Consider the following 72,089-nt stretch of genomic DNA (forward strand, 5'->3'; position numbering starts at 1 on the left):
GTTTCTGTTCCGCTTAGCCAATTTGTACCATTGCATCTTCCGTGCACTGAAACTGAACATTTTGAAAGGCGTTGTTCAGGCAGAGTGGTTGGCCACGTGCCCTTGCTTAGCTAGGCTGACTTAAGTTTCTGCATTGCCATTTGTTGGGCGTGTTTGTTGGGCGTGTGGAAGTGTTCGTTTCAGGTGAAGTGGCACAACCCATTAAAGGGTATATTTATATTACTGGAACAAGGTGGTAGCAGAGGACAAAAATAAATTTTTGTATGTTTTTTCTGGCTTTTGGTTGTAGGCCTACCGGCTTCGCGCCTTCTACTTCTTCCTCGTTCAGGTCCGGATCAACCAAACACGGATTTCTCGACAGGTCCTAGCGTAAATCTTTCGTTTGAATTTGTTTATTGTGGGCTTGTATTGAATAAAAATAACACTTCCAAAACAAAAGAAAACCACAACAAAGAAAAATAATTCTGGGACCCTGGTCCCAGCCGACGTCGGCACGAACTGCTTTAGAAGCACTGGTGGGCTTTTTATGGGCGTCACGCATGTGCCGCGTTACCTGATGCCTATTTCGGTACGTTCAGAAGCTCCCCAGCAAGCGCCGTTCCATTGATTCCGTGCTAACAATACGCCGACCCCGTTTTGCACGACTCGCAGTGCGCCAAAAAGGGTGCTTTTTTATATACATACGCGACGAAAAGGCTTCGCGTGTAGCTAAATATAGCACTATCAGCCTCATGCATCTCAAGATACATGCAGTTCATGTAAGGGGCACCGTCGACTTTCATATGTTGAATGCTTTTTTCTTACTTCTTTTTTTACCCAGCTATTTGCAAATTGCATGAACATGGATGGGTATTAGGGTGGCGAACAAACGTTTCTAGTCTATCGTACATGCTCTGGTGCAAGAGTGCCGGCTCCTCCAATCGCGGAAGGTAAGCAACGTTGATGTGAGCTAGTGCATGAGAGGGTGACTGTGATATCCTGTTTTGGTATCCAGTTTCGGTTTCGAATGGTTATGATCCCTAGCGCCACTCTGCGCCCAACGCTGTAAGTGTACTACTCACTGGAATAAACGCACCCTTTTCTTTGTCTGGTGCCCGACTAGAGCAGCCAGACTCTTTCCTTGCGGTGCTCCGCACCCCGGCCGTGAGGCCTCACACCGTAGGTCTCCCGTCCGGTCGCCCCGTCGAAGCTGCCACAGTGACCACTTCAGGAACGACGACCCGTGATAGCTCGGTCTACCACAGAATAGTTCAAACGCCCACCTTATGCGATACAGTAACGGTAACGGCGGCAAGTGATGTCCCCTTCCCACACACTAACAATTCTTCAACACGAAAAATGCACCAGAACTGAAGGAAGATGAGGAGATGCTATCACACGAAGGTCGAGGTAAGTGGACGACGCCGCCGCAAAGCACCAAACCCTCTGTAGATGGCCTGCTTCCCTTCTCGCGTGCGCGGGACGCGTTCCCTTCTCCCTTTTCGAAGGACGTTGTGTTTCCTGTTGTCCGACGAACCGGCCGAATGGTTTTGGGCGCTCATCGGCGTGTCGAAGCTTGGGGAAAAAACCAATGCAACGTTTTCCATCAGTATGTGCAGCGGCCTGGCGCCAGAATACATACGTGATAAATAGCTAAAACTTTCGGCCTCTATGGCCCATGGATGAAGCGCACACGGCAGCACTCCAGGATATGAAGTCACGTGATAAAAGCGGTATTGCGAAATATCTAGTAACCGAAATATAAGCTGACTGTAACAATTCATGATGGTACTGACAGCAGTGTTCTCTTATACATCAAGACGGTTATGCTGCCCTCCTACATTAAACTGCCTCTCACTTAGTGACCCATGCAAGTGAGAACAAGTTTCCAACCACAGGCACTTGTTCTGAAATTTAGGCTCCGGTTAGAAAAAATAATTTTTTCTCGTTCTTCACTCAGATGCATATTGATTGGGCTTTCCCATTTCATTTGAAACACTTCAAAAAAAGTTGCTTTTCAGACGTTTGCCTTGCTAGGCGTTGAAAACCTTGGTACACACAGCAAATTTTGGCAGTAATTTGCAGAAAACACGAGACAACAACAGGTTCTAAGAGAAGAATGACAACTGAACGTAAGTGTGGCATCTGAGGCGTAGGACACACTGGCTTCCTAATCCTGCCCCAGCTGTCACCTCCTGCCCATACACTTACCCTCCCCTTTTCACTCTCTCTCTAATGATATCTTGCCGTTGCGGCCAGAAAGGAGGAGGGAACGCGTCGATTCTGCATTCACGTCCGGCATCCCCCCTGTTTGGTTTCGGGCCATTCTCGCAGTTTTATGAAAAATGCCAATTGCGTCGCATCAGTATAGTTAGTCCTGACAAAGACCATCTTTTTCTTGCTTTTTTTTTTGCTGCGGCTAGAGGTGGTGAATTCCGCCGCAGCCACTCAGATAGCTGGATGATGCCGTTTGCGCCTTTGGAAAGCATCACGCTGCCCAGCACCATCGTCGCACCGGACACGAGCTTCTTCAGCTCCGCATAGTCACAAATGGCCTGCTTCACATATTTTCTGGAAATACCCAAACTTCCTTCACAGTGCTGAAATTACATGTAGTTGTAGCTGGTGCTCATTTTCAGTGTCATCAGCATCACTATACATAAGCGTAGTACAGAAGTGATAATGTATAAACCTCACTGAATTTGTGTTATGTGAACCAGGCTAATCTCCCTTAGACAACATGTTTCGCAACATATATACTCCAAATAAATTACAGCAATATAGGCACTGACAGAGCTATTTTTTGGAGCTCACGCAAAGTGTTAGGGCGAGTGTTTCGTATAGGATAGCTTGACTTCCAATGACTGGCGAAAAAAAAAAAGAACAGGAACAGTGCTACCCGGGCATCGTTTGAGATACATAGCTCCGAGCTATGAAGAGCGATTAGTTTAGTGGTCTAGTATATGAATTATGAATTTATTTTAGTGCTATCACACCAAATTGATCACAAATAAATCACACACGAGGTTGAACGGAAGAGCTCACACAAGGACACGCCGCGACAAGAACACAAATGCAATCAGTCACATTTGGATGTGCACACGGCTTTGGCTATGCGTTTGCCAACATGCACGCTGTGGTTTGCCAGACACCGATATCACCTTTTCCTAAAGGCAGCTATACAAGACGAGGCGTGACTTCAGCCTGCTCTTTTGGAAGAAAATATCGCGACCTATATTCTGCTCCATACGGCGGCAAGCTAGGTTCTTACATGGCTGTTCAGCAGTTGCATAATAACAGGGGGCGGGTGGGGAGAGGGGCAATAGGGCTTTGGGTGCCAGTTAGGGGGGAGGGTCATATATGTCTGAAGAACCCTCTATTTCCGCTGGCTTGAGTGGAGCAGCAACCCGAGCTCATGTACCCGATGTGCTAGTTATGTAGTGCCACGGAATTGTCAGCTGGAGCTTTACCAACACACTACGTAATAATTGCATGAATGTGCGCGCTAAAAAATTTAATTCGCGAAGAGTTCGCTAGACTACTCGCCTTAGAGGAATGTGTCATGTGCGGTGGGCTCATGTTTGGAGCGTGCGTCGCTAAACACGCAGTCTGGCGATGCGGCTCTTGGGTCCCTCTTCCGTTCAGCCCGGGCTATCTTAACATAGGATGTCTTAAATAACTGCTTAGCAATTATAGAGGAAACATTGTAATTCGGGAATTGAGGACCCAGGATCATATTATTAACTCAACAAAACTTCGCTAAACAAAATCCTCTTGTGTGCTGAAGCCTGCAATTCTTTGGCACTGCAGTCGGCCCAGTATCGTAGCACCGAGGGAAATATGAAATAGTACGCCAGTGAGGTCGATCTTTCTATCCTCTCCATTCAATTAAAAAAAAAATCACCCTTTGGGGCTTATCTGGTCCCACAACAATAATAGTCATCTGCCATGGCCGCATTTTCTTTCTTTAACGCTGCCAGCCTCGTACTTGCAAGTCATGAAAGGCTTGCGCGTTATCAACGTGACACAGCTTTCTCGACAGGAAAGTAGCGAGCGCCGAGTTTTGAAGAAAGAAAACACAAGCTAGGCAAATGACGATTATCGTTGTGGGGCAAATATACACCCCAATGGTGCAACCGTTTTAAGAGTGCAGCGAGTGCAGACCAACAGTAGCGAAACCTTACGCTGGCACGGGTTTCATCGCAGCCTTCTCTTTCTTTTTTTTTTGCATGATGACGGCCGGAATCGACGCGAAGCGTGCTCTATTCCGTTCCCAACCTTGTGGCGGCACCACAGCTCGGACAATCACGTTTGCCAATAGCAGCAAATAAAGAGAGGCTTTATGGATCAGAATGAACGGAACTCGTAATGGTCATATCATTGACGCCCGCACAGCAGGGAAGTAGGTGGGTGGCTTTTTCTAACAGCGTGGGGAGACAAGTGTCGCTGACACTATTTTCGTTTGGGTTCAGGGCTTCCCACAGCCAAATTACTGCCCGCCGTAGTACCTACGACGACCTTTGTGGAGTTGTTGTGGGGCAACATATGACTGTCGGGCTTCAGTTTTGTGAATGCAATATTGCAAATATTGCCTCTAAAATCGCTAATTAAAACTTTATTAAAATGTTTTTGTAGCTTGTGAACCATATTTTCCATGCTTCCCTATGTATATTGTCTGCCAAGCCTTACAGTCTGACAGGAGATGTGCAAAGAGAGAGAGAGAAAACATTTATTGGTCATGAGATAGGGCGACTTCCTCGCAGGGTGGAGCCCTTAGTTCAGGGCCCCATTGGCTCGCGCCACTCCGCGTGCCCGCCGGATCAGCCGTCGCTGCTCTTGCGGGTCTGAGCTGGTCAGCGCAGTCTCCCAAGAGGAAGGGGAAGGTGAAGGAATAGGGGAGTAGCCCGGAGGGTGTGGGCACTCCCACGTGCAATGATATACTGTGGGCTTTGCTCCACAATAGGGACAGTATGAGGGATATTGTGTTGGGTGGAAGAGGTGAAGATAAAAGAGGCAGGGAAATGAATTAGTTTGAAGCTGTCGCCACGTGACGGCATCTTTTCGATTAAGGGAATTATGTGGTGGAGGGAAGTGTCTCCTGGTATCTCTGTAATATTGCAGAGTTTCAGTGTAGTTCAGTGGTTCTGTCGGTGTGTCGTCTGGGTTGGACAGCTCTTCCAATGGCGCCCGGTTAGCGAGCTCTCGGGCTACCGCATTAGCGCGTTCATTACCATGGAGAGAGGCGTGTCCAGGTGTCCAGACGATACGCACCCTGTGTAACGCTGTGGGGTGTAATGATGTAAGGATGCGGTGTGTGTAGGGTGTCACCCTCCCTTGTGCCAAAGTCTGAGAATCAGTGACCACTGTGATAGGTCCATCCGGCGCCGGCGTGGTTGAAACGTGTACGATGGCTAGGGCAATAGGCAATAGCACCCTCTTCCGCCGTGCCACTGTCCACACTGTTGAGCGTGGCCGAAGCTCTCAGAATGTCTGCACTATCTAGTACGACTAGACATAGGGCACGTTTCTGTGGGTAGCGGGCCACGTCGGTGTATAGGACTGGAGTGTTTGATTTGTCATCGCCAAATAGGTGAGCCAGGGTTTGTGCTCTTGCCTTTCGTCGACCTTTATGACGGTCAGGGTGCATATTCCGGGGAATTGGGGCCACGTGAATTTTGTTGCGAATGCTAAGCGGAAGAAGTGTGCGGTTTTCCTGTTGTGGTTTTCTTGGTATTTGGTATCCTAGCCGGGATAGAATGTGGCACCCTTGCATTGTTCGTTGCAGACGTTGCAATTGGCTGGTAAAATGACCTTCAATGTTGTTGTGCACCCCCAGTCGTAGTAGGAGCTGCGTAGACGCATGTTGGGGTAGTCCCAGCGCTGCCTTTAGTGCCGTACGGAGGAGGGTGTCCATCTGGTGCATCTCAGTCTGTGTCAGATTATGATAGGGGAGGTGGTCTTCCTGACGGCATCCAGGAGGGGGGGGGGTGACTGCAGACCTATGGGCCTCGGGTGCCAAACGACCTAGCTACGCCACTGCTGTTCAGTCCTACTTGGCTCTTTTGGCCTTCGTTCTTAGTTTTTCTCCTTAGCCTCAATGACTAGCCTATTTGAATCTGGACAGCACAGGTCAATGGCTCAGCAAGTCGGGAGTCTACAATTTCCGAAAGAACAGTCATTGTAGAAGCTAAAGAGAAATGGCTCGATTTGTGCTGTCGAGAAAGTATCATCACGATGTGCTTCTTGCACATGTACTCCTTTGGTTCTGTACACCACAAAGTCAAGACGTGAAGCTGGCTCTGCACTTGATAAAAACTGTGGGGTCTTGAAAGCACTGGAGTGCCATCTTTTCGTTTCTTGTCCGAGAAGTTTCGTGCTGCTTCCAATGGTTCGTCTTCCTTCGATTTCAACGGACATTTCCTCCCCAATTTGGTCTGTGCCAACCAATCCGTCTAAGGAAGCTGCCAAAAACCCGTGGTACAGGTCAGTACGATACCCACATGGCTTAGAGTTGTTCCCGTCTCTGTCGCATCCAACAGTAGTGCAATACTTCGAGCTGCTTCCCGCACTCTGTAATGGATGTTGGTACATCTCCGAATAAAAATGGCGTTGCGTTTGTTACTAGGAAATAAGATGCAAGAAGGAGGCGGCGAAATAAAAAAGCGAACTTGCTTCGTCTCCTCGTACCATACTTTTCCCCCCGAACCACTCAAAAACAATGGTAAAGCTTATCATGTGTAATTATTTCGCAGAACGTAACGTACGATGAATGCAATTGCCAAGAGGCAACCCGCGTTGCAGTAATTACAGTGTGACCTTGCTGTCTGAAAAAGCGAACAGGCTGATGCTGGCAAGACTTCAGTTCCCGCCAGGCTGATTCAATGGCGACATTTGCACTAGCCGTAAAGGACACGAAACAGTAAGGTCTGGCAGCCTATAACACTTTCAGAACCTAATAATATTTTGTGAAATATTTTTCAAAATAGCTACATTAATTTTTTATTGAACCGTTATTGGAACAGGGCCATTCAGGTGAGCGCAAGAGAATGCCAAGGCGACAGCGAAGGCGAGGGTCCGTACTGGATGATATTTTTTTCAGGCGAACAGCTTGGCTTGCAGAGGCTTTGCAGCAACCACGTATTGCGTGGAGTCATCATTAGTCATAACGTTGAATCACATTACTTCCGCAGCTTGTCAACATTAGAACAATATCGCGACAATTTTCAGTAGTCAATACAGAACTCATGAGAGCGACTACTTGACTCTCGCTGAAATAGATTACCAAAGCAAGTGCCTGTAGACATTGTTACGAGGTACCATGCTGAGAATGTCACCTTTGATCTACAACTGCACGAAACTAAATAGATTGAAACATCTTCTTACCATGGTTCATTGTCTTACCTTCCACTAACTTCTCTTCGTTTCTTCGCAGTTTTTGCGTTTGATGTCGACTACAAAGTAAATTGATCATCTCACTTATTACCAGCATAGACTATAAAGGTATCTCAGCTCGACTGAATTACAAGAAAGCCAATGGACTATGTGTCTTTGCCATGCACACACAACTGATGATTTTATTTTGACATAGGAACAACCGAACTTTGTAGAGCAGTATTTCAAAAGTCATTGAACGGCTGCATAGGTTGAAGCGAAAAATCACTTTTTTCTCATTATTCCTTTTTCTCTCCTTTGCTGAGTGCGCGGGTGCTGGTGATAGCACTGGTTGAGGACTCCGAGTCAGCTTTTGATTTGTTGTTGTAACGCGTGTACGACCGAAGGTAAAAGTTTATAAACAAGCAGAGGATGAGGAAGGTCTGGGCGTTCGCTATGTGCACGACTCGCCTTGGAAATCCGCAGTCGACGAAAAGCGGTATGGACATGTGCACGATGATAATGAGGAACTGCACGATTTGCATCGTTGTAAGGTACTTCTTCCACCACAGGTACTTCTGCATGCGGGCTCCGAAGCTGGCGAGAAAGTAATACATGTACATGATGATGTGGACGAAAATGTTGAGTGCTAGACCGAGCGCCGGCTGACCCTCGGGAGCGAAGCGCGTGTAGAACCAGATGTTGATGACTACGATGGTGTGGTGGATGACGTGAAGTTGGGTCACCTGATTGAACTTCTTGCGCAGAACGAAGAAGACGGTGTCCAAGAGATCCGCGTATCGCCACGCAACCAGGATCCAGCCGTACTTGTAGTACTTAAGGTGATGCTCGGGCGATTTGCCTGTCAGTCCTTGACAGAGTAGACTGTATGTGCCTCCGGGCAGGTACGTGGGAATGAGAATCACGAAGATGGCTACGATGTTCACGAGAACCATGGCGATGTTGTACACGCGGATGATGTTTGTGATTTGAAAGGGTTCCCTGTTCTTCATCCATCTCGGCCCGGCGACCTTGACGAAGTAGAGGTAGGCGACGAGCATCAGGGTGACGAAGAATGGATTCAGGACTACCGGGTAGTCTCGGGTCCTAGGATCAGAAATGGCGTGGAGCTTGTCTAGCCACACTTTGGGTTGGAGGCTGAGAGCCATACTTGTTCGCCCGAACCTGCAAACGGCATAAGATTAAATTAGGTTCTCATAGAACCAAATGATTAACTTCATCGTTTCGTTCACACATGTCAGCACCTTTAATTCAGTAATTTCTGGCTCTATTAAGCTATAAATTGCGATTTTCTGCTGACACTGACACTACTTTGCGCTCAGATTTTCAATAAATAGCCCGAAACAATAGAATATTTCATTTTGATTTTTTTCTGGATGTATCTGAATCAAATTAGAAGGCGACTTTTCTCTGGATATTCTTATACACATTTTAGAACATAGCCTTGTTCGCTAAAACGCTGAGGCAAATAATCAAAGACTACACAACGTTGTTAATTACGACCGATTGCAATTGAACCAGCAATGAATTATTTTGATAACTTTAACGTTGTTCTTCTAGTTTCTACCAGTGAATAATGTCCGGAGGTTTAACCTTAGAAGAACACTCATAACCTTAAAAATGCGTGCCAAATCACCGTTTACCGAACTAGAAATCAAGAACACCAACAGGCCTTGGATTGAGCTACAAATGACTTGGCGAATGGGAGGAACCCGATACGCTCACGATATGTACAACTGCTCACCCTACCTACTCAGCTTTGTATGAATTAATTGTTAGCGTATTTCATTATGCTGCAATTGCCCATAGTAGCTTCAGGTCCATTTATATGTCGCGCCATGCTGCGATGATATTCTGGTTCGGTGACCATACGCAAGCCTAGCTACAGCTCCAAATAATTATAAGTTAATGTCAGACTAAATAACTTGTGTAACTTAGGAAGAAGTTCTAGAATAAAGAAAATCTAATGCAGTAACAATCTTTTGTACAAGACAGCTGTGTCGAACAGTGATGCATGATGTAAAAATGGCCGTAATTACTTCGCGTTATTTTCACTTACACCTATGCACAATACAGCTTACCTTTTAGAGCTCATTTCGCAAGTTAGAGGAAATTAGTGCAGTAAATACTTTTTTTGTTGTTTCTGCTCACCGTAAGTATATTCAATATTCAGTCAACTTGGCGTACTTGAAGCAATAAAATGCAAACTTACTGCATAGAGCCAATTCTAGGGAACTGTTCGGGCTCGAAAAGTAACCGAAATCTCTGAAAATAGACTACGTCAGCCTGCCGCAGGAAGCGCGAATTGATAAGTTTAAGGCCGGGTACACTTACAAGTCTAAAGGACGACATATTTCAGTAGGAAGTGTAGTGCCATATCACACGGCGTTTATTTTGCTAACTCCTCAAAATCAAATAATAAAGACTTATGTCACGCATAGCTCACACCCAGACTGATTTTAGCTAGAATGTGTGACTGCACTTAGAGCGGACGAACTGCTAAGTTAGAGTACGATGTTTAGAGCCTGAGCACGTAACAAATTGAGAATTTGATTGCACTAGAAAATTATACGAATATAAGCACTCCAACGACCTTTCACCTGCTCTCAGTTAACTCAGTCATCATGTCATATGACTGCTGCGGCTGCACTCTGCAATTCCAATAAATCGCTATTGCAACTAAGGTGAATCATTGTTGCTTGAGTATTTATCGCAGTGGGATTCTTAAGGGATGGATATCGGGAACTGCCCTAGAATTTATGTGTCGGGAAATACGTCGTGCCATGGCGAGAACCGACCTTACACCTTTCCCGAATCTTAAAGTGACCGCGTAACACCCTTTCAACTATGCACACAAAAAACAAGATCATTCACATCATGCCGAAAAGCACAGTCATCTAAATATTAGCTTATACCACACGTGACGTAGAAAAGCCTGAATCGAACCCATCAGAAATTTGTCCACTCGATGCCGAAAGGACTGCTTACCTGCGATCGTGAACAAGTAGCTCCAATTTCGCCGCTTTTTAGTGGACAAGACACGTACTTGTTGCTAGTCTTTGTTGAAAAGAAAGAATTTGGAGAGATGGCGCCCAATTTCTGAAATCTTGCAGTGCGCCTGCGCGTCGTCGCAACAACGTTAGGCTACGCGTTCCGTCCTGCCTGAAACTTGACAGCATTTGTCACTAGGTAAAATTAAAAAAAAAAGAACGTCACAAAGAATGCACGGAAACGTCACCGCTTCTCGCTTCTCCTTTCGCCGCCCTCTCTTGACACGGATAGAACGAAGGTTGATATTATTGTATGAAAACGAGCTGCTTTGTTCACCCTACTTTTCCTGTCTGCAGGACGTCATAGCGGGGAACGGTACGTGAAGTGAATCACGCGAGCAGCCCTAGTAAGTCAAGAGATCTTGAAGAACTGACCTCCGTAAAGAACAATGCGCTGGGGCTGCAAGGGCAGAAGGTTAAGTGGGATACATTGTCCTTTTCACACGGCTCTCTCTTTTCTGTGAAATGGATAGTTAAGTGTGGAGTGGTAGTCAGAAGGTACTGCCTTAATTTCTCACGTAGATGACGTCACCTATTTTCGTATCCTGTTTGCGTCAACCACTGCTTTTTGCTCAGTTGAAGCTAATTGGTTGAAGCCATGGGCCGAAGTGGCATCAAAGTGCCAGGGAAAAAGCACAAAAATAAGGACAACGGATGCCCATCTCATGGGTGTTCTTTAAGCCGCACGATGTAACACCGCGTGCTTTTGAGGCCACCCGTGGTTGCTAAATCATTCAAATTTATAAACTCTTACGTGATGTATAGGAATAATAGAACATTCAAACCAGTGTTCGTTGGCAGGTTTCTATTCTGAAAGAAGATGACAAAAGGTTGCGAGAAGTTCCGAGAAAGTTCTTCAACATATTTTGTACTGACATTTAGCAAAGCACTTAGAGAATACTTCATTTTTCACAAGAGCACAACATGGTTTCCGAAAAAACTTGTCTTTTGAGACTCAACTTCTTTCTTTTACTCACAGCCTTCATCTTATTCTCAACAAAGGTTCATTCTCAGACAGTGTTTTCTTTGATTTTGCCAATGCCTTCGACAAAGTGTGTCATAAATTGCTTTTATTTAAACTTATTAAACTTAATATAGATCCTAACCTTTTTGCATGGCTTGAGCATTTTCTCCTTAATCGGTCACAGTATGTAGTGTCAAACAATAATATGTCTTCACCTAATCCTGTAGACTCTGGTGTGCCCCAAGGATCAGTTATAGGCCCTCTTCTCTTCTTAATTTACATGATCGATTTCCCCAATGACGTTTGTTCTAATATTTACCTTTTCGCAGATGACTGTGTTATCCTCCGTGAAATCTCGGACAAATCTGATAACAAATTCTTAGAAGACGATATAAACGCTATCTCTAACTGGTGTGTATGTTTAATGCAACTTAACGTAACTAAATGTAAATGTGTGCGTGTAACTCGCAGCAATATTCCTCCGCCGAACTATTACCTTAGTGATACTGCCCTAGAGGTCGTAACCTCCTATAAATACCTAGGCGTCCACATAACCTCATCATTTTCCTGGTCGTTGCACATCCACAACGTAATTAACAATACTAATCGCATGCTAGGTTATCTTCGCCGAAATTTTTGCTCTGCCCCTACGTCATTAAAGTTAATAATATACAAAACACTTATTAGGAGTAAAATGGAGTACGCCTCATCCATATGGGACCCACACCTCGAAACCCTTATTCAATCACTTGAACTAATCCAGAACAATGCCGCACGTTTCATTCATAGCAATTACAGCCGCACATCACACGTAACTGCCATGAAAAACTCTTTGCTGCTTGCTCCTCTCTCAGCCCGGCGTAAGTGCTTTTGCCTTGCTTTATTTGATGAAGTATATTTTCACAATTCCTACCTGCGCGGTAATCTTATATCATCACCTACCTACATTTCCTCTCGCATTGATCATAGCCATAACGTTGGCATCATTCACTGCCGCACCAGAACCTGTAACGAATAATTTATTGCTAGGACCTCTCAGGAATGGAACCACCTTCCCGGCGCAGTTGTCGCAATCAAGGACAACCTAAAGTTTCGTACGGCCTTATCAGACATCATCACTCCCGGATACAATTAATTAATAAATTTTGCTGTAACAACGAACGATTTCTTGCTGCTGCGTTATTTATTTGTGTATGTTTTCTTACCCACTACCATCTGTAATACTTCGGTCTTAGGGGTACAATAAAATAAAATAAATAAAATAAGTAACTGCGAAGCTACGCACATATGCTCTTGCTTCCGATTTTTAAGAAAGTTCGGCTTTCGAAGGAAATTTTCTGCTTAACAGCTGTGTTTATTTCATGAAAAAGAAAAAAAAAGAGACGCTGCTTGAGTTTTTGAAGGAGCAGCACGGCCAAATCTGACTACATACAACAATGTTTTCAGTGTCCCTTCTGGTTAGAAAGTCGCAGATATAGTATGCCAAGCTGCGAGCATTTAAGCACATGTTTTTTGCACGTTAAGTTTCTTTCTCATAGACATCGAATGGTTGCAGTTCCGAAGGTTGTTAGTTCGAGCGGTAGGTTAGAGCACGTCAAGCTTGAACACGCTTATTCGAGCTGTTACTGATGATGCCAAACAAATGATGAAGTGATACGACATTTTTCTGTTTCATTGGTTCTCCCCAGTCATGAAGTTATGAGTAACCTGATGGGAAGTGAAGCTTCGTGGTCAATATTCGATGCATGAAAATAATGCTTTATAGCAGTGCTTTACCTTAGCAACTCTTACAAATACAGTTTTACGAAAATTGCCTATTTAGTGCCTCCTACAGCACAGCTATACATTGTAGTTTAAAGGGACTGACAACCACTTCTAGTGGTATCCGCTTTACAGCGTAAATGTTATAGGTTCATTCCAATAGCCGTTTCGGTTAGTAATGGTGTCCGCCGACGCCGCCGGTGTCCGGTGTCCTTAGCAGCTATCGCCGGGAATGAGACAAAAAATGTATCCAGTTCCCGTTGGGATCAAACCCTAGCCTGCTGCGTATCAGTCAGCGACCCCACCACTGAGCGACGCCAGGATTGCTAGCATGCAGCGGAAAAGGGCCCTATAAACGCGTCCTAGCGCGCGAGGGGACGCACGATGTGACATGTGCGCCGCATAGCGTCGATACGCGCACATTTTTCACTGTAGTTGCGTATTCTTACATCAGAAGGTTTGAGGAAGAAAAAGAAGGTTAAGGAGATGTATTAAAGAATGCTAGCAAAAACATATTGTGTGGCTGTTGTATTCAAACTGGATGGGTGCCAATAAATCCTCAGCTTCACCATCATTAGCATCGTATCGAGCCACTTGTCATATCAAGATGCTGTGTTTCAAAGGGGATGCCAATAAATCATCATCATCATCATTAGCACCGCATTGTTATACCGCAGGTAGCGGTACAAAGTAGATAGAGAAGTCTTGAGGAAGAAAAAGAAGATTATGGGGATCTGTAAGCTTTTATTTAGAGAAGAAGTTAGAGAGATTAAAAAATTTAGAAAAGAGATATCACTTGGTTGTGCAGTTGAACAAGGTAAATAGAGAAGGTTTAAAGAAGAAAAAGAAGATTACAGAGATGCATACGAAAAAGATACGTGTACGATTTGCATCGCATATGCATATCCTGGTGCGCATAAAGTCCTAAGTATCCAAGTGATTAACTTTTACATAATTAATGCATGCATTTCCATTCTCTTTGAAAGGGAGAAAAAATGCCGCTTCTGTAATCAGGCAAGGAAGATGACGGAAAGACATATGGGCATTTAAGAGACAGCGAACCAAGATAAGTGGCTAGTGCGAGGTATTAGGAGTGCGATCTTGCTACATATCCTGCTGACTAGGGCTTTCGTCCTTCGATTTTTCGAGACATGCATTGTATCGTGCCTCGTATCGTGGAATGTGACACTAGCGCCGCATAATCTTGATACACGTGTAATCTCTTCGGTGCACGTTATGGCTCCTCCTCGCAAAGTGCAAACTGCTGCTGAAGAAACGACTCTTAGAGCCACGAGCCCAGCTTCAGCCAGGCAACGTCAGGCTCAACACACCATTATGCAGAGAGCTTGCACGAGCCGCAGGCCACCGTTGAGGTCGGCAGGACAGTTCAGTTCGTTCTCGAGAAAATCACGCAAGAAGACTACGCCGCGCGGACCCTCTAGTACGTGCTGACGAAACTGCAGCCCGACAGCTTCACTGCCAGGACCTTTGAGTGCGTGCTGCCGAAAATGCGGCTCAGCGACTTCGCCGCCGAAACTCTCAAGTACGTAGTACCGAAAATGCTGCCCGGCAGCTTCTTCGCGACCAACCTCGCTACTATTAACATACTTGGTACTTCCAGTTACCATTTTCACACAATTTGCTATAGGGACTGCTATTGAGACGCTCCTCCAGTTTATGCTGTGAGTGTACTGCGTGTACCGTGCAGGCCTGTGATTTTTTAATGCAACGGAATGCTCACCGGTATTAGTATCCAATCATGCAATTGTAACGCGGAAAATGGCGTGAAACATTTTTTATCAGAGTCTTTTCATCTATATTAAGGATGCAGTCGTGCTCAGGAAACATGCTGGAAACAGTGATAGGAGAGTGCGATAGTGATTATCCGCCGGCATCGGTGGGAAGGCAGACAAGTGTGGTGGCAGCTGCAAGAGCCCAATAGTTTGCTTATCAAGCAATATCGCTGCGGTTGATGTTTTCTAACATGTTGAATTACTTCTTCGATAATGGGTGGTGTTCAGATCTACTCCCCAGTGCCGGCTCCCTCCAAGTAACAGAAACCAAAGGCCATGCGTTTGCTGGCTGCATGCTTCAGGCTTTCATTTTAGCCAAGGCAAGCAAGGTGGTAGGATATGCCAGTAGGGCTATTATTGCAGTGTTGGCACCCATTCACGGGACAATAATACCATGACATTTTGAATGTCAGAGAGATGAGAGAGAGAGAGAGAGAGAGAGAGAGAGAGAGAGACCACAAAACTCGGGGTACTCACTCGCTTACTTGCGCGCGAACAAAAGCACTCGTGCGCACTGCCATGCAATGAGGGGAGATAGGGATTTGCCGCTCCACTCGTTGCCACAAAAGCAGCGCCACTCGTTAGCGTGGACCTTTTTTAATTCGTTATACGCATAGGATAAAGCGCAGACGCCTATGTAACATAAAGACTGTGATTGGGAACGATACGTATGCGGCACTTAATAACATCCGACCTTTTATTAGTAAGTTCATTGACCACATCTTAACTACCATGGCTTCACCGTCAGTTGGCGCCATTTACCGTTATTTGCGAATTTATGTGCGAATGTAAAATTATATCTCTATAATTAAAGTTCGAACGGAATTCTCAATTATATCACTGTAAATTATGGTCTTTTCATTTCGACCAACATCTCATGACACGTTCTGGGTAGTTGGCAGTCCATTTAAGGAATAGATCCCTGCATATGAATCAGTTCATGAAGTCGTGCCGGCGCTTGTTCACCTCTGTTTTTCAATTAGTAGAGAAATTATGCGTCGACTACGCGCACTCGCAACCATTCCGCGCAGTAAGGAAGCGTCTGGAACCATATTGACACGTACACACGGTTTAGCTTTTTTCGGTGATCATTTCTCACCGGCTAACCACTGTTACATAAGTAACACCCGCCGCAAAACACGCTTTCTTGCATCTGAAACTTCCTGAGTGTTGTTGATGATTCTACAGCAAAATGAGAATCGCCTAACCACATTGCGCGCGTTACGTGAATAATGCCGTACATCCTCAAACTTACGTGAGCACCAGCGATTACCCAGGAACGTAGGAAGGAGTCATGTGTTCATGTGTCGATAGCCAACGCACTTGACTCGTGGATAAGAATCGACAAAGGACGACGGGGCTCGGTGCTATCGTTGTTATTTGAGCGTTGCCTGCTTTCCTAGGCACGAGCTAGCCCACTAGAGGGTCAGGCTTGTGGGGTTCGCGCATCCCCACAGGCTCTAATGCACAGTTTTGACACTGTCTTGCTGTTGACCGTCACTACAACGTGACACTTTCATCAAGGCTTCGCGTCGTGTATCGGACGCGCTGCATAACTGAATTTTGTCGTGCTTCCGGTGGTAAAAGCTTACATCGATTACACTCATGTCCTTACCGACGGTTATGCCAGAAATGAGCGCGGTCCCTCCCCCCCCCCCCCCCCCCCCCCCCTCCATGCTTCAGGTGAATCAAATCATCTTTGTGTGTACCAACTTACGTACACATGGTGCCAAACTGGCGTTTATATAAGTGTAGCATTGTGGCTGCTGCCTAGCTAAAAGGAGAAATATATTTTATTTACGCAAGGACGACTGCAAAGTTGCAGTTTCGACCGATGAAAAATGTTTCTCATTTCTGCACCAGCTTTTTCTACACCTATGTACTAGCGCACAAAACCTTCCTGTTTGAGTTTAGTGTTACTTTTCTGTTGCTTTTCTTCGCATGAACGTAAAGCCTCATAACGCATGCTCGCCAGTCGTGCGAAAGTGTTCTCACCTGTGACCGGAAGGGAACTTGATGGCCTCCATTTCTTCGTCAGTGGGATGACAGTGCACGCTGTCCGGTTGCCTCTGTGGGCGCACAAAAGCATGTGGTCTCAGTGGCACAAGGCGAACCCTTCGACTTTCACCCACTCTCCTAACGGAAGGTCTCGGTACATCGACCTCACCCGGCATCTCAGAAGAAAGCAACGCGAAAGCAACTGCCCCAGTTCCGGGAGTCCGCAGCGCCGGTTCGGCCAACTGTAACGCCGGGGCGTATTTTTACCTTTGTAGGCGGACGTTCGCCCTAATGTTCTTTTCCCGCCGCCTCGTTTTTTTTTTTTCATTCGATCGCGCTCTTCCTCCTTATGACAATGCATGAGCCGCAGTCTTCCGCTGTGGCTTATGCTTTCGTTCCGTGTGTTGGGCTAACGTCCTCCTGACTACAAGAGCTCCAAGACCAAAGTGGTCTCACCGTGCATAGACACAGCCAGTTACGTGTGCTAGAGTCGCGGGAGCCAATCTCCTCTCTCCTGTGCAAGCCCACACACATAAGCGTGCTTATATGTGCACACTTGTAGGTTAGACCAGCGCTGACAGCGGCAGCGCCACCACACCACTTTTGACTCAGTCCAATCGAAGAGTGTACAGACAGCGCATATTTGTCCCTACTATTTAACTATGTTCTTCTATTAGTCATCGTTAATGTTATGCCAGTCATGTTGCAGGACAATGTTGCAGAAAAATGAGACAGATATGTCCCGCTTTATTATGTGCGCGAAAACGCTTCTCAACAGCAAATATACGCATTGATCTCATTAGCTTGGTGCTGCCTTCTGTCTAAAGGTTTAGCACTTCATGTGACAATAGCTTTGAAAGGGGGTACTAGCTACTACTAACAGGGGACAGGCGTGCAATATCTAAAAATCTTTTTTGCATTGTTAGAACGCTTTCTATATTTGGTCCCACTTTTTCTCGCTAGAAAAACGTTCTCAATATGGGTAATAAATTATCCATGTTTCCTGCATTGAAAGTTACACCTATCGCTCACATTAAGCGCTCAGACAAGTCGCTCAGTGTAAGCAATGTTATTCGCTTTGAAATCAAACTAAAATGACCTCCTATAAACGAGGATAGCGTTTGATCGGTCTCTTCAGACAACGCTGCGGGTCGCCGCCCGATGCTTGCGTCGGCAGTTCCGCAAATGTGACGTCAGAAGCTAGGAATAAAAACATATTAGAATAGTTTTACGTTATAGGGCCCGTACATCCCATTTTTTAAAGACCATTTAGTTTCAGTGAGAAAAATACGTCCCACTTTTATAAAAATAAGCAGCAAGGTATAGAGAAGCGAAACCTACTGTTCACTATTTCAAAGCACTTATTCATATCACGCAAAAATTTTCAGACGTTCTGGAAAAATATATACGCCGTTCTACAAAGGGTTAACATAGTGATGCTTAGATTCCAAAATTGTGTGAATATTGATGACTGGGGGGGAGGGGGGGGGGCTCAAAAAGGGTGGTATGCTATCGTTGCGCACGTTGTGGTGCTGCAAAGAATTAGCATTTTCTTATTGCTCATGTCGAAGTGTTCATATTTCCTCATCACAACGTCCAACGAAGTAACACGGCACACCTATGAAATAGCGTATCCACAAGTTTTCATTCTTGATTATAGCGAAGCAAAATTCCGCCTAATTTATCGGATGTCGCTATATATATAGTTTATCGCAAGCGAAAGTATGCATTAAGGCATTTATATTTGCTTCCTTCTCTGACTAATAAGAAAAGTCACACGCTTGTCAACGTGGTCACTTGCATAAAAGTCAATGCTCTCATTGCGTCATATGTTATGCTCATTTATCATTTATCATCTGACTCGCACTGTTTCTGTTTGAGTATGAAACTCCTCCCTGGTAACTTCGCCTTTATGCTCACACACAGACACAGACACAAAAAAAGACGACAAAGGGTGGTGTGCATGAAGTCCTGTGCGGTCCATTTGTTGCGTCGCCTTTGCCGTTATAGTAATACTACCGATTGCGGCCACCGCTTCCTCGACGCTAATTTACATGCTCCGCAATTGGGAGCCCTTTGACTAACTTAACCATTTTCAATGGCATGAGTGTGTTTTGTTCACCTTTCCGTCTCATCGCCGTTTTTTTTAATGCGAGGGTAAATGCCTCAGGGCATAGAGGTTTACGCGTGTAAACTTTAGAAAGGTAAACATATCTTTTTGACATTCCATTCTGCACACGAAACGAGTTACATACCACCTTTAGCCACGGTTCATAAAGAACCGCCAAATGTATCAATGTTACGCAATTTGTTCCAAAGGGCAACAGACTCCATTCAAAGTAAGACAATATGGTAGCATTATCCTTCGCATGTTTCTTTTAATGAGCTGTTGTATTTACAGTCATTACATATCGATTTAGCGTATGGTCAGTCAGGTCCCCCTTTCTTATAAAAAGCCATAAGTTGCCCTCCCAAACTACGTCTCCTGTGTGCGCCCCCCCCCCCCACACACTCTGCTGGACAGAACTGCCAAAAACAGATCAAGCACACAAATGTTGGCACCATGACTGAAGTCAATAATTCCATTTGATTTGATTACAAAATAATAACCTCGCCACGAACCTCTACTCTATTATCCTGTTGATAATTTCCCGCGTACATTGTTTTGCTTTTGGACGATCGCCGTTCTTCATCCGATTGTCACTGTTACCGATTTGTCGACTTCCATGACATTCCTAACTGCTTTGGGAAAGGAAGGATTGAGTGTACACCGGTCTATATTGAGAGCAGAGAAAATGAAATAAAAATGTCGCAGTTTCACCCCAAAGGCGAAGCATTGATAGCAATAGCAATGATGAGACACAAACACGAAATAAAGTTTGTAGGTTTATAGGCCGTATAAACTGCAGTACACATTCGTTTGCAAATAAATTAACAAGCATGGTTTCACGCGCGCACATGTAGGTGAACATGAACAGATCTCGCTCAACGAACCCGAACAGTCACCGAGAAGAAGGCAGCGCATGCTTCTGCTGCCTCGCTCTCATGCAACCACCAGCCGAGTCGGCTCGCTCAACGTTTGCACCCTCCGTATGTTATTTCCAAAACAGCGCGCGGGCGGTGTACGCACTCACTCGCGCGCACAGCCTTGCGCTCCCACGGCCGGGCCAGCACAGGAAACGCGCGCTCCTTCGCCCCTCCCCTCCATGCCTAGCGCTCGCTCGATAACAGATAACTGCGCGCTCAACACCACCCCCCCCCCTCCGCCCTTTCCCCGCTTCCTCGTCTCGCGAGCTTTATCGTGTGACCTCTAATATTGGGCGTGCATTGAGAGCCACAATCCGTCTTGGCTTACACTCGCACGCTTTCCTTCGCATGCACAACATACAGCGCGCGGGGGTGCGATAGGATCTTATCGCGCTTCGACTTTACGCGGAACGTCACGCCGACATCGAACGATTCGGACTTGCTCATGCTAAGCAAAATATGCGTTTGCGTGAAAACACACTAAACGTTTCTCATTCGCTTGATTTCGAGTCATTTTTTCTTCAAATTTTCAAATCCAAGAGTTCTTGATAACTACAAGTCATTGCTTTAAACATCCTATGATGATAATCATTACTGCGCTTATGTAACGTAAGTTATGCAATAATCCCTGCGATATTTTTGTGATTGTTCGGATCGTAAGTAGAAGGTGGAATGCTTTACCACAAAGTACGAGTTTCTTACATATGTTCGCACGTGAGAATAATCAGCATACGCTTGGTCATTCAGCTGTGGATTCGTATGTCATTGTATGCTTAACGTTAGTTTGTCTTGGAGCAAAGAAAAGAATTTGGGATATGAACAATTAAAAACTTGCGAAACATTCATTTCGGCATTGATGTCCTGTGTTGAAAAAATGCGCTATATTCAGCAGTTTGCCAACAGTTCACATGGGAAAAGAAAAAAGAAAACGTTCGATGCACAAATCAGCAGAAGACTTCAACGAAAGAAAAACTGTGCACAGTGTTTCAGGCGCCACGTTGTGTGACCGTCTGAAGGGCACGTGTGTTGTAGGCGTAACGTAACAAAATATTGGTGTTTCGATTAAGACTTTCCTCCTATAGCGTCCGCTTAATAGTTAAGTTCGGGACAATGACAACAGGCAGGATTGTAGTGCACATTATTGTTAACACATTTTGGGGACGGGTGCCTAGAAAGTGCTCATATGTTCTGAGAATTTCACCTAAGCAGCACACATGACTTCACTTCTGCTCGGTACTAATTTTGCAATTGCAGTATGTATGATTACGTGAACAATTAAAATGTTAACTAGTGATATTTTTCAGGTCCCCCCTTCCCCCACAAACACACTTGTACGCACGCACGCACGCATAAACGCGCAAGCACAGATATTAGGAAGCAGGGGGGAATAAATATGTGGAACAGCTCGTAGTATTGTTTTGTTGCCAGCGGTTCGCTTGCGGCATCTGTAATCAGACTACGTTGTCTTGTCGAAGTTGGTGGAGGGGGTAGGGACCTGCAGAATGACCTAGCTTTGGAAATGAAGCTCACGACTGTCCCGCACCCACGCCACTGATCAAATACGGTGGGATCTGACACCAGTAACAACAACTACAGGGAAAACGAGCGGGCGCGCGCAGCAGATACACGCGCGTGCAAAGCGCGACCTTCTTCGTTATACGCATCGGATCCGTGAACCCATAATGAATTATGAGATCAAATTTTTTAGAAAACTTCTGGATCGAGATGTGTGTAGTGTGCTGTCATGCAGTTCTTTCTTTGCACGAGCACGAGCACGGATTGTCAATTTGAGGCGAATTTTAAACGGCCTTGGAAATCAGCTTCAGCATGCGTCGCAGTGTGCGTACACAGAGAGGACATGTCCACTGCATGGTACCCGCGCGCCCAGCTTCTAATTCTGACGCAAGACATATCCTCGTTTGCTCTCATTTCAGCCTGCCTGCCTTGCTTTTTGAGACCACGCTTATTGGGGTTGCCCTCAAAAAGCAAATTACGTAATAGAGCTATTTTTACTTGTTTATTCATTACCGATTGCTTTGGTGCCACAATTTTCTACAGCATAGTGTGAGTAGACTCTTGGATGATTTCGAAAAGCCGAAGACCTCCAAGCAGCGCGCCCGGTCTGCTTAAAGGATTCGCGTTGACATTACGCGCTCCTTATATTTTACCTTCTCTTCGCGTTCTCTGCCGACGCTGTTCCATTCTCCTCCCTGAGTTGTTTTAGACCTTGAACTACTGGCTTATTGCAGCGCGTGTACGATCGAACGTAAAAGTTCACGAAAAGGCACAGTATCAGGAATGTCTGAGTGTTGGCGACGTACACAGCCTGTCTTGGAAATCCGCACTCGACGAAAAGCGGCACGGACATGTGGGCGATGATGATGACGAACTGGACTATCTGAAGCGTCGTCAGGTACCTCTTCCACCACAGGTACTTCTGCATTCGAGGACCGAAGCTTGCGAGGAAGTAATACGCGTACATGACTATATGCACGAACGTGTTGAGCGCTATGCCAAGCGCCGTCTGACCTGCGGGCGCAAATCGGCCGTAGAACCAAATGTTGACCACAACGATGGTGTGGTGGATGACGTGAAGGTGAGTCACTTGGTTGAACTTCTTGCGCAGCACGAAGAACACGGTGTCGAGAAGGTCGGCGTAGCGCCACGCGATAAAAATCCAGGCGTGCTTGTAGTAATCGAGGTGCTCTTCCGCCGAGTTTCCGTTGATTCCTTGGCACCATAGGCTGTACGTGCCTCCTGGCAGATACGTTGGGATGAGAATCATGACCAGGCACACGCAGTTCACGACTACCATGGTGACGTTGTAAACGCGTATGACGTTGATGATGGGAAATGGTTCCCTGTTCTTCATCCACCGTGGACCGGCAACCTTGACGAAATATAGATAAGCGGCCACCATGGGAAAAACGAAGAAAGGGTTGAGCACGACGGGATAGTCCCTGGTTCTGGGATCCGAGATGGAATACAGTTTCTGCATTAGGAAAGTCAGACCGAAGCTCAGCGTCATTTCTTCCTGCCACGCTTGAATTTCCTGGAACGACAAGGCACGATTGAGTGAGGAGAAACTCCTTTCTTCAAGGTAGCAAGCAACGGGGTAATATTGTAAGGTACGTATAATATAAGCCTAAATAAACTTCATATTGTTATGATTTTCTGCTGTTGCGGCAGACGTATGCTTCAACAACTAGGGATGGAATTTGTTTCTTTGGCTAGTCTGTGGCATCACATATTATTTAGTAGAGGATTACAATCAACATAATATCATGGGGTATTAGTCAGGTATTGTTTATTCACACAAGCAATGCTTCTTGCATTTTTTTTATCGAGGAGGCTAATAACAGTACACGAATGCCTCACATAGTATCATATCGCTCTCCTTTCCCCCGTTCCGATAGAGACATGAGAAAAATAGAAGCAGTTTGAATTAAGTATAATCGGTATTGGAGTGCCAGCAGTGTAGAGAGGAAGTGAGAGGCAAGGCGTACAAATTATTCACTTCAATTTTAATATTTATACGTACACACACGCCCCACGATACACAAGTTTATGGAATTTAAGTTCCATAAACTAAAAGTCTAAAGTGCCACAAATTTTATGGAATTAAAAAAAAAAACGCCTGTTGCCTATAATCTAATTATAATCTTTGGGCTGGATTGTTAAGAGAGGCAGACACTACTTGCCCGAAAAATTGAAACAGATGTTTAAGTAAATAACAAGAATCCACTAGTTAACTATTTGATTAATTACCTTACGGCGCATATTGCCCTTTAAGTATTGTACCCGGTGAGTTTGTCAGGAGTATGGACATGGAATGAATTTCCAGAATGACACCAATTTAGAGATATGCGCCATCAAATTCGCCACAAAAATTTACTCTTGGTCCACTTTCATTTTTAACAAAACACTTTTTTATGAACTTAAGCAGAAAAGTAACTGGAACGCCTATGTATTTCGCCCAACACTTTGGGAAATAATATTTCGAAACTGGTGCCATCCGGGAAAGTAATTTCAAGTGGAGCCATCTTGCAAACTGGCTAGAAATCGTAAATTACAATATGTGCCGTCCCGTGAGTAATTAAGAAGGTTATTAGTTGATTTTTGTTATTTAATTGAATATGTGTTGAATATAATTGAATATCTGCAACCTCGTCTTATCGACTGGTGAATTTCTCGTCCTCATGACAATTGCGAGAGTAGTGGTACTGCATAAGGGGGGTGCGCTACATAACCTCAATAATTTCAGACCTATCTCAGTCCTTCCTATCTTTTCTAATATCCCTGAACACATTTTAAATAAAAGAATAGTTGGGCACTTGACAAAAAACAAAGCAACAGTACCAGCACAATTCGGGTTTCAGAAACAAAAGTCTACTGAGCAAGCACTTTTGCATACGAAAGACCACTTAATTAGGAATTTTGAAAGACAGACTAACACTATTGGAGTGTCTTTGGATTTCCGAAAGGCTTTTGGCTCTATTAAGCACGATATTTACTCCAAAAATTACCCTGGTATGGCGTAAGAGGTGTAGCATATGCTTTAATTAAGAACTATCTCAGCTCCCATAAGCAGTTTGTTTGCCTAAAAGATTCTAAACCCCAACTGCTTGATTTAAACTGCGGTGTTCCTCAGGGCTCAATCCTAGGCCTAACTGTGTTTCTTCTCTATACTAATGATATTGTTAACATCCCAAACACGCAGTGCATAACTTTATATGCAGATGACACCAGCGTTTTCTTCTCTGATCATAACATTCAAGAAGCATTTAACGCTATCCATAGATGGATGGGGGAACTAAACTGTTAGCTAAATTCAAACAGAATACAACTGAACTGCGAAAAAACAAATTATGTCATATTTAGACCTAAAGGAAAGCAGCTGTTGGGCCACCACGAGCTAAAGTTTGGGGGCGCATTATAGAAAATACGAAGTGCGTAAAATTTTTAGGCGTATGGTTTACCGAAAACCTGTATTGGTCCATTCATGTAGAGACCGTAAGAGCCGACATTCGTATAGCGACGGGAATGATTAACATGTTAAAGCATCTTATTCCAATGAATTTAAAGAAACAGATATATTACACACTAATACACTCTCGTCTACACTATTCCCTTCTGGTCTGGGGAACTAGACTACCAAAACTAACCTTATGTCACTATATAGGCTGCAAAAAACAGCCGTAAGGGCAGTTTGTAACCTACCTGTTCTTGCACATATTGCACACTTACCAGTTCTTGCACACATAAACTTGTCATACTCCATATAGACCACCTGTTCTTGCATAAACTATCGCTCGAGGCGTTCCGTTCCCATCAAGCTGATCACATACAGTTTAATCAGACCTTCGCCACCAAAGAAACTCCGCATAATCTCAGACATGACTCAATCTCTATACCACTTATTCGCACGAGCTACGGGAAACAGGCATTACATTTTCAAATATTGACGTTACTAAATCATAATACTACAATCCTGGAACAATTACAAACCTCGAAATAGAGCTTGAGGTTCAAGAAATCTCTTAAAACGTATTTTCTTCGCTGCTTTATTGTATAACTTCCTTATGTACCTCAATGTTATTGTTTTCTTTTCCTTTTTTAACATGTTCTGATTAAGATTCGAATTCTTTATTGTTTTGATATGTTATCATATTTTGAAAATTGTAACACTTGTTCTGCTGTTGTTTGCTTCAGAGTGTCAACATGTTTTGGGTGCTGCAGCCTTTGTCAGGCAAGAATACTGCCTTTCGCTGCAGCACCTGAGATAGCTGTATGTCTCAAACAACAAATAAATGAAAAATAATTTTTGTGCATGTCGGCCTCTGAAAAATCCAGCTCAAAGTCTGGATTTACGTTACCTGCAACAGGCGATTCTTAAAGATTCTATAGAACTAAAATATGATCACCCTTTATACATAAAACAGTTTAAGAAACCAAAATGTTCGACTTAAATTTTATTACAAAGAGAAGACAAAATAAAACTAAAGTTGACATATTTGCTTCAGTATGAAAACAATAGCAAATTAAACAAAAAGCTATGCATTCTTATTATATATAAAATAGGCGCTTATCATATTGCAGAACCTCTTTAAACACACCGATCATTGTACTATATTGATGATGCTAGAATGATGGTCCAGAAGACGAACTTTTATATAGAATTTCCTTTGCATGCCATAGTAGGCTCATATTGTACCCTTGTTAGGAAGTACTTATCCATTGTTAAGGAAGGAAGGAAGCAGCAGATAACACTTGCTGCTTCCTTACTTACTAGATATGTTTTCATACGTTTTTGCACAATATTGTAAACGGGAATAAAACAAGTATTTAGTAGAGCTTTCTTTTTAAACAAATGTCATAATTGTCATAGTTTGCTAGTAAAGCCCACTGAACGTGAAATATGGCTTCTGACATTGAAGTAAGGAGAATAGTTTGTATTTGTTTTCAGCAAAACGCAAGAAACTTGTGCCATGACTTCATCACAGAACTTAAAATTCGTCTCGTTCTTGCTATGCCCACTCGGTGGCAAGAAATTTGTGCATTTTGTTAATGGTTTTATTTAGTTTGGTTACTCAAAGCCAATCTGATAAATTACGACCCATTCATTAGCAAGCCTCCTAAGAGTATACATGTGTTCACCAGAAACAAAAGCTTGTATAGCCAGTTAGCAGAATATTGTTTTGCGTAAATGGAACGTGTACAATGCAATGCGTGCACATGCATAACAGAAAAAGATGCGGCCTAGGAGGGAACTTATTTCATTTCTCCCAAAGGGGACTTTGTATGACGAGTGTTCTTGTGAAAACACGGGGAATGCCGGAGATGGAAATGGAGTGATAGTAATTTGATTATTAACTATGTATTACTGCGACAGTAGCGCCCATCTTACCGTACTGAATCTTCGAATACAATGCCATGCTTAACAGACCAAACCAGCTGTTTGAAATTGAGGAGTGCGAATACAACATGTAATGTCTGTTCATGCATATAAATTATTTTTTCATTCATGTTTACAGCGTCATTTCATTATTTTTTTTCTTGAAGCGATATTGCTTCTCCTTTATCGCGGCATTTGGGATGTAAATATGCAGAAATTAGGAATGAGTGCATGCAACTCTTGAAGATATTCAGAGAGCTCAGATTGATATGTTGAAATTACCAATCGGCCTCAAGTAAAATTAAGGGGGCTCTCGCCATGTTTAGTCTATCAGAAAAGGGACACGATCGCAAAATAAGGTCACATGTGCGTGACAAGGGCTTATGCATAAATTCTGCCACTGCTCTTATCGGCTCGGCTTTTATGTCATTCTCACCATGCGGAGGCACTCATTAATATTAGCAAAAAGGCTTGCGATATCGTGTGTTGTAGTCGGCCCTATAGAATGTGACGTCACAGTGTTGTGTCTGATGTAAACACGTTATTAAATTGAAATTGCCAGTCTAGATTGATTTATTCATCATTAATTAACTATAGTACTATCAAAATCTCGGCGGAATATATGATCTCAGTTATCTTTCAAGAACTGAAGCTATCTCACGTTTGGCAGCAAGTCTTATATCGTTTTTCAAACTTTGTTCGGACCATTAGGACTGCTTTCGAAGTTTGCTACCTTTTAACGATCTTGTTAGCTTGTAATCTTTTTGTACCCGGTTAAGTACTCGAGTTGTCCAATCTTCACGAGGGCAGTAAAGAGGCTGTTTTGTTCTTTGCTCTTCCTTGGAAGCACGGTACTAATCCAAGTCCCTCTAAATGTCTTGTTTCTTTTCATTACTATAGTAGAAGATATTTGATTAAAACACTTTATATTGCGTTCACAAAATCCCTGTAAGCAGTAACAGAGTTCGTCTACTGCTAAATATCTGTCCGTATTGTTTCGCTGACTGATATTTCAAATGTAGTAATGCTCTTTCATAACGAATATCTATTCAAAATGTTACTGACATGCTGACAACGCGTTCTTGATAGAGATGTCAAAAATACGAATATGAACGTATGATTGCTACCAAAAGTTATTAAAGCACTCGATTCCATTGCATTCGCGTGCGTTGTGAAACACAAGTCAGTAAGTGTTTCGAAAAGATCAGTTGCGCTTGTCGGTACACTGATTACATTTTGGAGTCCAAGAGAAGGAAACAGTTGCCGAGAACATGCATATGGCGTTACGAATATAAGACATCATTGTTTATTTCCCCTGTAAAAGCAACAGACATGCCAATTTGATTGGAATATTCTAGCTCAGTTAAAAAAACGAAATATATAGTCATGACACCAGAAGCTGGTGCGTAATGGCTACTATAGTGATAGCAGACAACCAGATTTTTTAATGTGAATTTTTAACAAGGAAATGTACTCCAACCTAGTCTCTTTCTTCACTAGATACCGAGGAACATCTGTATTCTGTAAGTAGCCCGTCATATTTGTTGTCAAAGTAGGTTTCAAAAGGAAATTACAATGCCTAAGTAATGATCTAGCTCTTAACAAAGCGTGCAAAGAAAATCGGGCTTAATTTGTAAACGTGCGCACTCAAGCGCACAATAACAAGCTGGTTCTTGCAACTTAGTACTCTGCATTGCTGCGAGAGATGTTATCATAAAAGCATGCTTCTTGAAAAGTCAAGTTGTTTCAGATTTCCAGAGATTCAGGTCTAAGAAGTATCAGTGGCATCGTTTTTGCCTTGACTGCCTTGGCTCATATGGTTTTAAACGGAAATCAATGAGCGCCTTAATTATCCTGTTCGGAGAAGTGCTCGATGTGGAGGTCATCAGGCAGTCTCTTGACGTTGAAAAAAAAAAACCGCCATAGTCACAATGGGGAGACCATGAATGTTTAGGGTTAGCCTTCTAGGTAAATTAGTATGAGTGGTTTAGTCCTTATTTAACCTCACAAATATCTTGCTGGTTGATTTCTACATCAAAATTTTCCGCCTCTTCTCGGGCTTCTAAAATAACTACGTTTTGCTCTTTTATCTGAGAAATTACTTGGTTATATTTCTCAGCCATTTCTTACAATGTTTGCTTAACGCGTGCTACGTACGATTTGCTCGATTTCATCCAATGCAACAATTTTTCATTTCACTTACAACGGAGTATCAACTTTACGGCGTATTTCTATTATTTCACGGGAAATGTCCACGTCAGCTACTTTGTGGCTTTTTGTGGTTGTTTGATTGCGTGAGAGGGATTTATGCGAATTAAATTGAAAATGTTGTTAACTATTGTGCGAGACGCTTGCTTCTCCGCCAACAACAATTGATATGAAAAACGTTCCGGTAATAAAGCACATTTCGCAAGCCTGCTTGAACATTCAAAACCAGAAAAAGGCATGTTCTTCTGTTGCTGCAAATAAACTCAATTCAACTAATCAAGTAACTTGAATAGTGCAAACTAAAGAAAATAAGCATACACAAGGACACGCTAAGATATAATACATAGATACAATACTATATGCCATAAATCAGATTTTTAAGGCTTTTGGAGCAGTATAATTCAGTTACGCACTACCCCGCACCCGAAGCAGCATCTCAACAGAGAAAAGGCGATCGTGAAGGGGATCCACTGCTGACCTTAAAGCGCAACTTTGCTGCTATGAGACCCTGTCTTACATACTCCCGTGAAATGTTACACGTACAGTGGTCTGCCTGAGGGCAATCAAGTGATCTGACTGTTTGAACCTCTTGTGGATTAGCATGTTGCACTTTTTCAAGCCGGTATTGAGGGAGCTCATTTTCTTTGGGTTCGCACATAGGGTCACTTTCGAGTTATTTCCAAGATTACAAGTGAATTTTTATTCTGAGCGCATCAAGGGCCTGGCCGGTCATCACGGAACAATTTGGTGAACCCGCGAGACATGTATTCACATTGTTACTATTAACAGCGACGTACAACACAAAACAAGAAGCAAAATATAAACACTCAGCAGCGTCTATAGCGGGACTAATTGTATCTATATCTATGTACGCCAAACAATAAACCAACCTGAAGATATGAAGAACCCTCTAGAAACTGGCCAAGACGGTTCGTTACCACTGCAGCTTAGTGCTTGTGATCACTTCCATCGATGTCGCACTGCTTGAATAGCTATCTCGTGGTAACGTAGGGTTGACGTATAATTGACGCGATGTTCTAGGTGGTTAGCAGTTAAGTACCGGGCTTTTAATAACACGTAGCGCGCCATCGGCAACGCCTGAAATCTTGAACACATGTAGGACCTTTTTAGCATGGAAAGGAGAAAGCCCTTTGCCACTGCTGCTGAGTGTCTTTGGTCATTTCCATCGATGTCGGGCTTCCTTTGTAGCTGTAATACGGTGACGTAGGGTTGACGCGGAATCTACGTAACGTTCTATGTGGTTGGGAGTTGGGTTTGAGGCTTTGGAATGATATATCGCCAGCCAGCTGCGACGCCCGTTAACCTCCTGCAAATATGAATAATCTTTAGCTTCGCGTCAAGACAGCTTATTGCCACTGCTGGCGAGCGCTTGAAGTGTACTAGTTTTTGCTGCATACGCGCTCAATGTATATGCCTTGTTCCATCGACAACATGATTATAGTCAAGAATAAGAGGAATACGTAACGACCCGTTATTACGAAGAATGTTATTATATTCTTTTTTAGACAGCTTTATAAGCCAGGGATGGCCCCTGCTGCGCTAATACTAAGGACAGTATTAGTGCTTGTCTCTAATGTGCTCTTTTATTTTTATTTTTTACCCTGTTTATAAAATTAAGCTTTTTAGTATGGCAATCGCGATAACAGCATCGAGCATGCTTGATCACATCTGCTATCACTCCTTCCTTTTTAGACAAATCGCAACGGCATTCCGTGCCTGATTCTAGTATTTCCCTCAGCGTTTTCATTACGCTTAGGCTGGAAGACTTACAGTACACTTGCTGCCTTTACACCACAGATGCCCTTTGATTAAAATAAACTACAAGGTTTTACGTAGAAAGAGAGAGAGAGAGAGAGAATGAAGAGGAAAGGCAGGGAGGTTAACTAGATATGAGTCTCCAGTTTGCTACCCTACACTGGGGATGGGGGATAGGGGTTAGAAAGATGACAGAGAGGAAAACGCAAAAAAGGGAAAAAACAACAACACGCACACATGGAGACACACACACAAAAGGCGTTCCAGTTAAAGTCGTTCCCACAGACCGGTAGATCGCAAAAAGCGCAATAGCGCTTGCACGGCCTTCTTCTGTGACGGTAGGTCCTTTCGATGTTGTAGAATTCTTTTTTACAAACCAAAATGCCAATTATGACGCACGTCGTAGTTGGGGGATTCCGGATTAATTTTGACCACGTGGTAATATTTAACGTGCTCCCCATGCACGGTACACGATCGCTTTTGCATTCCGTACCCCTTCTAATGTGGCCTCCGCGACCGGGATTGAAACCCCCGCGACCTCATGCACAGCAGCGAAACGCCATAGCCTCAGGGATACTGAGGTAGGTGGACATGCCTTCTGTCTCGCATTGTATGAAAATCCCTGTGCAAGTCCGGGCCATGCCGCTTCATTTGCCTACCAGGAAAGCGACTTAATGAGAGGCCCACTTGTCTAGGAAACGTCCAAACTAGCGTCGTGGTCCTAGAATGCGAAGGATGGGGAAGGAAAGAGAAAGCAGCAGACAATAACTGGTTCTCGTCCCTTTCTCTTGTGCACGTGCCACCCTCAATCACACTGGCTGAATGCATAGTGCTAAGCCTGCCAGCGCTCGAATGCTGAAGAAAGTGACGCCAGTCACGGCCAGTTGTTTGCGTTGCGCTGTGCTCGCTTTTTCCTTGTACGGCATGACCGGGTCGCACGGGCTCTCTCTCCTTCTTTTTCCTCTTTCTTTTTGCCGGAGGAAGTACTACGAAAGTACACCACACTGCAAGCTTTGGGAAATTTGCCGCTTGTGGCAAAAGCGACACGAGGTATACCGTGTAACGTGACCGCACTCCTGTCATAGACCGTGTTGTGGGACGCTTCTGTATAGTAATCATGGCGCTGCAATTCCATAGGAATAGAAAAGAACAGTTTTTGCTTTTTACGCACTGACTTTCGCTTCTGTCCTGACAACTTGAAGAAATAGTTTCACACTCATCGCATGCGTGTTCGGTTTTAAATCTAAAGTAGTAGTTCAAACTATTATTGCATGCATTGAGTTTTGTTGTTTCTTCCATTAGAAACGCCGGCAACTGCGTCACCGGATTTATTAGAGCATTAATAGAAAAATTTGGAAGAAAAGTGGGACGGTATTTAAAAAAGTGAACCATAAAAAAAAATCGCCTTAGCGCTGACACACTTAACGTGCGAATATCTCTAACAGTATATTTCAAATTCGTACCATCCGTTTTCTGAGCGGTAAAGATTAAAAAGCTGCTGTCCTCTACAACTCCTGCGCTCTAGCTAGTGAGTTTGGTCAGTCGAATGGAAAGGCTGAGCCCGAAACCTAATTGCTATCCGCCTGGTGCTCCAACTACTACCTGCTGCTGAGCACAAAAGGTGCGGCTTGGTTTTCCGACCATGGTGGCCGCATTTTGATGACGCTGAGTGAGTGACTGAATATACTTTTTTTCCGAGACCAAGCTGTTGATGCCCGAAAGTGGGCGGCCACCCTATTCCAGGTAGTCATGGCCCTGCGCTGATAGCCTGGGCCTCTTCACCAGCCGAAGTTGGTCCTCATGTTTTGGGCTTGTCGGCTGTGCCTTCCACTGGTCATCTGTTGCTACTTAGATGGGCGTTGTCCGCGGGTTCTTTTTGCATTCTCAGAACATGTGGTAAAGGTGCTTGGTGTATTGCAGAATTGGCTGTTTCTTGTGAATGTTGAGGTGCACATCGCGTGTAGTACAGAGTGCCGTAGAGGTGACTGCCCATCTGAATTCGGCGTAGTACGACGGCTTCTCTGTTAAGCTTGCACTGTGGTGGTGGCGGATATTCCCTCCTGTTGTTCTTGTAAGGTTCCAGAATGTTGTAGTATTTGTCTTGTATCATTTTGTCTTGGTCCCACACTAGACGATGTCCCGGTGGAAGTTGTCTGGCGTACATGTTCTCGGGCGGCAGCGTCCGCCGCTTGGTTTGCCACCAAGGATTCGTCTCCCGGGGTGAAGACAACGTACGTTCCAGGGATGTCATGGTTCTTGATGATGTTGAGTGCGTTCTCGCTTATTCTTCCTGTCCGAAAATGGCGACAGGCTGCCTGCGAGTCTGTGACGACGGTGACCGGCACGTCACATCGGCAGGGCCGTATGACCGTTGCTATACCGACCTGTTCGGCTACCTCAATGTCCCTAGCAAATACTGCTGCTGCTGCTATATCTTCGTTCTGCAAAGTTGGTTACGCAGGCAAGATGCTTCCTTGCCTTGTGTCTGGTGGAGTCCGTGCACCATATATCTGCCTTGTTGCTTTCTTTATTTAGCATTTTTTATAGCGCGGTGGCTTGCCCTTGTCTTTTCTTTTTGTTGTATTCTGGGTGCGCGTTCCTTAGTATGGGTGCTACGTACATATTTGCTCTCAGGGTCGGCGACACGTTGTGGACTGTTGGGTTTTTATTCGGCAGCGTACCCAATTCTTCTGAGGAGAGCTCTACCGGCAGTGGTAAATTTTAGTATTTCGATTTATTTCTTGTGATCCTCCGCCAATTCTTCCCAGGTATTATGTACTCCGAGTTTCAGCAGTTTTTTTGTTGACGTGGTGGGTGGTATTCCTTTTGCCAAGCTGTATGTCTTTCTTATCAATACGGTCAACTTGTCTTTTTTTTCACTATTTTTCATATCTAAATACGTTGTACCTAGGTGATTCTGCTGGTGAACAATGCTAGTATGAGAATTAGGGGTGTCTTGTTCTGTTAATCCGTGTCTTCTGTTTGTGACCCTCTTCACCAGCTGTATAACCTGCGTGATCGTTTCTTGAAGTTGGTGTAATGTGGCAGGCCCCGCTCCACCCTTCTGGATGACTGTTCCAAAGATACGAAGTGTATCTCGGCGAATACCAAGCGGTTATAGGACGGTGGGTTAAGGGGGAGAGGTATGGTTTTATAAAAAATGTATTCGTTTAAAGAGGAATTTGAAGAATAAAATAATAAATGATTTATTCGGTAGTTACAAGGTTGTGATGGAAAATAAACAATAGTGGGGATTAGAGAAATGACTTCCAACTTTTTTCTTTTTTGTGATGTACGTTACATTCTTTCTGTATCATGTATTGCATGTTGTTGATTTAGAGAGAGAGAAACATTTATTGACAATCGATTTACGTGCAGTGGTCGGAGACCCTTTAGTCCAAGGCCTCGGCCGCCCGCTTAACCTGCCTTATGAAGGAAGGACTGTAGTTCTGCCAGGTCTGAGCTGGTTCGCTGTGCCTCCCATGGCTCCATTGTGTAGTGTGTTGATTTAGAACTAAGTACGTGGACAGACTTTAGGACTGTCAGACTTCCCACGTATAAGTAGGCAAGATTTGTTCAGCTAAAATGTATAACATTATGGGACCTTTCTTTTTGCAGCTGTTTCGCCGAATTGTTATGCTAATTCTTTTATTTTTAGTTCGAGGTCGTTCCACGTTTCGCTCCTTGGATATTTTCGATTCAGACAATCTTCGTGCATCATGTTTATTTTCGTTTCGTTTGAGGGGTATCAAGGTGACGGGGCGTTGTGGTCAGCATGTTAAGTTTTTAGAACTTGTGTAAAGCAGTCACATCTTCTGTTTTCGTCATTCAGTGGGACAACGCCCTAACACCCACCTGCCTGGCGTCTCGGCCGGTGGCGTTTGAGATTGCCTTTAAATTTAAAGTATCCTGACATCTTTCTTTAATTTTTGTGGAAATTATTATTTAGGCCTGAGGTGATGAGGCAGTTGTGTTTAAAGCTTCCAGTATTACATAGGGTGAGTTGTTTTAAAAGCCTAGCCAAGGTATTAATCAACTCTATAGCAAAAAACTTTTACTACAATAGATGTCATGAGCGAAATGATGAAGTACAACCTACGAGATTTTAGCAATCTTGAATGCAAAGCATTCTTGTCCGAGTCAACCCAGTTTTTTTGTTTATCTGTTGTCGGACCTCTTTTGCGAAGCAGCCAGTAAAAAGGAAAAATAAGAAATTAAGGTTTGGATAGTCATTGTATCTAACTTCTTCCCGAAATAAATTAAGAGCTCTGTGCGCCGCAGAAAAGCGAGTAGAACTGCATAATTACCAGTGACATATTTGCGCACCTTGTGAAGCTGCTTTTCCTTAAAGGCCTGCCACCCTTCCTCTCGATTCGAGCCGCGTTTTAATAGTGCGAGGGTCACCACCAACTGCCCGGGACTGGCGGCATTTGTAGACGCGGCCCAGTACGGGCGCAGCGACCGGTACGCGGCCGTCTCGCTACGCTGGGATGGCACGATAATTAACGCAGCATCGGTCAAGCATCAATTGAAAAGAGTTCACTGACGGGAAGAAAAATCGGACATCGGCGTGTTCCTTAGAAGAAACTGCGTCGTATAGTGCACATTTCGTTGCTAGGAATCACAGAAATCAGTCCGAAAACGTGTACAGAAGCGGGAGCCGAGCGTCCACCCGCCGAGCGGAAACTATGTAAAATATGTTCTTGTAGAGGGCTGTCTGCATATCCAAATGGCGCATAACAGAATGAAGCTTCAATGAAGCGATCGCACGGGTTCGCGGCGACCGACTGCGCGTGTGCATTTATGTCCGCGCACAATGTTTTGCTTTCACTGTGAGCGCGTTCTTGCACCGTGCCGTGAGCTTTAGGCCGTAGAATATGAGAATTTGATAGTACACAAGCAACCATTGTTGCGTGGACGCTATCAGAGCTGTTAAAAAATAATTTCGTTATAGAGACATCGACGCCTACGGCGACTGTGATGTGCCGTCGCGACGATTCAATCTTTCTTTTTTCTTCTTCTAAGTTCTTGGACGTTTCATTATTATTTCTCAAGTTGCGTCGCACTGTATGTTTATCGGTATTCTCAGCGGGCGATTTACCGCTGCTTCTCTTTCGCAATCCAGTGCGTGAATTGATAACACAAACATGACCATATGCCATGCCCTTTTTTTTTTTATATGCTTCCTATCGCTCCCTTTCCATTGCAGTGAACTTGCCAGCATCTAGCATCAACAAGTTCATGGACCAAACCGTCATGACATTAGCCGGGCAGCGGGTGCGAGAGAGCGTCTCAGTGCGCCAGCTTTGCTGTAAATTAGGTGCGGCCATGCTGCAATGACAGCTAGAATGCACATCGCTGCAGTGGAAGCCCTTACATGGGAGGAGAGGCAATCGCATAGCTGAGGGCAATGAGCGATGCGTTGTCGAATGATGTTGCTATAAGTATCGTAGAGCTTAGGGTGAGTAGATGCGCTGCTTGTGCTCTTTAGTTTAGTTGACGACGATTCTGCCTCATTCAAGTACACGTAAAACGCAGAAGTGCTTTTATGAAACTACCGCCTGACCGATTCAAATTAAGTTTGCTGCATTTGAGGGAGCAAGTTAAATTTTAGCGACTGTAGCAAGCAGAATTTTAATTTACGGGCTTGAATTTTTATGAAGATTGCCAGAAATCGGTCCGTCTAAAAAAATACAAGCACGCACTTTACGAATTCGTAACTCGGCGCCCAAGACAGGTATCTCAGTTCTAAAACTGCATCTATTAGAGCATATAAAGCGCACGAATTAGGCATAAAAATTTCTATTTGAAGTTCTCACAATGTTTGCGAGGGTTTCGCAAAAGTCTTGCTCACAATTTAGTGGTATAATTTATAGCAGTATATAATAATCACCTATATTCGCTTTCACTGTTTTAATGAGTAAGGTTTACAGAATTGCGATACCATTTTCTCTTTATCGCTAAGTTGTAGTTGCGAACTTGATAGTCTCGTTTTTCTAAATCTCGCGATTTTCAAGAATTTTTATTAAAAAGTTGACGGCCTAAATAAAATGTTTGCTTGCTACCGTCTTGAAACGTCATTAACTATCGCGAAAATGACATCGGACGACCGCAAGAAGCACACAGGACAGGACGCTAGACTTCAACTGAATTTTTACTGCAAAGGAACATAAGATTCACGTGACGCACACAAGCTAGACGCAAGAAAGCAACATTCATTTTTCCTTTTCCCCGCTTTAACGTGTTCTGATAGCTCCTGTATTAGAGGGGGAAAGGGAAAAATGAATGTCGCTTCCTTGCGCGTTCGGCGCATCACGTGAATGGTATGCCGAAAGGGCAACTTGCTCCTGCATAAAGAATCAGTCCGGCGCTACACGCGTGCACTCGTGCCTCCGCGTGGATCGTTCCTCCCGGCGGCTTAACTCGCGGGGAGGAGGTTGCGCTCAGGAGAATCCTTGTAGGCGCTGCCTGGACTCCCGCAATCTGGGCCACTTGGGCGTCCGCTATACAGCCTCCACCACTGGTCTGCCCCTTCTGCGCTGCCCCAGCCACAGAGGCAACGCTCGATCACCTCCTGGACACTTGTTCGGGTCTTCACGAGGCCCGCACCCGCCACCGGCGCGGCCTTGGCTAACACCCAGGTCGACCACCTCACTTAAAGTACTGGACGCGCGGACCTCTGCACAGGCCGCGCCTGGATGAAATCCAGGAGCGGCCTGTGCGGAGGTCCGTGCAGAGGTCTGTGCAGAGGCCCGTGCCAAACAGAGCTATTTTTCTTTATTTAATTTACGTCGTAGAGCATATTGGCGCCAATAAAATAAAAACAAAGATGCATCTTATGTTTCTTTGTAGTAAGAATTCAACAGAAGTCAAGCGTCCTGTCTTGTGTGCTTCTTGCTGTAGTCCGAATTCTTTTTCGCGGTAGGTAATGATGTCTGAAGTCTGCCATAAGCACCAGCTAGCCCAACTGTCTTCTCTGCTTCCTACAGTCACTATGTCTTAATAAATTATTTTAAATGCAGCAAGCAAGTATGGTCCTCAAGTATGGTGCAATGTTTGGCGCGCAAAATTAACGATTTTTACATTCGCATGTATTCAGATAGGAGCCCAGGCTTGGGCTAAAGTAATAGCTCTCGCAAGACGGCTTTAGCGCGTCATCTTGCCTCTTATTTCGCTCGTTAAATATTGGGTTGTTCTAATCAATAATCAATCACTGAAGCAAACAATGTTTCACTATTTTGCTTGAGCAGCCTGAAGTGCAGGGAACTGTGCAACAGATGCACAAAAAAAAAAAAGAACGCTTGAACAGAAATCGGCTACTCACGGAGTCGGCGCTACGAACAGCTGGAAGTCCTTGTTTACCCGTTTTTCGGGCTATCACCTGGCTGTAGTAAAATGAAATGATCCCACTGTCAGACGTTATGCTAAGCCTTATATGATAGCTCGCTCTTCTTACGCCTCTTTTTACGCACTAAACTACAGTCAAGGGATTCCCGAAAAAAATTTCGGCGACCCCTCTGGCATCCGCCCGAGCCGAAAACCGGCTAGCAAATGAATGCCAGCCTTTTGGTTTGTGTCGTCGGGGACGCAGCTTCTGAGACAAAAGACGCATTTCATATGACGAGGAAACGAACGACAAAAGACAATTTCGTCAATGTTGGCAGGCCATAATGATGAGCAGTAGTGAAGTCCGAGTAACGTACGTACGCCTTGTGTTTATTCTATTTCGAGAGGCAGCTGCCTCGGGGGGACGTGACTTCCTGCCCGAGGATTGGTAAAAACGGAGCAAATCAAATAAGCAAACTTGGTCTGAGCGGAGTGAGGTAGCAGCACCAGGGTTATAAGTAACTAGCGTGATTTGGTGACGATGTGCCGGGTATGTTATTAAAACACAAAGAGTGCAAGTTTAAGAGGCGTGTGGACGTAAAGTTTTCGGCGTGCAGTCAGAGACGAGGGAAAGAAAAGAAGAGAAACGAAAATGCTCGCGAACACGCAAACGCTGTTCAGAAACACGCAGGCATGAATGCACGAAAGTGCTTTATGAGGGAACCACGGCGGGCCTCGCTTCCGCCTTGGTGCTAGGTGCGGTACGTTTATAGAACACGGCAAAAATAACTAGATAACTACAGGGGTGCAAACAGGAAAGAGCTTCTACTATGGCGTGTGTCCTCTGGCCTGCCAGATGGCTTTCGCCTGTGAAGTACGCTTTTTTCCTTTTTCGACTTCAGCATAAGCTATAAAAAAAAATGAAGATTCGGAGGCTCTTTGAAGGCCTTCGACAGTTACTCGCTATAACTCGTCGTGTGATTACTCCTCATAATCGGAGTGAGATGAGGACTAGAAAGGTAGGAAAGTCGACAACAGAAAAAAAAAAAATCTGGAGCCGAATTCACGATACTTTTCGTTCATAAGTGGTTTTTACCATTGTCTGGCTACCTTCGCTAATAATATGTCTGACATTAGGATTGGCTGAAATTTTCTCTTATGGGTGTTTCTAGCGTAACTCTTTTGGGAATACATAACCTGCTTTTCTACGTACCCTACGCAGGGGAAAGGCAATGCGGGGATTGTCGAATAATTTACAGAAAAAAAATGCGTTTGTGTATGGGTCTATTCGACGCCAGGAGCCCCGAATGTGCTCTGTTGCTGTTGTTATTCGGAAAAAATAATACGAGCAGAGAAAAGTGCATAACAATACTTTACATTTATACCAAAACGTAGATAACTGTCGTACATTTCGTCAAGGGGCTCTGGCACCCAAACCTTTCTTCCGCCACAAGAGCAAGGTGTGCGGTGCGAATTTTAGAAATATTTAACTCAAATTCCACACTTGGCAGTTTTACACATCCGAGGCTATTTCACGGTTCGGTCGACAGAGAGGGCGGACCTTGTGCAGTGGCTAGTGTAATTCTTTTCCTCAAGGTGTCATGGTTATCCAGGGGTGACTACGTCGTTCCCTCTATGGCGTGTGAAAGTGTAGGCATTGAGGAAACTAAAATCATATCAGCTGCAGCCTGTTCTCTTCTCAGGAAGCAAGGCTGTTCTGCAATTACTACAACGAGAATTCCCCCGTTACAAGGGCGTTCAACGTATATGATACGTACTGTAGATTACATATCATGGACTGCAACATCGTGCTTCAGTGTCTACCCTCACACATCGGCGTAGCATTGAAGGAGGGTGTAGAGAGTTTGCCGGTTTTGAGAGTATAATCGTGCACGTATGAAGAAGGCTCGCCAGGACACAAAAATGGTGAGGTAATGTAGTAATCCACTTTCGTTCGTTTACTTCGCAGCTGCAACCTCGAGTGACTAAGGATTTAAAAGCAAGCAAAGCTTCCCTCGTCTGTCGCATGCACGCAGGGTATACGCGAACTCCGGCGCGCCGATGCAAAGCAGAACTTAAGTGTGTCGTCTTCATGTGCGCTGTCAAGCTCTTGGTGACGTTGACCATTATTTGCTACACTGTCCTGAATTTGATACAATCTCAAATGTGTTAATAGGCTGAAGCTTAGAAAGGCTCGACACATAAGGCAAGCCAGACATTCTATGCTTCAGTATGCCTATTAACACTTTGCTTCTTTCTACGTCAGTATGCTGTTTCAGCGGGGACATTGGGTATATTGGAGGGAAGTGTTCCCGGTCTTTCTTAATTTCTTCCACCGCACCGCGTTACTGTACTTGATTGGGAATGATGAGTTGTGTGGGCGGAAAAGCAGGGTGAATGGGATGGTGCGCAGCGCGGTGTGTCCCGAATGAACTCCGTGCCCGCTTATCGGCGCAACATCTGGCACGCGTCGGAACGTGTGGGCGCGCGCCTACGCGACAGTGCGTCGCGTCACGCCTGTTGGAGGAAAAGGGCAGGCAACCACATGACACAAACGCGAACACGCGTCGACGCTTGTTCCTCGGCTACGACGCAGTGTCTCTTGATCTTTGTATCTCAAACCGCCCAAACACGCCGTAAAATGCCGTGCTGTCGAATGAGCTGAAAACAATAAGTTGATGACCGGTAAGCCAGTTATAGTAGGCTTTCGTAGACATAAAGAGTCCGTTTGATTATTGAATTTATGCCTGCCGCAATTGTTTTGTCTTTTGAAGTATGCGCGGCAACAAAAGTATCCACAAGTAATCGACATCTGCACTTGCGTTTGCGTCGGCGACGGTGACATGGTGGCAAGGTTTGGGAGACACAGTCGATACAGCCACCTTTGCCCACGAGATCGCCAGGGCATGCATGTGCAATCGCTTTGCTCACACCTGTTCACGACCAGGACAGCAGTTTCCAGGAGCAATAACCTCCTCCTATTCATGAGAATGGTGTTGCTGCTGTTGCTGCTGAAAAAGTGAAAACAGAGACGCGAGCGGCGGCGTCCGCGCCGTTTCTGGGTTCGCCCTGTTCTTTTGGCGCGCAAGCAGGAAGGTATACACCGCGCCGCGGTAAGTTCTCTAGTTCATTCGTTCTGCGGATTGAAGTTGATCTACTCTCTTAAAGGACGCACCAGAAAATGGGCATACCCACCGCTGTTGCTCTTCGGCTATAGCATCGTGCTACTGAGCACGGGCTTCCGGGGTTCTACCGCACTTGATAAGCGGCGCTCGGGCAGAGCAATTGCCGGCAGCTTTGGCAAGGCTGCGTTCACCTGCAGCGAGGAACACTCCTCCTCCTCTATGCCCAAAGCAGCAATATTTATGTCACCGCAGCAAGAAAGTGTTTGCGTTACCGACGGTGGTTATAGGCAATATAACCGATTAAGCAAACGGTGATGTATACGCTATCACCAAACAAAATAAATTCTATAGGCTGCCGTTGCTGGCATGCCAGGCTGCTGCTCTTCACATTTCTTTTATAATGCCAACCTATCACGCCGCATTAAATTGCGCAACAAATTATTTAAGAAATGACGAACTATTTCTGCGTACACTGAATGATCTTATCGTGGAAATAACCTATGATACTTTATAAGTTGGGCACATACTCGTAAGCCACAACTGGAGTATAAATGTTTGAGCCAGGCGCCTCAATAAAGTTATAATTGCTCTAAAATATCTTCTTAGTTGACAAAAAAGACCTATTTCAGAAGGCTTTTACCAATTATGCTAACTGTAGACAGATGGTCTCGCATTCTTATGTGACACTCATAAAATCTACAGTTCCCACTACCGCGTAATACCATGCATTGCACGTTTGTACTACAAATGTTAACTCAACCTGGTATTAAATGAAAGAAATAAACACTTTACGTTAACTACCCAGACTGCTGGCGCCCAGATTTATGATAAGAGTAAAGAATGTGCATCTCAAGTTTGCGTATAGTTACGATGCAAGCTATATTATATTTCAGGGAAATGGCGCCTGATGACAGCGCTTTCAGGTTCATTCGCTTTCTGTCTGCTTTCCTCTTTTTTGTTCGAAAGAAAATAAACTAACTTAAATGTAGCAGGCCTAGATGGCCAAATTAACGTGTACTATATGCAACGCAACATCCGTTTCCACTGATTTATATTGCAGGTCTGATGAAAAGATTGCTCTCGTGGTAGCACACCCAAACTTCCTGTATTGTCGCGGTTCGTAAATGACGTGGGCTGGCGAGCAAAATTTCTTATATCTGAGTAACGCAGTATATTTATGTTTATGATTTGACGAATTTAAAGAAACAATCCGAATGCTTAACAAACATATGTCTCCGAACCATGCAAGCATATGTACAAAGCGGCATTTTACCTTCTGTGCCTCTGTGACTTGTGATGTCTTTTACACGCAGAGTAATTAGAGCTTCCAAAGACCAGCTTTACCAACGTTAACTTTAGTTTTATTGCAGTGAGCATTACAACTTCACACAACTTTAATGGAAATGAAATGGATAGCCTCCGTGCCTTTTCATACTCGCGAGCTACGTTGTGCTCTTAGAAGAGTCTTTTGTGAAACTGCCCGTTTAATTTACTTAGTCTTTGCAACAGTCTCCGACGACAGTTTGCAAAACGATTCTATGTAATTAAGTGTTTTTGCCAAACAACAGCGCAAAATGCGGTCCATTCAAGTCTGCACCATTCATTTCGAAGCACTCGTTTTGAAACATTCTTTCTTTTACTCAATGTCAGACATCTCAGCGTTGTGATATAAGCCACTTGAGATATCACTTGTGTAGTCTTATTTAAAATGTAGACCTACTAGCTGATTATGTACACCTAGTGTAGCTGAATAGTTCACTTTTTCTGGCTTCTTAATTTCATAACAAAGCAGGTTGCACTGCCATAAGGGGTCTGTATTTTGCAGTGCGGCTCAACAAGCCAATCCTATGAGATTCAGGCTAGTGTGCATCGTAGGGCCTTGGGCAGGATGTTCGCTGTGTCACAATACAACACTAATGGTAGTGGTGACAAGTATTTTTTATTCACATACATTAAAGGCCTTTCCTGGCCTTACATAGGGGGGGGGGGGGAGGTTAGAGTAAACATAGGGGTTACAGTGAAACAGGTGAGCAGACATTAACAGCAACATTAATGAAACAGACAATAAATGACACTCGCGTATACAAAACGTATTATAAGGCTGTAGACATAAGGGTTAAGACAGAAATAATAATCGATGCTAAGCGCACTATTCAGCATATGCACACATTTATTGTAGTTTATTATCAAGACGTCATTGTGTGGTAGAATATTTCAGTGACGGATGACACGAAGCAGTGGCGAGTTAATTAGGGTTTGTACGTGCATGCTGTGTTACAACATTGAAAGGGTGATCTAGGTGCGGGAAAATGCTATGGGCAGGCTGCTGTATGTAAGGGGCTGCAAATGACGAATGATTGTGATAAAGCTTGTGAAAGTGTGATGATACTGCCAGCAGTCTCCCTTTTTTGTAGTGATAAATGTTTTAGTGATGCTGGAATGACGTAAGTGATTTCTTGTTTTAAATCAGCCAGCTTCATTCTGGACGGACACTAGTTTATTAATTAGGTATATCTGATGCGGGTACCAAATGAATGACGCATATTCTATTTTAGAGTGAATCAGAGAGGTGTATCCCATAAGTTTTGTCTTTGGGTTAGCTTGATGTAACCGCCATCGGGTGAAGCCGAGTGTTTTGGATAATTTAGAAGTTATTGCGTCAATGTGGGTATTCCATGTTAGGTCGGCAGACAGGTGCACGCATGCCTAAGTAATTTAATGAAGAAACATGTTCAATAGGCCTTGTGTTTAACGCGTAAGGATTCCAGGGGGGGGGGGTGTGAGTAGCAGTTGTCAGAGTGGTAACTTTGGATTTAGCAGCGTTAACTTTCATTTGCCATTGATCACACCAAGCGGAAATGCTGTCCAGTTATTTTGTAAAGCATTGTTGTCATCGCGATTAGTAATCTATCTATAAATAACGCAGTCCTCTGCAAATAAGCAAGTAGTAGAAGTCATGTTCTTAATAATGTTGTTAATGTAGATCAGGAAGTGTATCGGTCCAAGTACTGAGCCTTGTGGTACCCCGGATTTAACTTGAATCAACGAAGACGAACGATAATTCATGGTAACGAATTGATAACAGCTACATAAAAAAAAACTAGCTATCCAGTTAGTAATGTTTCTGTTTATCTTAAGGCAGTAATGTTTTAGTATCAAGCGAGTGTGACGAACCTTATCAAATGTTTTATCAGAATAGATAAATATGCCATCAGTTAGTATAAACCCGTGAGCAGCAAGATGGAGGTCGGTAACTAATTTGAATAATGGTGTTTCACATAAACAACCGTGCTACAAACCATGTTGGTTAGAAATAAAACAATTTTGTTCGGCTAACTACTTCATTATTACGGATAATATGATGCGTTTTAGTAATTTTCAAAGTGTACTGGTTAGGAAAGTGGGCCTGTAATTTGATGGTACGGAGGAATCGCCTGATTTCGGTATCGGAGTCACACAAGCAATTTTCCAGGCTTCATGCACACATCCTGTGTCAATAAATTGTAAAAATATAGCTGCCAAAATGGGTGATATGACCGGATTAGTAATTTTAAGTAATTGAGGGCATACGCCGTCTGGACCACGTGATGAGTTAATTTAGAGACGTTCAATAGCTAATTCGGTTCCTTCCTGAGTGATCACGTTGTGGTGGTGATAAACTTTATTGAAAGGAGGAAGGGTAAAGGGGGGTGTGGCTGAGGGTTTGTGCTCAAGTAAAGCCCTGGGCCTGCTTGGCCTTTTCCGCGCAGTCCACCAGTAGAAGCTGATCACGTTGTCATTCATAGTAGCTTTAATGGAGTCAAATATAAGATCACCAGAAATGGGCTCCTCCTCAGTGGAAGTGAAACCAAAGAATAAGTTTAGCCCTTCTGCAGCCTCCGATGGAGACAAAATATTTCTTAATTTCATATAAAAAGTTGCCGTTCAATTTCGCTTGTATATGAAATACACTGACCCACTTACGCGCGAAGCTGCTTCAAAAATTCTGTAGTGAACACTAAATTTAGTGCTATTTATCATCTCCTGATGAAGCACGAAACCTGGTCGAAATGAAAGGATAAAGCACCGTTCTTTCGTACGTGCGTTTTCAACTTACAAACGCCTATATATATATATATATATATCATGATCACGAGCCCCTAAGAAATCGATCTCCCCGGTTTCTTTCTTCTCTCTTGTCTCAATATGTATGTATGTATGTATGTATGTATGTATGTATGTATGTATGTATGTATGTATGTATGTATGTATGTATGTATGTATGTATGTATGTATGTATGTATGTATGTATGTATGTATGTATGTATGTATGTATGTATGTATGTATGTATGTATGTATGTATGTATGTATGTATGTATGTATGTATGTATGTATGTATGTATGTATGTATGTATGTATGTATCAATCCTTTATTCTTTTACAATGTTCTTTTAGTTACAAAATAGTTCAAGGAAAATTTAAAGCACGAAATGCATGCAATTAAAGAATGTGTGAGCTTTAAGCTCACTCACGCCACATGCCTAAACGTTTCTGCAGCAGAATGAAAAGACTTTTAACTTGCTATTTCTTAGCACAGGACAAGAAAAACATATTTCCATGTTATTCTGCCACAAACGGGATTAATAAAAGCATATATAGTAACCGTGCCAAAGTGCCACTAACCTAACCGTACGCAACAAGTACAATTTTGCTTTTTTTATTTGCATGAGTAAACTGAAGCACTACAGTGCACTAGTCTTGCTTGCCATTCTTTTCCGTGTTCTTTTCACCGTTCTCGTCCAGGGCCTCTGGCAAATGTTTGAAGTGACTACCTTTCTGCATGTAAGCCTTGATGTAGAAATTTACAAATAAACATAACATGAGAAATGTCTGTAAGCCGCCCGAGATTATGATGGACTTTGGAAATCCACAGTCCACGAAAAGTGGTATAGAAATGTGCAAGATAGCGATCACAAACTGTACGATCTGTAGAGTTGTCAAGTACTTCTTCCACCACAGGTGCTTGCGTACTCTCGGACCCAGCGTGGCCAGGAAATAGTAAAAATACATCACGACATGCACGAACGCGTTCATGGCCAAGCCGAGGGCTGGTTGGCCTTCGGGTGCGAACAGGGCATAATACCAGACGTTCACGGTCACCATGGTGTGATGAATTACATGCAGGTGCGTAACCTGGTTGAACTTCTTGCGCAGCACACAAAACACCGTGTCCAGGAGGTCTGCGTAGCGCACGGCGATGAAGAACCACCCGTACTTGTAGTACCGCTCGAGTTCGTCGTCGCTTTCGCCGGTGATCCCCTGGCACCAGAGGCTGTACCGGCCCCCAGGAAGGTACGTCATCTTCAGGTGCAAGTAGAGGAATACCGCAGCGACGGCGACCATGAAAAGGTTGTAGCAACGTACAATGTTTATGATATTGAAGGGTTTACGATCCTTCATCCAACGCGGCCCGGCAACCTTGACAAAGTACAAGTAGGAAACCACAAGAGGAAAAACGAACAGGGGGTTCAACACTAGGGGATAGTCCCTCGTCCTCGGATCTCCCATCTCCACAATACTGTTGGCAATAGTGATGGGGTTTAGTGTGAACCCCATGGTCATTCCTGAGGCCTCCTGTCTTCGAGCGCAGGCAAACGTTGACCTGTAAAAATTTTAATACGTATCATATACCGTACAGTGCTTTCGAAACGTTTCCGGGCAGTAATCACGTGAACTAAGTTGACTCTGGGCCATGCAGTGTGACTCGTATTGTATGGTTTGGTACTTAGAAACGCGTGAGGTCGTGGGAGACTTCCCTAATGACGCTTCACTCGTTTAGAGTTGTTGGAGTGCTTAAGGTGTTTTTTTTTTCACGCGGCGTATAAATAATTCTGGACTTGTATTCGTAACCTGGCACTTAGAACAACACGGCGCTATATCTCTAGTAAATTTTGCAGCAAAGAATATTGCATTGTCATGAACTCTGCTCTGTAAAGAGCCTCGCTGTCACTATACCCAACACATAGTTTATGGTGTTCCGAGCATCACTGATGGCAAGGGTCGTCCCTGACGCAATAAGTACTTATTAAATACGAGCGCTTGAACTCCGAAGGGGGGGGGGGGGGGAGGGGCTAGAAAGCGTCCGATAGTGCAAAGGGCTCTTTTGTGCAAAGAAATATTATTCTCATAGAAATATTATTCTGCGTGTGAATATGGGTAACTTATGCAAGGGATTGTAACACGACTAGGCAACACAGAAATGCTCGTTTGGCACCGCTAGTGCGAAATAGGTTTCAAAGACTGAAAGACTGGAATATAATGTACTGGGGCGCTATGACGTAAAACTATTCCAAACTTTTCTATTCCAATTCTGCTATCAGCCCTCAACGATTGGTCAAAAACTTTTTCCGACTACCCCCACTTCACCTGTCTGTCAGGCGACGTCACGAAAACCGCGATACCTCCCCATCTGATATCATGTGTACACACTGATTATGCATGTTTTGACAGAAAAAAGAAAAACAGTTATTTCTGATTTGACGCATTTTCACCATTAGCCCCCGGCTATTGGTCAAAAGTTTTCGGGCAGCACCCACTACATCTGCCTGTCACGCGACGTCAAAAAACCACGAAAACTCACCGCGTCAAAGTGACGTGTACGCATTAAAGATGCATTAATATGCCGAACAAAACTGAATTTTCTTCTGAATAGCCGCAGGCTGCCCCGTTCCGAAAGGAATAAAAGATGGCTGCCGCCGATCGCTCAGGCGCTGGCTACTCGCATCTGCCTGAGAGCATGGGTGTATTTGCGCATAATAAAACTTCTTGCGTGGCCGTGTAACGTTTTCGAGCACTTACGGCACGTTTACCACCTCATTCTGCCAACTCTGCTTTGCTGAGGGTCCGTTTTAGCGTCATTCTTAAGCTTGCGTTGCATGCCGCCGCGATTTTCGACCAGTCACCGCAAGCTAAGTAAGGGAAAGCCGACCAATTTCAGACGCCGGCACCACCCTCTTCATCCGGTTATAGATTTTCAGTGCACTGGCTCTGCCCCATCTAATCCCTCTCCACTTGAGTGTTCTCCTCGCCTCTTGTCAGCACATTAGATACGACAAGCCGCTCAGTGTAGGCAATGTTATTCGTTTTTCAAGCAAACAAAAGTGACCTCCTATGAACGAGGAGAGCGTTTTATTGGTGTGTTCAGAGAACCCTGCGGGTGACCGCCCGGTGCTTGCGTCGGGGGTTACGTAAATTTGACGTCAGGAGATTGGAATAGAAACATATTGGAATAGTTTTACGTTATAGGGCCCCTGGAGGCATTATTCCAATATTAAGTTTAGTTTGGTGAATTAAAGGCAACGGATAACGCAAGTGTTGTTTAGTGCAATGTATGTGGCACGCACCGCTTCAGCTCTGTGAGCTCTATACACACAGAATCCTACATTTTTTTTTCATCTTTCATCTCTCAGTTTTATATAGTTTTCTATTCTGCTATGGGAAAGGAAGGATGTAGTAAAGAAACCCGCCAGTGGTCGCTCAGTAGCTATGGTGTTGGGCCGCTAAGCACGAGGTTGCGCGATCGAATCCCGGCCATGACAGTCGAATTTCGATCGGGGAGAAACGCGAAAACACCAATGTACTTAGATTTAGGTGCACGTTAAAGAAACCCAGGTGATCCAAATTACTCCGGAATCCACCACTACGGTGTGCCTTATAATCGAATCGTGGGTTTGGCACGTAAAACCCCAAAATTTCATTTTCATTTCATGTAGCAACGATAATACATGTTTCCCAATTTGCCTGCGTAAGGGCCAGTTTTGTGGTGAAACAAACAGCTCTACATAGATTGGTCTGTTTCAATGCTTTTTGCTTAACATTTAGACTTCGCTTAAGGTAAATCATCATGAAATTCGATTACAGCGCTAAGGAAGACGAAGACAAACGCTAACTACACAAGACGGGCGCCGGCATCAACTAACTGTAGCGCACCAATGCTTACATACATAAAAGGCACCTAACATCATGTATAGTTCTTGGTTGTCATCGTCTTCCTAGTGCTGTTGCCATATTCTACAATGCCAGTAGACAAATTGAACAACTTTCAGCATCAGTAAAGTAGGGCGCACGTCTTACCATAGTCTAACGGCTTCGCGTGCTACTCGCTGTTTGATCATGTGTAATGCTTTAGCAACACCCTACTAAGCACCTGCGAGAATTTTATTAAATGCTCGCCGAGTATGCGTTAAGCATGTGAAATATTTCTGATATAGAATCATTCATGGAGCGTGCGATGTCCACAAAACACGGTGATTAAAGAGGAAATGGAAAACGTACAAAGGTATGTTCACGACTGTGTTGTCAATATCGCGGTCACGTATCCATTGCGAATCCTATTAACGCGGTTCCTTTTCTTAAGCAAAGAAGTTCACCGCCAACCTTTAGCCACATCGTGCGGGATTGCTTTTTTTCCTTCGGCGGAACTCTTTCGCTTGCTTTAAGTGGCGCACAAAGTAATGTACAAAGCTCTTTAACCAACTGCGAGCGGTTTAAGTAACACTCACGGCAAGTTAAGTCCGTTGTTTTAACTAACGAAGACATCCTGTTGAAGAAATTTTTTAGCATGCATATCAATTTAATATATGTGCAGCAAGCGATACTCGCCCTATGACCAAAAGAGAAAGTGTTAGTTCCGGCTGTAAAAGTGGAAGGTAAACAAGGCGTCATAAATATACCTGGTTTTCACTGCACTGTACGCCGGAAGTGCTAGAAATGTAACTCTGATCAAACATACGCAAAATAGTGAAAGTAGTTTTGTAAGATCTGAAACTCACCTACTTCGACGTCACACTGAAAAAAGGTTAGAATGAGCTCGCACTTTGGTTGCACTTTAAACGACTTCTCTATGCGTGGCTGGAGCCGTTGACTGATGCAAGCGACACTGGCTTGATATGTCGGCAGCAGCAGCACAGTCTCGAGGGGGGTAACTTCTCTCACAGGATCTTGTACGTGGGCGGGCACATGTCTAATTTAGGACTTGACCCGAAAATGAGCGTGGTCGTGACGAAATACTTTCATTTGTGTCATCGCCCGCATAACGGGGAACAGAAAGGAGCCGCTCCTCCCAGGGCCGGTAAAGCTGACGAGTACTGAATGACAGCATCCGCAGGCTGGCAGGCATCAAAAAGTGAAAGGCGTGATTTTGCTTCGCTGCTTCGAGGATTTCAGTAGCTAAGGAAAATGACTTCCGCTTTCTTACTGGGACGACAGGTCTCGCCGACTCGGTTACACCCACGAGGGAGCGAGTTCTCAATGCATAAAACAAAACAAATGCTATGGTAGCAGTTGCTCCAGGATGAACGGGAGAGGTGAATGATCTGAAAAGATACGACCAGGAAATGCTGTAGTATGGCGAAGGTGACATTGTCGGTGTCTTTGGTAGCCCAGTAAAAAAAAAAGGAAGGAGAGATATAAACTTTCGCATTAAGAGTGTCATAGCGCGGAGTTCTTCTGCTTCCAACTTTTGTTATTTGTGAGGAGTTCGTAAGATGCAGAATGCGATGCGCCCTCGACCGTGTACATGACACAGAAGCTGCTTTGTGGAGAACGCTAGACCACGAGAGTCTTCATGTCATAGGCACTCGGGGCAAAATAAATGCGTTAAGCAGCGAATGCGATTGCAGTTTATTTAAGAGGTGGTGCCACCATTTGGTCAATCCGAGATGGTGAAGGGGACGTATCCTAGGAACTAGCTCCACAAGAGGGCACTCCAATCTACTAAACTCCGCAGTTCTGGATATAATAAAATGGCGTCCCCGTAGACCTTCGATATCACACTCACCCTGATATGTCCCGGTCTCGTTATGCGTAACCATTGTATCTTTCAGTTGACATTGATGACTTAAAGAAAAAAGAATGTTGGGGGAAGAAGATTGGCTGGTTGCTGGTAAGTCTGACAAGCGAATCTGACAGGAAAAAGAACAATATTGTAAACGTGATTTTCTTGTTTTTTATTAGATGTTCTGAATTTACAAAGAAGGTGTGGCACATAAACATAGGTCAATCTTGCTTGTCGTTTGGGGTAGTATTGCGCCCATTTTCGCTTACTTTCAATTCTGACTGTACAATAGGTTTTGAGGAACTAGCCTTATTCATGTACGCCTTAATGTAAAAGTTCACGAACATGCACAACAATAACAAAGTTTGCAGATTGCCGATGATTGCGATGGACCTAGGGAATCCACAGTCCACGAACAACGGTATGGAGATGTGTGCCATGACTATGATGAACTGCACGATTTGCATTGTGGTCAGGTACTTCTTCCACCAGAGGTGCTTGCGAACGTTTGGGCCCAACGTGGCAAGGAAGTAGTAGAAGTACATGATGATGTGCACAAACACGTTTATGGCCAATCCTAGCGCCGGTTGTCCTTCGGGCGCAAACAAGGTGTAGAACCACACGTTGACCGTCACCAGGGTGTGATGGATAACGTGCAGGTGAGTTATCTGGTTGAACTTCTTGCGCAGCACACAGAACACAGTGTCCAGGAGATCGGCGTATCGCACAGCGACGAAGAACCAGCCATACTTGTAGTAGCGGGTGAGCTCGTCGTCCGTATAGCCAGTGATACCTTGGCACCACAGGCTGTAGCGGCCACCAGGCAAGTATGTGAGTCTCAGGTGCAAGTAAAGGAATACGGCGCTCACTGCGACCATGAACAGGTTGTACGCGCGCACTGCATTGATGATGTCAAAGGGCTTTTTGTCTTTCATCCAGCGCGGACCGGCGATCTTGACGAAGTACAAATAGAAGAACACGAGCGGGAACACGAAAAGCGGGTTCACGACGAGCGGGTAGTCTCTGGTCCTGGGATCACCCATCTGCACGAGCCTGTCCGCTAATGCGAAAGGGTTCACTGTGAACGTCATCTCGTTGCCGACGGCTGGTGTCCTGCAAGATGGTGAAGTGAAAAGCTGAAAAAAAAAGCACAATAGTCTAAGAGTTGCAGCGGGTGTGTATTGATTTCATTTAATCTTATTATACACAGAGTGCCAAAAAAGTACGATAGAAATATTGCGAGCAATCTATCACATTCGGATAAAAGACTCCGATGCATGTCGGTTCGGAAACTAAAATAGATGATGTTCGTTGTTTGTTAACAATCTTCCTCTGGCATGACGCTGGTCAGCTTTTCTTTACTGATTTAGGGCTAATGTGATCTCGAAATACGCCATAAATAAAATAGGCTATATTTTCAAGTTTGGACATGCAACCTAAGTTTGTGATATATAACATCACTGAAAGAAAGAAGAACAAAGACAGGTTAAGCGAGCGAGATTAAACATTTCTTCGAGGTATTTGGCAGTAATATGAATGACAGACTAAAAGGGGAAATCTCTGTCAACGTGTTTTGTTGCATATTGTTTATTAGCATTAAAAGAATGTCATTTTCGCTATGCTTAAAGATGTAAAGTTAGATGAAAGAAGATTTAATAAAGTTTTAATGAACATACTTACTTTCCAGAATCTATAAGAACTAGAATGATGTAGCTATAGGTGTTTTTATTGAATATGTGCATTTACAGCTAAAGATATCATTTCTGTTGATTAAGTGGCGGGAGCCAAAACCTTTCAAGTTGACAATAGGTTAAGTTAATATGTAGAAGGGAAGTTAATAGGCATTCTTTATTCTGATATTTACTGTTAGCTAGCAAAGCTGGTGAATGAGCGAGTTCACAAACTCTCTATAACGGCGCTTCTGGTATAGAGGACACTATAAAAGGGGCTATAAAAGTATCACAATAGCAAAGAAATGAACAGTGTTGTCTGTGGTGAGTACATCTTTATTGCCATTACCATATCAGACAAAAACCCTTTATACTTCCAGACATGCCGCTATTTCAGTAATAAACTGCGCTAACTTGGCTGCATGCGGAGCCATGCTTATATAAGTAGTCCTATGAGCGAGAAATTACCCTGGTACATGAGCGAATGGCAAGAAAATCACAACAACGTTATCTTTCGCTCCTCAGCGACGTTCCCTAGGGGGCAATTGTGCAGGCGGAAATGAGATCTCCTGTATCACTTCCCTGAAATAATCGTGAGAAGCCGACAAACAATGACACCAGGGACAACATAGAGGAAATTACTCGTAGTTACTAATTGAATTAAAGAAATGATAAATTAATCTCAATGAAAGTGGATTTCTTTAATTCAATCAGTAGGTACAAGCAATTTACCCTATGTTGTCCCTGGTGTCCTTGTTTGTTAGCTTCTCATGATTCCATTAATAAAAATTGGGCCCCCCGGTTAGCCCACTTTCTTCTCGTTCCTTGAGATGAGTGTGTTTCACAAAACATTCAACGTCGCGTGTTGCGTTTATGAAAACATTGCTACCCACTGGCCAGGAGAATTCCCACTCTTCCATATATACTATGCTTGTGAAGCTCAAGAATAAGGGACAGACGGAGGGCATAACACAGGCGCTAACTTGGACAAGTTAGCACAGTGTTCTACCCTTCGTCTGTCTCTGTACCTAGCGACCCACTTGTAGTATGACGTACCATCAAGGCTGAATTTCTACCCTTCCTATGTACTCGAGATCGCACTCCTGAAATTGGGCCGCGTAACAAGGAACCCTTGCCCTTTCGTTGCCGTTAAGTTTCTCGTCTATTGTCCATTATGAGAAAGAAAAGTATTTTCTACTAACTACCTTACACGTGTCTTCCTACCATTCTGGAAAAAGAATTTAAAAAAAGAATTCCTTCAGCGCCTTTTCTTGAACAAGGAAATCCATTACAGCCAGAAAGTGCATAGAATTCTTTTGACGCAGATAGCGGAACCGTTGCAATAACCACACGCCAGCCCAAACAAATATGAATCGAACACAGAATTTGTACTAAGTATCTGCTGGAGTTCTGAAACCCAAGTGTGCGTTAAGTATGCCTGAGAGGGTAACCTCACTCGTCATTACTAGAGGAGATTTATTTGCGGCTGCGTATTCAGCTCAAGACCTGGCTGATTTTCGAAAGAATCTATCATGTTACGATCAGGCACGCAACCGAACCGCTGGCATGCTGGGTGCTCGTTCTAGACAATAAGTGACGCCTTGATTGAGCACGGCCATTTCAGCAGCACTTGTTGAAATAATCAAAGGCCAATATAAAACTGTAAAAAGTATATATATTTAGGTACACATTTATTCATACTTGAGCGTCCAAGTTAAGTATTTTATTCTTTTTTGCATGCAGCGGTAGTCAAAATATCCTCATCGACTTTCAGTATATCATCGGTATAGTAGCTTGGGTTGGCTATCTAGTAATCTTTTCAGACGAACTTTAAAATAGGTGTTCCTTGATGACACTGTGAGTCTGTCAATGGGACGAGTGCGTACAAAACTAAAATTTCGACATTTTCGATACCTTCTCAATGATACTTAAAATGCCAAAGGTGTCCTTTTATTCATCCTTCTAGTATCTCAGATGAAAATTTTACGCACAGCTAGCTCTCTGTGGTTCAATAGAGCAGTTGGAGCTAAGCGACGATGGTTCTCTTTATGTAGCAACTTCTGTCACGTTTGGTACTATCGTGAGATTAGTGTCAAGAAAAAAGGGACGTGAACGTTTTTGTGGTTTTCCTACCCATCAAATCTATGATAAATTAATCTTTATTCAAATTATTTTCCTTGTGAAGTCGTGCATCAATTCACGGTAACTTTGTGAACTTCTGTTAACAACGCTGCTCGCGTTCTATTATGTCTCCATTTTCTTCAAGATGTGTCGGTATAAAAGTTTTCTAAATATTTAGGAAAGATAATAGGAAGCTACAAGGACTTAAATCTGCTGATTTGTAGTGATCCCTGCAAGGTTGAATTTTTCCTAATTAAGGACACCTTGACTACATGCACATTACAGATGCAATGCCGTGGCTGGAGATGCGTGAAATAGTTATGAAGAGCGGAGAGTGGCTTACCCAAAAATAACGTTTGCAAAGAGATATTCCTATACAGCAATATAAGTACCACAGTAAAAGTAAAGGCTCTATTATGACGTAATTTAATACCAGCATTTGCTCATTTACTGTGGCTTCGTTGAAGGCGCTTTGGCGAAAGCGTGATCCTTGTTAAACTGCGTTCACATCTCTAACCAATAGTCAACTGCGATGTTCAGCGGTTATATATAAGTAGGAGTACAATGAAAAGTAATACGAAAGCCGATTTTATTTAGCATTGGTCGGCTGAAAATTTATTACCTGGTTCAAACGTGCCTTGCTAACGAAAGTCCAAACCGTCGGGATAAAACAAAGTGTTAATATACGCTAAAAGCTTTCTGCTTTAACTTAGAACGAGAATTGGCACCATATTTTTTTTTGCGCACAACAATATTCGTCGCTGAATATGGTCGCGAAGGCTATTTTATGTGTCTCACGTTTAAAGTTCAAGTTTGCTTGTTTCTAGAATACACGGAACACACATATCCACATTAAAGTTGTTAACAATAAACTCAAGCGCGTTTAATCAGAATTAACGTGTTGTTGAAACATATTGTATGCTATTAATCAAATGGGTAACGACATACGCTTCAAGCTTTGCTTTGCGGGATGCCACAAACTTAACGCAAAATTAAACGCACCTCAAGCGTTCATCTTACCTGGCTACAAGTGGTCCAGGCGTTCTTTGTTCTTCGGCTATCCGAATTCCAGGAGCGTGAATGTTGACCAAACACAGCGGACTAAGTGCCTTCCTGACTCGAGCGGAGAAGGAAAGAAAAGAAATGGTGCATTCGGGGGATCCGCGACCGGGCGGTGGCGTTCTCGTTGGCCTGGAGAGCAGACCACGCACCTTCGGTGTGAGAACAATAAAATCGACGTGCGCTCACCACTCGGCAACGTCACAAGTGCAAACAAGGTCGCGTTTTTTTTTCTTCTCTTGTTGATGTGATTACTACCTCTGCCTTCCATGTCGTCAGCGGGAAAGAAGTAATCCTGTGCCGAGTTCTTGTTGCCCGCAACACGCAATGCGCATGCAGCGCGATGGTGTGCTCTTATCCCGACCGTGCGAGCACGAAAGAGAGGGCTACTTTTTTATTGTTTACTTCTTCCTTTCTTTTGGTTTTCTGTTTGCTCCCTTCGTGATTACTTTAGGCAATTATGCGGAGACCTTCGCCCATGAAGAGGGGCGAGAGAACCGAGTCAAGTGCTGACTTTGAATTTTTAGGTGTGGAAGTTGGACCTTAAGCGAGCTGGAACAAGGTACATAATGTGCTGTGTTTAACTTTTTCTTGCGCGGATTTTGTAAACTTATGTTCCCATCTACTACCCCTGGATCTTGTTCTATCTGTTATTTCTTGCCTAGCAGATGTTGCGAGAAAATAAAGCGAAAGGGTTTAAATATGCGCTGGCTCTAAGAAAAGAACGGTGATTAAACTGAACGAAGGACAAAACAGTACGGGCGCTGAAAACACACTTTAAAGCTACAGCGAAAACTATACGAACGTTACAAGTCTATCGAGAAATAAAAATAGCCAAGGTCGTAGTATATACAGGCATTTAGATCCATTTCGGAGTTTTCATGGATGGATGTAGAATGAAAGGAAACAGGATGAATGAGTTCTGGGACCTCACGCCCCAAAACCATGATTTGATTATGAGGCACGCTGTAGTATGGGGGGGGGGGGGGGGACTGCGGTTTAATTTTGACCACCAGGGGATCTTTGACCTGCCCCCAATGCACGGAACACGGCCGCTTTTGCATGTCGCCCCCAGCGAAAGGCGGCCGCCGCGGCCAGAGTTTGATCCCATGACCTCGTGCTTAGCAGCGCCACGCCATTGCCGCTAAACCACCGCAGCGGGTTAAAATGACAGAGCCTTCAACGAATGTACATTACGCTATCCGAATCGAGTGTGACTGAACATAAAACAATGGGTGCTTTTTTATTTACATTTTACAATTAATTACTTACTGCGCTTGCGATGTTAGCATAATTCTAACTAGGCTGTGAGTATGTGAGACAGCAAGGATATTCAGTCCACATCTACGGCCGACCACAAATGCTTGTGAGCAGTGAACACTGTGAAAAACGTTATATTTTCGAGCAGCTTGCGGCCGTATATAGCCGTTAGAACTGTAGTATACTATACTGTTCACGTACACTAATAGTGACTGGAAATCCGAATACCAGAGATATCCAGCTTTTCTTTTTTATCCGATCTCGAGATCCGCGCATTTTATTGACGGCATCGGTTCCGCGTCGTGTGCAACAGACCTGGCGTAGCCCCTAATTGGTTGTGACGTTCTTCTAATAGCACCACATGATAGGCGTGTGTGTGTCGTGACGAGCGCCGCACAAGTACGAATACATACATCGCAAGTGTATATGGCTCGCTGCAAACTATCATTGTCATTCGCACACGTTCTATTTTCTTTTCATTTGCTCCTTTCTATACGTAGAACAGTAGACCAGAGAAGAAAACCCTGCTGGTACACCCCTTTGGGTTTGTTACGTTTTCATATATCTGTGTACACGACGCCACTAGTTCGATTGCTGCCAGCGCCGGCGGCACTCTATTGATATCGACGAATAACTGTTGTGTGCCGCTTGGGCGCCCAGATCCCAGCAAATATAGATATGAAACAGCACCCGTTTGGTCCAGGTCTTGTTCAGTTCCGTTTGAACACGTTTAGTCTAGTCCTGCCTAATTGTTCCTAAACCCGTTTAGTTTCTTCCTGCGTAAGCCCGTTTGACCTGTTTGGAACAGGTTTGTTTAATGTGGTTTGACGTTGACCAAAATAGTTCACTGTTCTGACATGCTCGGCACACCTGAGCGTTTGTAACCAGACTTGAAGATAACTCTGCATTGTGCTTGCGAAGTTATCAATGCGTGGCAGTGCCAAGAATGGCACTGTCACGTATTGATCTGCCTGGAACGTCGTCTGATACAAAGGTATAGAGAAACGAATCTTTCGGCATGCACAATCTCATTAGAACAATTAGCGCAGACGTAATACAATGCAAAATGAAAGTACACAAAAATTAAGCTATGGTCAAGCTCTCTGCTATGCATGCGCGTAGCAGTCTTGTCTTCTCAGCTTTCGCACTCTGCTCTTAATCTTCATAATGAACGCGAAGACTATATGACATACCTGCATATCACACTTCGGCGCACTGATTCACTGTACCGTATCTCGAGATATTGTTGATTTTGTGCTATTTCTCATTACAGCTGAATCATATTTGCCTCTTCCTTGGATATTTAGTTGTTTGAGTAAGAAACATGTATTGCGAGATGGTAGATTCATATACACGGCTTTCTGACAAAGTTATATAAGTATTATAAGACGTTGCACATGTGTCAATGTTGTGGGGAGTCTAATTTAATTGCCTGTTTGGGAGAGCTTCTATGAGGTTGCGATAGAGAAGTATTCTACACTAGTGATTGAAGTACGCGGTGTAATATTTTATATCGCACACTGTTTAAAAACCTACAAGAGGTACTTGAATTACGTCGCTGAAGATAATTTATGTGGCCAGGCGGACATTATTTGAAAGGAAGAACTAAGGTAATTTATTCACTAAATGAAGTAGTTGTATTATTACGTTTTCAATGATAAACGTTGCGGCACATCTCTTTAAATGAAATATTGAAGGGAAGCGCTACAAATGTCTAATTGTGGGTTTTCGCCTTTCAATAGGGTCACGTATGCCAAAATCACTGGCGTCAAGTTATTCGTTCAATTCACCTGATAACGCACGCGGCACCGCGAAGCGCGGCTATGTGTGCCGTTAAAAATGTGGTGCAAGATGAAGCTGCCGTCGTGCGTACTTCTTCCCACGAGCTGATTCCGATTGACGCTTTGCGAAACTCCCGATTGGGCGAATAGTCCCTCCAGCAGCAGGAGCGAGATGGACCGCTATATCGTGCAGTGCGGCGCAGCTTTGCTTTTCACCGCCCTACATCTCACAAGGGAGTTGCACCCAGAACCACACTTTACCATGCTACGCGGGTAATCAGACGAATTTAATGAATAATTTGTCATCATTTATTTCGTTCTGTATGACGATTTTTACATGTATCAATCACGGAACTAGGCTTTTATGACGACTGCCTATACAACTTTCCATTGTAAGCACGAGTCGTAATTAAGAACATCGTTGATGTGATTAGTTTAAGTATTGACTGTATTTTTCGTGCATGTGATGTCCGCCTGACAGATAATTCATTTGCCCTGGCATTTTCCGATTAAATTTTGCAGTCTTCTTTAACGTTCCGCTTAAAACAATGCACCCTGCCTACAAAACCACGTGTTATTGAAGAAATGGGAGGAGCTGTGCGTGCGTGCGTGCGTGTGTGTGTGTGTGTGTGTGTGTGTGTGTGTGTGTGTGTGTGTGTGTGTGTGTGTGTGTGTGTGTGTGTGTGTGTGTGTGTGTGTGTGTGTGTGTGTGTGTGTGTGTGTGTGTGTGTGTGTGTGTGTGTGTGTGTGTGTGTGTGTGTGTGTGTGTGTGTGTGTGTGTGTGTGTGTGTGCGCACATGGGAGTTCCATATACAGCTTAGGAATGGCCCTGTGCTATTTTACTCGGTGTCAACCATATAATGCCTATTTGAACCTGTTCAAGTGTTCAACTGATATGGTCTGGTACAATACGGCTGCAAAACTGGTCCAGTTTGAACCAATATAAGCGATAAACTGGTCTGGTCTTGTATGGCTGGTGAACTAGTCCCGTTCAAGCGTGCTTGCGTGCCAAACAGGCCTCCATTCAGACCTGTTTGTCAGTCAGCGGGTCTGTTTAGGAGAATGAGGAGAAAAAGAAGGTGAGAGACTCATGACGGTCAACCAGACGCGTGTCTGGTTTCTTATTCTGTACAGGAGGAGAAGAGTTACCGCATGAAAAGAAACAAAGGAGAGGAAGCCAAGGAGGAGGGTACTAGTAATGCCAACAGCGGCAATTTAGGCTCATTTGATTTAAGGCATATTTGATGCTCCGCGTTTCGTTTCGGGGCGCAAGACTCAGTCAATCAGCGCTATCAAAGTATCGCTGGTACAAGGTGTTGTCATGTTAGAAAAAGTTAAGCGTGCAGACATGGACGCAAGAAAAAGGAAGCGAACAATGCGAGCGTCCTCCACACATAACTTTTTCTAACATGAATTCCTGCGAACTAGCTCAAATTTAAGTCCTTCTACGTTGTTTGGAATATCTTCTTGCGTCTTTGCGTTTCAGATTCGCTACAGACGTGCTTTGATTTTAGTACGTTTCTTTTCTTTTTTAACAGGCGAAAGATGTGCAATTGCAGCAGTCACGTATTCTTTGCTGTAATGCATTGCTGAATGAAGCCTGAATTTGGAAAAACTAACTCGAAGGGGCGCGTCCCTTTTGATATTCGCCAGTGAGCCTGATAAGAGTATTATACTTTCGCAGACGTTTATTTAAGGGGCTAGAGCCAATTTAGCCACCGGTTATGCGATGACCACCACTTCAATATTTCGAGATATTATGTGTAGGTGGGTTTCTGCTTTCACGCACTATCGCACCTTCTTGCCTTCTCCGCTGTGTAGCTTTCGGCGGGCTAGCGGAGACGAAAAGAGAGAGAAAGCCGGTTGTCGGTGCGATAACTCCACGTATAGTTGTAGAACTCGAAACATTTTTGCAGCATGAAATTCGTGAGAGGACGTCCTCTGATAGTAAGGCCATTCCATGATTAATTGGAAAAGTGCTTTAAGGCCCCCTTAAGAAGCTATTAGTACTAGCGTGCGATGCGAATTCCGCCGTCGGCTTCTCCACCGGTAGGTATATGTTGCATGCCATAAGACTGAGGAGGTACGAATAACCTAAAATATTTTTTGAAAGCGAGCAGTCGACGCCGCTTTCCCGAGCAATTAAATGGTTTTGGCTTTGCAGCCAACGACCTTCGTTGTTGATTCAAGTTACAGCACACACTTCTTTCTTTGCCATATTCCTCCGTATTTGTTTTTTGAGCTAAGCATGGGTGACGGGACCACATATTGAGCATGTGTCATTCATACTGAATCGTAGTACAACAACCGAAGTCGCTTTTAGCACTATTCTTAAGGGATGATGACATCCGAAGGCACCAACTAAAACAATAATGGATATGAGGGCAGCAACAATATCAGCAAGACTTTTTTTATAAACAAGGTTTCACGGTTTACAAGCATTCCACTAGAAAGCACAATGCTTCTGCTACGAGAGCGAAGTTAAAAACTATGTCATCACTGCTTACTGGGTTTTTCATACGCCGTGTATAGTTTACACAAAACCATGAAAAACCATCACAGCTCTGGTCTTAATAAGCATGTGACTGAATTGAATACAAATGTCATATAATACACAACAACGCATTTAAAGTGAAATTGCAATATTTGTGGGAAATTGGCTCATTCATGTGTTGAGTAACAATCTCATTATTCTTGGTGCTCTACATCAAAATATGTTGATGCAATTAATGCGGAATTTGTGATAATTTAAGAGACCTGTGCAGAAAAATAAAATTAATTTTTAAAATGTATGGCGGAAACGTTTCGGATGACGCAAGACGATGAAATTTGTCACTGCTTAAGGGCCGACCCTATGACCGCAAGCCAGGTCCTTCACTATTACCAATTAAGTGCAGAAAGACTTCATCGTTATCCTGCTTTCTACCCCCACACTTCTTTCGCACAGTGTCTTCTGTTAATGTGCTCACAGCCACCGGCGTCAACTTCCTCAAAACAACATTAGTTTTTGTACTCGGACCCAACTATGCGATTAAAATTTGGGCGAAATGTGTGCTCAGGGAATCACAAAAACAGGTTCACATATAATTACTTGTTCCTTGAAATCGTTACCACACATATACGGTGAGGACCGGCTATACTGCTCTGAGAAATGTATTTTCTTTAGTTTCATGAAATAACGGAAACCTGAACTCCTCTTGCTTTTAGTTGAAATGTTAAGGCCTGTAGTTAATGCCGGTGATGTTATACCGCCTAGCAAAGCTCATAATCAATTACATCTGCTCATGGAAGCCTCTTCTTTGTTTCAGTGCTAAAATTACGAGTCAATGTCTTTTGCATCATGAATAACAAACATTCGCTGATTATATTTTATTGCCAACGTGTAATTCGCTTTTGTTTTTATACACCAGCCGGCCCAATTTATTGTTCTTTGCGAAGTGCATCAGAGCCATTTGTGGTCAAACGCACGTGAACGCTAGCGGGTCCGTTATCCTTGCGGGTAACGTACGCTTTTACGTAAAAATTGACGAACAAGCACAGTATTAGGAATGTCTGCAGGTTGGCTATGACAATGAGGTGTCTTGGAAATCCGCACTCAACGAACAGTGGTATCGACATGTGAGTTATGGAGAGCACAAACTGGGCAATTTGGAGCCTCGTCAGGTACTTCTTCCACCAGAGGTATTTTCTCACGGTCGGTCCCATAGTTGCCAGCAGATAGTAGGTGTACATGATGATGTGCACAAACACGTTGAGACCGAGGCCGAACGCCGGCTGTCCCTCGGGTGCGTATAGGGACCAGTACCAGATGTTTATCGTGACGATGGTGTGGTGAATGACGTGCAGGTGAGTGATGTGATTGAACTTCTTACGGAGCACGAAGAACACCGTGTCCAAGTGATCGGCATAGCGCGCTGCAATGAAGAACCAGCCGTACTTGTAATAGCGTGTCATCTCTTCGTCCATGTAGCCAGTGATACCCTGGCACCACAAGCTGTAGCGGCCTCCAGGAAGGTACGTGAACTTAAGGAGCAGGTAAAGAAACCAGGCAGAAGCGACGACCATGAACGCGTTGTGGAAACGGATGAGGTTAATGATTCTGTACGGCTCCTTGTTCGCCATCCATCGGGGCCCGGCAACCTTCACGAAGTACAAGTAGCCGGCGAGGAAAGGGAACACGAACAAAGGGTTAAGCACTAGAGGATAGTTCTTCGTTCGGGGGTCTCCTTTCTCGTACACTTCCCATAGGTATCTCACGGGAGCCAGGACAAGTGTCAGCATCTTGGATCCTCGCGGGGGGTAGGAGCAGACGTCTGCGAAAACGAGCACGTGCGGGAGAAAATACCTCAAACAGAAGGCATTGCCCTTAAACAACGGGCACGCAAGATCTTGCCTAATTAAACATGTAAGAATCTTGACGTTAACACCCACAAAACGTAAAAAATAAATTATTTGGGAAAATTTCTCATTCACAAATTGGATAAGAATGTCGGTGTCAGGTACTTTAGTTATACATGCTCTCATCTTGCTACAAACCAAAAAAATCGCTATGCAGGGCTTAAGGTTGCTTCATAGGAACCACAATGGGCAAGGCGAGTAGTGTGCTTGCGTGACCGAGTATCCGGCAAAGGTGGTCAGAATTGTTGCTCTCCGACAGGAACCTAGCTTAAGCATGTGTTCTCTCTCAATGGTATTCACCTAAATATCGCACCTGAAGTAAACGTATCTAGCGTGGTTCCTAATTTCAGTTGAGATGACATTAATGCACATGCTGATTAACGGCTACATTGAAATGCCAATTAACACTTTAAGAACATGGTTTGTTCTTTTGTGTAAATTAGAATTTGAAAAGTTCACTTCATTAGATATTGCATATTATCAGACTTACATAAACAGAAATAAACCTCCTAGTTTTTCTTTTATTCTAATAAGCACATTTTTAATATTTTTACATCTTAGTGGAGCTTTTGTGGGCAATGATAGATGCAAAGCGCATACTGTTTCATCTGACTGCTACAGAGGTGCTGGGTAATCTGCTGCTTTGCACACATCTATACATGGGCTGCTGGAACCAAAGAAGATGACTTCCAAATGGCATTTTTGGTGCAGCAAGGCTAAAGCAAGTTGGAGAACATGTTTTTTTTTTCGAGAGCGGAGAAAGACGGATTCAAATGATTTATTTCAATTGCTGCTAATTCTAGTTATATCTAGCCAGATTCTGGATCGCGTGAACTGACTGAGAGTGACGTCTCTGTTAGGACTTAACCAAACCACCGTCTGGGACATTAGTGTCAGCGCTGTTTCCTCGAATGCGATGGGTATCATACTCGCGTTGGTAAGTGCTACGGCTGTGTTCACATTCATTTACTATATAGGCATGACATGATTTTTCTTCGAAGCCTATATTAAGTGAAGTTTCGTCAGTGAGAGCAGAAAGCGATGCTTGCCTTCAATTAACACGAAGAAGCTCGACGTATTTCTTACGATCGCATTCGACTGAATGTATATCCGCGCCAGCAAAAAGGGGAATCCCCGTATACAGCGTTCTTTTGTATACATCTGACCCTGTACATATCTTTAGCAGCACAAATTTGGTGCATTTCTTAGACAACGGATAATTATTTTTGAGCTCAGAGAACAGTGCACGTCATTAGAGTAACTGTGCGACATCACAAAAAAAAAAAAACATGCAGCTTGGGACGGCCCTGTAGTTTACAGGTAAGTCACATAGGCATAATTGAACGCCATGGTAACATTAAAAATTGATTTCTAATAATGCCTAGCGAGGAGGTGGGGAGGTAGCATGTACTGCAGACAAGAAAAAGAAAAGAGTACGTCGTTGCTTTTCATGCATGTGTTGGCCACGCATTGTCGGTGTCCCTATTTGTGGTCGCATAATTTTTATTCTGTGAGCATTATTCTTTATGGATGAAACCTAAATGTGTAGTACTCCAATGCTTATTTCCCTCGCGAGGGTGAAATAGCTCTTCTAGGTTCAGAAATGTCTGAGCGATGGATACTTTCATCGGTGTTTTCTCAGTAGCCTCTGGACACAGGCGCGAAGTGGGCAACCCAGAAAGGCCATCTTCTCAAGATAGAAAATAATAATATGGTTCACGGTTGTATCCAGCTACCATGTATGCTCACTTAGCCGCCTTCTTGAAATAAACCAAAACCTTTCGTATGAATATTTTGCTGCTTTAGCGCAAGGGCATACTGGTTCTTTTCTTTGCCACAAAGAATTTACAATAAAGCACGGGGCCATAGGCTTGCGCTTACCTGACACGGACGTGCTGCCGCTTGGAGCTGGGATCTCAGGTTCTTGTTCTTGCTGATGTTTCGTGCCACACTGAGCCAGCGCATTCGTTCATGAGCTTTTCTTTGCGACGCACTAAAGGAGGGTGTTTTCATAGTCAAGGTAGCGTCCCAAAACACGATGCTTTGGCACCTATAACCACCAGCACAGGGCGCAAAGCCAAAACCTTCACGCCTGTATCAACTCTGCGTGACGGAAGAAGCAGTGAAGTCCTTTTCTCATAAAGACCTGTTGGATGAAAGGGCGGAAACACATGTGGCTGCAATCTTGAATGACAGTGGGTCCGCGCCAGCTTATATTTCATTCCCTCGAATGTTGCGCATTACGCCACAAAACAATGCCTTAAGTATACGCACGCACATGCGTAATTTCTGCGCCGATTGTTGGAATAATAATTGCAGGTTTAACACACCTGCAAATTAAAGAAGTAAGCAAACAAAATCTTGAGAGATCCGTTATTTTCAGATGACACTGACAGTCTTCATTTGCATGCAGAAAATGGCGTATTTCCATTGTGGAAGCTGTAATGCCAGGACATTTGCGAGAGCTGCTCTAGTCTATCTGAAGGGCCTATTACCCGATGTTAATCATTATATTGCCTCTCGATTGTAACCATCACTTTAAAGGAAGCCTTTGTGTTTTGACTGGAGCGACACGTAACGTGATGAAACGTGACCAACACATGTGTTCAAGCGTTAACGTCACCTCAATCACTTACATAGACGGCAGTTATGTAATTGTGCGTGTGGAGCAGAGCTGCACTTCCTACATTTATCATTTAATTTTTTTTCTAATTTATTGCTGGTTATTTATGAGGTGGCGCAGTTGCTACTATAGTTTTCACACCTTCTTCCGTAGTGATACTTGATGCCTATGGAAAGCCTCCCTTTCATGTTGGAATTTCTAGCTGTCCGCCCAGCCGAACTAGAAGGTACCTTTTTCAAGGAAATAATTACATTCATGCTGCCTTTCTTCTACATTTATGTCATGTCAGCTTTCTTCATTATGAAATCGGGAACAAGCTTATGATACTCCTGTGACGTAAGACAACTTTCGCAGTAACATGAACTCTTGAGGCAGCGCTGGGCCGCCGAGGCAGTAGTAATACATTGGTGATTACGCCATCCAATGTAAGACTGTAGTATACTTACGTGAAAAGTTTTGCGTATGTTGATGTTGTTGCCTGAAAACATGGCTACTATGACAATTATGAGGGCCCGAATCATGCACGTGTTTTTTCTGATTCTTGTTTTTTCTTTCTTTTAAGGAAGGATATCTTGCGCTAAACTGCCACAGTCCTGTCACTTTGCAGAGACAACGCTTTAGGTTACCAGAGTTGTTCAGAAAAATTACAAGATTCTGGGGTCCGACCCGAACTTCAAAACAAATGGTTGTTTCAAGAGGCGTATGCATTCTCTGCAGGAACAAACTTGTGCCATCGGAGGACGCTTTACCTACGTTCAAGTTGTATGCATGGGAATGTTTTAGGGGAAAAATATATTTAAGAACCTCCTCTGACAGATAGCGCACTTCTCTCACATCAGCTGGAATACTTGAAGTCAGCATTACTGGCACAAAAAAATTGCTACCTGCGTCATGTTATCTGATAGAAAAGTATGAATTATTAATTTTGTAATTCATTTTAAGGCCCATGTACAATCTGCGCAATTTCAGGCAAGCAATAGTGAAGTAATATTCATTTCGCAGAACATTGTGCTTATCATCAATTGCGAAACATTCAATCTGGGCTAGCTAACGTTAGCCAACTGAAGTACTAAAGCGCCAAACAGACGACACAAGAAGAAACACGGATGAGCGCTTACTAACAACTGATGCTTTATTTACAGAAACACCCAATATACATACGCAAATCTGGCGGCGCAACTCACACGTTGTTGAATATAACGTGGTAACCAGGCAAAAGGCGATAAAACGATTGTAAATGTGACGTTCCTGACAATGATACATGGTGTATATATACACCATGTGTCACCATTTGGCCCTATAGGGCCAAATGACCATAAATGATAATGGTTGCGCGATACACAAAACACCGCCGTAAGGGAGTACCCTATTAAAAGCTAAAAGATCAAGATTTTTCACCAAGCGCAGGCGGCGCGGCAACATGCTCAGTTCTTACTAAGGGCTTCTAAAGAGGACATTTCACTTTTATACAGAATTTTTGACGGTTTGCTGACGCATTCAAGGCCCTTTCTTTTAATGTGGAAGGCTTCCTTCAGCTCACGGGCAACGCTGCCTCGACTTCTGTCCAGAACAATGGTATCTCTTAGGCAAGGCTTGTACCCGCACTCTTTGCAATGGATGGCCATATTGGAACCAGTTCCTTTTTCCTGTGAGCGTTCGTGTTCTTTAGCCTTTCATTTAAAGACCGCCCCGTTTGTCCAATGTAAACCTTTTTGCATGAGAGTGGAATTTGATGAACTACCGCTTCCTTCCAACTGACAAGTGGATCGGTATGCGCGGTTCCGTAGGTCGCGTGCTCTGTTTTTTGGTTGTTAACGCGGGCGTACAATGAAGCGAGTTTTGAAGGCGCTGAGAAAACAACCGGGACATTGAATTTACTCGCGACCTTTTTCAGGTTGTGAGCTACTGCGGTGAGAGTACGGTACGACTACGGGTCTTAATCTCCTGGTTTGTTCTTGCGTGTGTTTCCTTGCTTTACCTTTTATCTTCTGGAGCAGGCACTCTACTACAGAACTTAGAACTGTCTGCGGGAACCCCGCCTCCTTTAGCCTTTCAATCTGCAGTTGGAAGCTGCTTCTTATAGCATGCTTACATGATTTCCTGGCAGCCGATTCCAATGCCTCTGTGGCTATCGCTCTTTTTACGATCTTAGAGAGGGCTGACTCATAAGACAAGAGCTCTTTTTGCGCTTGGGGGTGGTACTTCCAGTGCACTTCAGTTCCCAGGCTGAGTTCGAGGTCTAAAGACTGTAACTTATTGTTCTTTTATAGTTCAAAGGTGTGTTCTAAACCATGGCTATATATTATAGGAACATCTAGCATCTCTTTGACAGATTCTTCGTGGTCTGATGGATCCTGTCTGTTTAACACAATTAGGAAATCATCTACATATCTAAATACTTTTAAGAAAAGTACTTGCAATATATATATATATATATATATATATATATATATATATATATATATATATATAGCAAGAAGTATTTTGCAATCTACGGCTGTGAGACACGGCGTTCGGTCATCAGTCCTCTTTCGCCACCCGGGCAAATGTAGTGTGCCAGTTATCCGGCTAATCCCAGCAGAACAATTAAACATATTTTAACGCGTTAGCACTCTTATGGTACTTCACGCACTTTACAGGGGCTATCTATCTATGTTTGTATCTATGTATCTATGTTTGCATCTAACCGTGCTTGCGCCTAGCTGTCGAATGATTAGTGCAACGGGCTGCTGTGTTGAGCTCGGGGCTCGAAAGGAACCATCGGATCAACTTGGGTCACTGAGTATGCGCCGATGTGTACATAAGTAGATCTCTTCAACGAAGCTGTTTTACGCCGACATGGTTCCCTGTAGGCGCGGGACTAGGTAGGCACCAGTGTTCGATGAAGCTCTCTGGCGCCGACTTGGAGTACTGGGTATGTGCCACTCGGTCTAGGTCTGGGGATTAGCAGTTCAATTAGGAAGCTGCATCCTATGGACGTCGGTCTCTGTCTTCAACATGGTTTTTGGTGCCGAAACCCGGGAGAAGACTAGCATCCTGCGCCGACGTTGGATCGATTGCGACCCAGCAGGGGCGTACTTCCAGCCGCTGCCACAAAACTCATCTCGTCTGCCACCGAAGCACTACGAGCCGAGCATCCTTCGCCGTCCGACCTGCAAGTTATTTGGGCCACCTGTGAGAAAACGAGTCGGCGTTTGCAGCGCTCAACGAGAACATTGCCGACATCATGAACGACGGTGAATAGTATGAGGTAGAAGCCACCGTAGCTCTGGAGTACCACGACAAGATCCGCAGCAGCATGAGCTGGGTCCGCTTCTTTTCAAATTCTGCTGCAAGGGCCGGAGGCAGCGCCACCCAGAGCGCTGCGAGTGAACTAACCACCCAAGACGTCTGCACTCAAGCAAGTACCCGAGCACCGTTACAGGGAGTTGCCATATACCGGAACTACAGGTGCCCGTTTTCTCCGGTGAACTTCGCGAGGGGCAGGGCTTCTGGGAACATCTAGAGGCGAGGATCTATAACAACAGGGAGCTCTCTGATATACAGAAGTTTTCGTATTTAAGATCATGCTCAACCAAAACAGCGAAGCGTGCAATCAATGGTGCGCGCCTGGCGGAAGCGAACTGCGCGGTAGCGGTGAAAATGCCCTGGTAGAAGTTCGACCATCATACTGCGCTCGTTGACGATCACAGTGACAGTTTGCTTGCCATCGCGCCCGTTGATCTTTTTTCTCAGGTATCGCAGCTGCGGGAAGTCTGCGAAGAGGTGCACTTTCGAACAAGCTGCTTCGACAGCCTCGGGGTTACAGCGTCAAAATACGCGGCCATACTTCATCGGGTTCTTATGCGATCCCTCCCCGCAGGTATCCCCGCTCTATACAGTCAACGCATGAAGGACTGAGGCCAACGAAGGGGCTACTCCGAGGTCGCGGCACGAGGAGGTGCAAAAGGTCATGAACTAACTGCAGGTGCAAGTAGAGAGCAACGAAGAGAGCGAGGCCTCCCGTTCAATCTCCCCACCTAAAAACACCCCCGCAGGACACGGGCGATGCCAACGTTGTCTACCACCGCCACTACCGTCAGCGTTAGCGCTAGCCGCAGGATCTGCATCGAACGACCACCTCTGCTGTGTACTGTGTGATCTGTCACATTGTCAGCCAATGAGATCAGACGCCGACTAACTGGAAAGAGCTGTTGTTTTAAGTGCGGCAGAGATGACACGTCATACTGAAGTGCCGCAATGCAGCCTGGCTCAAGTGCAAGCACTGCTCGAAGCGTCATCTCTCAGCACTTTGCGCCGTATGGAAACAAAACAGCAGCCGCCTGTCTATCGAAAGCAGTGATGCACTTGTCTTCTGGGACCCAGGTAAAGGTGACAAGTTGCTACTGACAAGTGCTGTTCTACATAGGCACCTGTCTTGATGCAGACGGCCACAGTGTGGGTGGCCTGAAAGCAAAATTCTGTGTTAGCCACATCACATTGCATGTGAATGACAATGTTATTCCAAGGGTAGACAGACTACATGTGCTAGGCCCTCACATACGATAGAACAGGATGGCCACACATACCCTACACCAACTCCGCTAACAAATCACTCAAGTAGCACACATAATGAAGCGCATTACAAACTCCAAGAAAGAGGGACTCCAAGAAAAAGATGTAACCCAAATCATGCGAGCCTTCATAATTAGAAGATTAACTTACCACCTCCACTATCTAACCTGACTCAGACCGAGACGCACCAGATGAACACCCTCCTCCGCATGGCAGTAAAGGCAGCGCTGGGGCTACCCCAGCATGCGTCCACACAGCTACTACTACGACTCCGAGTGCACAACACCATCCGCAAACTAGTCGAAGGTCACCTTTGCAACGTCTCCAACGAACAATGCAGGAGTACCTCATTCTATCCCGGCTACAATACCAAATACCAAGGAAACCACAACAGGAAGACCGCACACTTATTGCACTTGGAACTCGAAACAAAATTCAGGTGGCCCCAATTCCTCCGAATATGCACCCTGGCTCCGTAAAGGCCGAAGACACGCAAGAGTACAAGCCCTGGCTGGACTTTTCAGCGATGGCACATCGGACACGCCGTTCCTATACGCAGACGTATATACCAGACGTATATATATAGACCCACAGAGACGTGCTCTGTGTCTAGTCGTACTAGATAGTAGATGCATTCTGAGGGCTTTGTCCATGCTCAACCCTGTCGAAAGTGGCACGGCGGAAGAGGCTGCCATCGTCTTAGCCATCCTACACGCTTCCACCATACCGGCACCAGGTGGACCAATCACAGTGGTCAATGATTCTCAGACTGCCTGCAGGACTTTGGCACAAGGAATGGCGACACCTTGCACACACCGAATCCGTACAGCACTACACCCTACAGCGTTATACAGTATGCGTATCGCCTGGACACCTGGACACGCCTCCCTCCATGGTAATGAACGCGCTAATGCGGTAGACCGGGAGTTCGCTAACCGGGCACCATTGGAAGAGCTGTCTAACCCAGACGACGCACCGACAGAACCACTGAACTACACAGAATCCGCACAACATTGCATGTATAGCAGAAATACTTTACCCCACCCCATAATTCCTTTAACTGAAAAGATGCCATCGCGTGGCGACAGCTTCATACTAATTGCCTTCCCTGCCTCTTTTATCTTCACCTCTTCCACCACAAACATACTGTCCATACTGTCCATACATACTGTCCCTACTGCGGAGTAAAGCACACAGTATATCATTGCACCTGGGAGTGTCCGCCCCCTTCAGGTTACTGCCCTATTCTTTCACCTTCACTTTCCTCCTGGGAGACTGCGCTGACCAGCTTAGACGCGCAAAAACAGCGACGGCTGATCCGGCGGGCAGGCGGAATGGCGCGAGCCAATGAGGCCCTGAAATGAGGGCTCCGCCCTACGAGTAAGTTTCTCCACCTCATAAGAAATAAAGGTTCTCTCTCTCTCCCTCTATCTGTTAGTTCGAATACTGTTTGACACCGGCAGCCAAAGAACGTTCATTCAACGCTACCTGTCCAAAGGCTCGACCTGCCTTCC

General features: G+C 44.3%; 3 protein-coding genes and 2 pseudogenes across 3 annotated transcripts; all 5 read right to left on the bottom strand.

Annotated features, from left to right (window-relative positions):
- Positions 1–7,404: 7,404 nt before the first annotated feature.
- Positions 7,405–10,549, bottom strand: LOC142577802 (very long chain fatty acid elongase 7-like). Its single transcript, XM_075687249.1, has 2 exons — positions 10,360–10,549; positions 7,405–8,535 (listed from the first exon to the last, which is right to left on the bottom strand). Exon 2 carries the CDS (start codon positions 8,517–8,519, stop codon positions 7,650–7,652), a length of 870 nt encoding a protein of 289 aa, XP_075543364.1. The 5' UTR covers positions 8,520–8,535; positions 10,360–10,549; the 3' UTR covers positions 7,405–7,649.
- A 9,668-nt stretch (positions 10,550–20,217) lies between these two features.
- On the bottom strand, positions 20,218–23,010 carry LOC142577803 (very long chain fatty acid elongase 7-like). The gene has a single exon (XM_075687250.1). The coding sequence runs from the start codon at positions 22,990–22,992 to the stop codon at positions 22,129–22,131; it is 864 nt and encodes a 287-aa protein (XP_075543365.1). The 5' UTR covers positions 22,993–23,010; the 3' UTR covers positions 20,218–22,128.
- Positions 23,011–46,026: 23,016 nt separating this feature from the next.
- On the bottom strand, positions 46,027–46,890 carry LOC142578227 (very long chain fatty acid elongase AAEL008004 pseudogene; annotated as a pseudogene).
- Positions 46,891–51,239: 4,349 nt separating this feature from the next.
- LOC142577804 (very long chain fatty acid elongase 7-like) lies at positions 51,240–56,189 on the bottom strand. The gene is made up of 2 exons (XM_075687251.1): positions 55,921–56,189; positions 51,240–52,245 (listed from the first exon to the last, which is right to left on the bottom strand). Exon 2 carries the CDS (start codon positions 52,198–52,200, stop codon positions 51,331–51,333), a length of 870 nt encoding a protein of 289 aa, XP_075543366.1. The 5' UTR covers positions 52,201–52,245; positions 55,921–56,189; the 3' UTR covers positions 51,240–51,330.
- A 6,097-nt stretch (positions 56,190–62,286) lies between these two features.
- Positions 62,287–65,487, bottom strand: LOC142577805 (very long chain fatty acid elongase AAEL008004 pseudogene; annotated as a pseudogene).
- Between the last annotated feature and the right edge of the window lie 6,602 nt (positions 65,488–72,089).

This window comes from Dermacentor variabilis, chromosome 4 (assembly GCF_050947875.1).
Source record: "Dermacentor variabilis isolate Ectoservices chromosome 4, ASM5094787v1, whole genome shotgun sequence".
Taxonomy (NCBI): Eukaryota; Metazoa; Arthropoda; class Arachnida; order Ixodida; family Ixodidae; genus Dermacentor; species Dermacentor variabilis.

Coding starts and splice junctions, on each gene's coding strand:
- LOC142577802 (XM_075687249.1), bottom strand. CDS start 8,519: ATGGCTCTCAGCCTCCAACCCAAAGTGTGGCTAGACAAGCTCCACGCC.
- LOC142577803 (XM_075687250.1), bottom strand. CDS start 22,992: ATGACGCTGAGCTTCGGTCTGACTTTCCTAATGCAGAAACTGTATTCC.
- LOC142577804 (XM_075687251.1), bottom strand. CDS start 52,200: ATGACGTTCACAGTGAACCCTTTCGCATTAGCGGACAGGCTCGTGCAG.